General features: G+C 35.3%; 5 protein-coding genes and 1 pseudogene across 5 annotated transcripts; 1 reads left to right on the forward strand and 5 right to left on the reverse strand.

Moving 5' to 3' along the window:
* Positions 1 to 1,205: 1,205 nt before the first annotated feature.
* Positions 1,206 to 2,150, reverse strand: LOC101959002 (olfactory receptor 1M1). Its single transcript, XM_005338838.2, has one exon. It carries the CDS (start codon positions 2,148 to 2,150, stop codon positions 1,206 to 1,208), a length of 945 nt encoding a protein of 314 aa, XP_005338895.2.
* A 13,566-nt stretch (positions 2,151 to 15,716) lies between these two features.
* Positions 15,717 to 16,643, reverse strand: LOC101959288 (olfactory receptor 12D1). Its single transcript, XM_005338839.2, has one exon. The coding sequence runs from the start codon at positions 16,641 to 16,643 to the stop codon at positions 15,717 to 15,719; it is 927 nt and encodes a 308-aa protein (XP_005338896.2).
* Positions 16,644 to 20,071: 3,428 nt separating this feature from the next.
* Positions 20,072 to 22,086, reverse strand: LOC101972045 (large ribosomal subunit protein uL18-like; annotated as a pseudogene).
* Positions 22,087 to 33,428: 11,342 nt separating this feature from the next.
* On the reverse strand, positions 33,429 to 34,361 carry LOC101959871 (olfactory receptor 2G3). Its single transcript, XM_005338840.1, has one exon. The coding sequence runs from the start codon at positions 34,359 to 34,361 to the stop codon at positions 33,429 to 33,431; it is 933 nt and encodes a 310-aa protein (XP_005338897.1).
* A 17,539-nt stretch (positions 34,362 to 51,900) lies between these two features.
* On the forward strand, positions 51,901 to 52,836 carry LOC101960149 (olfactory receptor 2G6). The gene has a single exon (XM_005338841.2). The coding sequence runs from the start codon at positions 51,901 to 51,903 to the stop codon at positions 52,834 to 52,836; it is 936 nt and encodes a 311-aa protein (XP_005338898.2).
* An 8,959-nt stretch (positions 52,837 to 61,795) lies between these two features.
* Positions 61,796 to 62,755, reverse strand: LOC101960437 (olfactory receptor 14J1). The gene has a single exon (XM_005338842.2). The coding sequence runs from the start codon at positions 62,753 to 62,755 to the stop codon at positions 61,796 to 61,798; it is 960 nt and encodes a 319-aa protein (XP_005338899.2).
* Between the last annotated feature and the right edge of the window lie 6,910 nt (positions 62,756 to 69,665).

Below are 69,665 nucleotides of genomic sequence, written 5' to 3' on the forward strand. Positions count from 1 at the left end.
TTCCTTTCCTGATTCAGACATTAAAAAACCATGCCCACCAGGCCATTAGAGTACTTAACAAATTATCAATATTTCCTTAATATCATCTAATACACAAGACATGTTCAAATTTCTCCATTGATCTTTAAACAATTTCTTAAAATTAGTCAGAGAATATATCAGCTTGGATTATCCATTCAATCATTATTTGCTTGAAAATAATTTCTGAACACCTGCTATAGGAAGTCGTTAGATTAGAAATGAAAAGAAGGTATTAACTTTTAGATGACCCAGGAAGAAAGTCTAGACTAAGATGTGAACATGGAAAAGAGAATCCATTCTGAGAACTCCAGAAATATTCTTCTTATGGCAAAGTTATACCTATCTATGTATCAAGTTATTCACCCAAATAGAATTAGTCATTAAGTGTTTCAACTGATCATATAATTCATAATGTACAATAACATGAAATACAGTGGATGATATACAAATTAACAGAACACATAGTCTTCTTTTGATATAATGTATATGGTGTATAAAGGAACACAGGCCAAAAACATCATAGTGACTAAAAAAAATAGCGTGTACTGTTTTTATAATGCAAAGATATCACCCACATCACCCGTTGTCAGTCTGTATTTGAAGGATCAGTTCATTCATAGAGCAATGAACTATTTTATTTTTTTCACTTAAAACTTAATAAACACATAAACATATATAAGAAATATTCATTTATTCTATTATAAAAAAAGAAGTGTTTTCAAAAATGCCCTCTTGTTTTTAGCTGTCTTCCAATTCTCAGCCATTGAATCAGAAACTAATCAGAAAGTCTCAAACATCACACAAACACATGGATATATAAAACATTCTGAAAAGAGAGAAACTAAAGGGGGGATAAGTTTGGTGTCGGCCCAGTTTCCTTTCTCTTATTATTGATGATGGTACTGATGATATCGATTATCTTTGTTGATGACAGCAAAGATGACTTTGACTATAGCAAAGTGATGGGGAGGAACTTCAGTATTAAACCCCAGAGAGAAATGCTCATGGTTATCAAATGTTGTAGTGATGTGAATGCATAATCAAAAGCTATTTAAAGAACAGCCAATTCAATCCAGTGTTCTTTTCAGGGAATCATATAATGCTCTAACACGGCCATGATTTTGACCAACTCTCTTTGTTACTGTAGTAGTGAAATAGGGAGTAATTTTTCTAAAAGTACATGGTTATTGGGATGATCCATAATCCTGAGAACTCTCCATGCCCAGGATCCTTTTCAATGAACTCTTTACATTCTTATTTCTCAGACTATAAATGAAAGGGTTTAGAGTGGGAGTTACCAGGGTATACATGACAGCAGCAACCAGCTCCCCAGAGGAGTGAGAAGTTGATGGGGGCTTCAGGTAGGTGGCAAATACTGTGCTGTAGAAGAGGATGACCATGGAGAGGTGGGAGCTGCATGTAGCCAGAGCTTTCCTTTTCCCCTGTGCTGATGGAACTCTGGCCACAGCATGGAAAATACGGGCATAGGAACTTATAACACAGAAGAGAGCACTGATTCCCAAAACCCCAGCCAGAGCCATTGTCAGGTCCTCATTGAGTTGGGCATCAGAGCAAGAAAGCCATAAGAGAGGGCCAAAATCACAAAAAAAGTGAGGAATCTCTTGATTAACATGGAAAGATAGCTGGGATAGCAACAAGATATGGACTAGAGAGACCAAGTGGGCTACTCCCCATGATATACCCACAAGCACCCCACATCTGGAAGGTCTCATTACAAGTGGGTAATGCAGTGGATAGCAAACAGCAGCATAGCGGTCAATGGCCATGATCGCTAAGAGTAGATTGTCCATGTCAGCAAAAACAGCAAAGAAGTATAATTGGGTCAGACACCCAGAGAAAGAGATGGATCCATTGTGGGTCCACAAATCCTCTAGCATTTTAGGGGCTGTGGTAGTAGTGAAGCAGAGATCCACCAGAGAAAGCTGGCTGAGAAAGAAGTACATGGGAGTGTGGAGGTGAATGTCAGTGCCAATGGCCAGCAGAAGGAGTGAGTTCCCAAGGAGGCCCAACAAATAGAGAGCCATAAAGAGATAAAAGAGGAACTGCTGGTTTTCTGGATCACTGGACATCCCTGAGAGGACAAAGTCAGGAGTCTTGCTGCAGTTCATTCTGGTCCTTATTGTGCTTCAAGAAGGATTTGGTGTGAAGAGGATCCACTCCTTGCAGACACAAATGTGCAGTAACCTGGATTCTGTCTTCTGTCAACGTGTCTCTCTTACACCAACTGAGGCTTGTAAACTAAAATATCAATGGGAGGGACAAGAGTTGGAATTTAGAAAGGACAGTCAACTGAGGAGGCACAAAGACAATGGATTGAGGGGAACAGAATTTCCCTAGCATTCTATAAGTGTGCAAGTTCTGTGTAGATTAAACTTTGTATTATGTGATATTATTACCACTTGTTTGTGATTCTGTTTTTGACCATTATTTCTTTGAAGGCAAAAGCTGCATCTCTGTATTTAGCTCAGTGCTTGGCACATAGTTGCAGCTCAATAAATGTTCCTATCTACATGGTAACTATTCTGGTTCATGCTTTGGTTGATTGACTAGAATATTACCAGCCTTCCATCTGGTGTACCCTGCCCATTCTTGCCTCATCTAATGTGTTGTTCACAATGCAGACAGAATCATCTTTTCAAAAAAATTATAACTATGTTATTTTGTTTAGGTAGGCAACCACAGAACCATTGCTTTTATGAAAAATGCACAATCTTTATCATGTCTTACAAATCTCAATGGCTTTTATTTTTTTTGTAGTACTGAGGATCAAATCCAAGGCCTTGTACACTAAACAAGGGCTCTATCTTTGCACTTTATTCCCAGTCCTCCTCAGTGTATCTGGTTTTGAGGTACCTCCCCAGCCTCACATTGCACTTCAGTCCACTCATTTTCTGTTGTGTAGCCACAGTGGCTGTGCTGCACTCCCTCAAGAATACCCTCTTGCTTCCCTCCACTCTTAGCTTCTACTCATTATATTCGTTTGTCTTCTGTTGGTAATAACACAATACCATAGGCTGAGTAAGTTATTAAAAAAAGGTTTATTTTGGCTGAAAGTTCTGGGCCAAGTCTGAGGGGCTGTGTCTGGTTTTTCTGGCAGTGCCCCAAGTTTGTGCAGAGCATCTTATAGAAAGACCTGTGTGTGTGTTTTCTGTTCTCTTTCTTTGTATAATACCAACAGTATTCAATCATAGGGGCTCTACCTTAATGACCTTTTCTAATCCTAAGGACCTCCCAAAGTCCCACCTCTATACACCATAGTCAGGTCAAGTTTCCACTCTCTTACTACCTCGAACTGATAATTCATATCTTAAATGAATTGTTCTTTGGAGTTTGGGTGGTGGCAAACCATATTCAAACCATAATATTCCACCCCTGTTCCCCTTGACTCATTCTCACATACAAAATACAATGATTTCATCCAAACAGTCCAAAGTCTTTAACTCCTTCTAGAATTAATTCAAAACTTCAAAGTCTAGGGTCTCGTTTGATACGATGGCTAACTTCTTCCAACTATGAGCTTATAAAATCAAAACAAGTTATTTACTTCCAATATTCAGTAGTGGGCACAGGGTAAACATTCCATTCCAAAAGGAAAGAATAGGTAAGTATAAGGAGTAACCAACCCAAAATGAGTTCAAAACCCAGGAAGATAGACATTCACTCTTAAAGTGCCATTTCTGGTATCTTGCACACAGTGGGACTAGGGCTGGGTCTCACAAGGCCTCAAGAAGCCCCACCTCCATGGCTTTGTTGGGCTTATCTCATACTTTAACTCTTTTGGTTTGGAACCTCATGATTGCAGTTCTCTCAGGCTACCATTCTGAGGTCTTGGGGGTTCTGTTCCCACAGCTTCATTAGTCATTGTCCAAGGGGGCTCTGTGCAGCTCTGCCCCTGTATCAGGCCTCTGTCTGGCCTCCTAGACTTTCCTTTGAACTCTCAGTGGAAGTGGCTATGACCTCATCATTGTCGTGGTAAACCTGCTTGAACCATGGCTGGAGCAGCTGTGGTGTGCTTCACCAGAGAGCAGGGAGCCAAATCCCAAGTTGGCCCTGGGTAGTGAGACCATGAAGAGCTCTGCTACCTGTGATGGCCTGTGATGGGAGGTGCCTGGTAGGCCTTTTCCCCTTGTCCTGAAGATTTTGGCACGTGGTCCTTTTTATCCATGCTAATTTCTTTAGAAAGTGGCTCTTGGGTTGCATGCTTTTTCTTCTTTCTTTTCATGGTCAGATTTTGAATTTTTCTTAGGTTTTGGCTTTCCTTTCCATTAAATTATGTGCCTGAGTCTGCCTTCAGGTCATACTATTGCTGCTGAATCCTGTTGTATATAGTTAAAAGTTACCAAGAAAAACCATGACTGGATTTTATAATGTTGTTTATATATTTTCTTCACCAGCTATCCCAGTTCATCACTTTTAAACCTTTCCTAAACCCATGTGGTATGGACATAGTCCAGCCAAGTTCTTTGCAATGGTGTAGCAAGTGTGGCCTTTAATTTCCAATAGAAAACCACTCATTTGCATCAGTGTTTTGATCATAACCACCTATCCCACCTGTAAGATGTTGAAGCTCTTCCCGATCTTCATGTCTTTTTCTAAACCCTCATCAGAATTTATCCATTTTATAGCCTGCCCTTCCAAATTCTTCCCACCTGTGCCCATTACTCATTTCCAAAGCCACTTCCACATTTTAAAGTATTCTTTACTAGCAACAGCCTTCCTTATTAGTACCAATTTTCTATATTAGTCTGCTTTATATTTCTAGTAACACAACACCACAGATAAAGTTATAAAAAAGGGGTTTATCCAGGCTTACAGTTCTAGGTGAGCAGCCGTATCCCTTGATAGCCTTCTTGCTGATGGAGTCCTAAGGTGGTACAGAGCATCACATAGCAAGAGAGAGAGAGTGTGTGTCTTCTGTTCTTTTCTTATAAAGCCACCAGTATTCAATTATGGGAGCTGCACCTTAACTACCTTATCTTGTCCTAAAGACCCTCCCAAAGGCCCATTTCTAAATATCACACTTAGACTAATTTCTACCCTCTTAATATCTCACAATGAGTATTAAACTACAATATTACTTTCAGAGGTAACAAATCACATTCAAACCACAGTGCTTTCACATTTCTTCTTAGATTGGATAATCTTGATGATTTTGCTTGAATACTCTAATTCTATGTTCACCTTTGTCGAATTCATACAGAACATATATTGTTCACATTGGATCTCAGGGCAGGTGTGGTTCAGTATTGAGGCTGAGTAATATTTCAGCATCTAAGAGTTGTGAGATCCTGTGCATCCATCTCTTAAATTTCATCCTCTGATGGACCAATCTGAAAACCCTGAGGTATCCTCCAGACCTCAACAGCTGTTGCTACACTTTTCTATGACTTAAAAAAATACATCAAAACCCTAATTATTTCCTGCACTCATTACTTTCCAATTGTTTTATTTTCCATATTCTCATGAACCCTGTTAAACTTTTGAAATTACCATTCCTCTGAAATCACTCTTGTTAATATCAAAATTCAAAGGTCAGTCTTTATTTGGTCTCTTAATAAGACTTAATGCAGTTGATTCTTCTCTATTTCTTTCTTTTTTTTTTTTTTGCATGGGTTTGTGTGATGCTGGGGATGCATTATGCTCCTCGTATATGCTGGACAAGTGCTCTACCGTTGAGCTTCACTCCCAGCCCATTTCAAACACTTTCTTTGTAATTTTCAGAACACACACAATACTCTTGTGGGTTTCCAGTAATATCATTGATGATTCCTCCTCAATCTCCTTGGCTGGTTTATCTTTCTCTTTTTAATTTCTTCCTCTTTTTAATTAAAAAATGTATAACATGCATTATGTATGAGGTGCATAATGCATCCCCAGCATCACATAAACACATGCAAAAAAAATGAAATAGAGAAGAATCAACTGCATTAAGTCTTATTAAGAGATCAAATAAAGATCTCTGTCATCTAGTTTCATGCTTTAAATATCTATAAACAAATAACTCCCATTATGTTTTTAATTCCAACTTCTTTCCTTAGCTCTAGATGTGCATAAATATAGGTATATGTACATATTATATATGTATCTACGTATAAAACTTCCTAGTAGATATTTCTACAGGAGCAATTTTACCATGTAATATCTATATCTATATCTATCTATCTGTCTATCTATATTTATATTTAAAGCAGGTCTGGCTTACATACTACTTTGGATACATACACATAAATAAAATGTCCTTTCACTTGCACCTTCTATGTTCTCTATGTTCTATTATGAAATATGAGTCCATTATTCTGTCAAATACCATATTTGACACTTACCTTCTGGCTTCCTTAAATCTCCACCTCATGAGTGATGACCTTAGAAATATTCATTTTATCCAGTGCTCCTGGTGGACCAGTGGAACAGGCGAGAAGCCAGGCCATTTGCCTATGTTGCTGAGACCATGTATGAAGGTAGAGATGATGTAGTTTGAAAACTGAGCATTACCCAACTTTGTCTCTCTTGGGATCAGAAGGGATTTGGCTGTAGAATGAATCTTTCTTGGCCTTTGAGACCCAGTTCCCAGAGTTACTCATTAGTGGCAAATATGGAAGAATTTTCCATTGAGAGAATTGCCTGTGGATAGTTTCGAGGAGTAAAATCTCAAATTAAGCGGAAGCATAACATTGATGATGATTTGGGAGTAAAATTGGAAAGATTACTTAAAACTCACAGCCTATCTCTGGTCATACCCTGCCTCCTTAAGTCAGAAAAACTTGAATGGTGGACATATGGTTATAACATTTTATAGCCTTTAATAGAAACCACTCTATTTAATGTGCATATTTTGGGTTGCCCTCTTTTAAACATATACATTCAAATATTCATGTTGCCTATTTTGTCATCCATTCTTAGACATTGGATACATCTCAAACTTAATTCTATCTAAATGAGAACTTTTGTTTCAACTCCTTTCATCTTCTCCCTTTCTCACCAATATTCAGCGTTTTAACTAATGGATCTATAGTATATCATTTGTTGAAGTCAGCTAGAAATCATATTTAGCTGTTGAGTTTTAAATATGTAAAAGCTTATTTTTTTCTCATACAAAGGAAGTCCAGAGGTTGGTACTATAGATAGGATGTAGTATATTATAAGGGTAAGAATTATCTTTTTATATCTGCTGTTTTTCAAGTGACCTTAACTATAAATAGTCAATCTGCCAGGGCGTATTTTTAACTCCTTCAAGAGGATATGGCCTGTCACATGGCAGGTGTCTAGTGATATTCCACCTACCATGAACAAATACTAATGCTCCTTGACTAATGTTGGGATTACATCTTGATAGACCCATCTCAAGTTGAAAATAGTGTAAGTAAAATACATTTTGTACACAGCTGTGATGTCAGAGTAGCATATTTTAAATGTGCCCAGAACCCTTATATTGCTTACAGTTGGACAAAATCATGTATCATAGCCTTACTTTGTAATAAAGTGCTGAATATAGCATGTAATTTACTAAGTACTGCTCTGAAGCTGAAAAACAGCATGGTTGTATGGGTGTATTTTTTCACCATCATAAAGTTAAAAAGATCACAAGTCAGACCATTGCAAGTCAGGGACCATCTGTATAATCAGGGGCTTCTTTTCAATCTATGAGGCACAAAGATAGGAAAAAAGTGACAATGGTGAGGATAAAGCTAACAGGACATGGCTAGAGATTTTAGCGGTAGGACCAGTCTCCTTCACCATCCAGTTTCATACCTTCATTTGACCACTTTTAAGACAAAGGCAATCAATCACTCATCACAAGGGCACTCTGAGAAGCAGACCACTGGTTCAACAAAAGCTTCTGCTGGAGATACAATTTCTCAGATAAGACAGAGCTATTGTTATTAGATGTTCCAAGTTCAATGAACCAGATGTTTAGGCTAAAAATTAATGAGGCCCCATCTACTGTGTGTGTAAATAAAATGAAGAGTGTGCTGTTGAGAAGGAGTGTGAATTTTCTTGGTGTGCTTTTAGTTGCAAACAACATAATTCATTTTGTCTAAGGTAAGCTGATCATTGTTTATTTAATCATATTTGTCAGCTCACAGACTGTCTTGGGAAATAATGAAAGTCAGACTAAATTTTTCTGTTAACAGTGAGACCAAGTAATGTTAAGAGGGTCTGTCTGGGGAAAATATCTCTGCCATTGAATAATAGCTTTTAGACAACTTGGGACTAAATTCTAGATCTGTCACTCATGCTCCAGGCGAACCAGATTTCACTGCCCCATGTAGAGAAGACATTTCCACATGTATGATATTACCCATGCCTCAGTTTTTAAATTGGTATATTATAGTTGTAAATTTTGATGGTATTTGTTGTTACATATTTGCACATGCACACACATAATGATATAATTTGTCCAATATTATGCCCCAGCACTTCTCACACCTGCGTTAAGCTGTTAAGAAATCTAGGGAATGATCACAGTGAAATGAGGGTGTTCATAGATGTTATAAGACATAGTTCATGAATGTCTAGTTGTAATGTTTAATTTGAATTGTCAACTTGACTGGATTAAGAGATGCCAAAGATTAAGAGGCTTCTGGGTGTGTCAATGAGGGTTGTCTAGGAATGATTGGCATGTGGGATAGTGAACTGAAATGGAGACTCTCCCTAAGCATGGGCAGCACCATCTAAGAGGATGATGGCTTGGGTGGAATAAAAATTGGAATAATAAGGAAGCAGCAACAGATGCAAGCTTTATTCTTCTTGAATGAATTCTTGATTGCTGCTGCGATCACCTGAGGATATCAAACTCTCACTCCTTTATTCTTCTAAAGAGACTCTTCCAGTGATTCTTCAGGGAGTTTCCAAAGCCTTCAGTCTCAGATGAGGGTTGATTCCTCTTTTCCTGAGGCTTTAGTCTCTTGGACTGGTTCCTTCAACTCTCCAGCTTGTGGGCAGCCATTATGGACTATCCAGCTTCTGACTGTATAAGACAATTTAAAAAATCTCATTTTTATAATCATACTTCTTGTTGATTCTATTTCTCTAGAGAGCCCTGACTAATACACTAGGCAGGGTATAGAATGATAATGTTGGCTATGAATTTTAATTAAATTTCAAACATGCCAAAAATGTTCTTTAATTTGTATTTTTCCTCTCACTACTCCCTGTGCTGCCTATGTTATTTTAAAGCAAATTTGAGTCATCATATTATTTCATTTGTTAGTTGGCATGTATATATAAGCATTAAGTGTTCTGTTTTTTTTAAAGTAACTTTGCTATGTTTATTTCACTCCAAAATGTAGACATATTTCAGTTATCTTTCTGTTATTGATTTGTAGCTAAATTTCATTATCGTCTGAGATCAGATATTGGATGATTTGCATTCTTTTAAATTTATTATGATGTACGTTTAGAGCTCAGAATATGAGCTACTTGTTGAATTCTCCATGTGAGTTTGAGAAGAACACATACTCTGGTGTTTTGGGTAAAATAGTCTACAGCTGTTAGTTATATCCAATTGATTGATGGTGTTATGATATTCACTTTTGTGCTTACTGATTTTCTGACTGCTGAATCTTTCTATTTTTGAAGGAGGGGTTCTGAAATCTCTTCCTCCTCCTCCAACAGCAACACAACAACAACAACAACAACAACAACACATATGAAACATTTATAAGCATATATGATTAAAAAACTTGTACTATTGTTATTTTGAATAAAATGTTGTAGGTCAATGAAGAAGAGAATAAAAGTTTTTCATTTACCTTCACTTAATCCCTTCTTCCATGATCTCATTTCTTATGTATATCTAAATTTCTGATCTGTGTAATTTTTTGTCTCTCATTTTAACATTTTTGAATTTTTTACTTGCACATTTGAAGGATAGTTTGCAAGTAGGCAATTACAGATTTTTTTTTGTTGCTTACTATATGAGGTAAAAAAGGAATACGCATAATTTTTGGCAGTACTGCAGATTAGTACAACCACTCTGAAAAGCAGTATGGAGATTCAACCCCCAAACTAGGAATGAAACCACCATATGACCCAGGTATCCTATTCCTTGGTATGTATCTAAAATAACTTTGACAGCATATGACAGCATATGACAATGATACAACCACATTAATGTTTATAGCAGTGAAACTCACAATAGCCAAGATATGAAACCAGCCCAGATGTCTGTCAATAGATGAATGGAAGATAAATGAATTAAGAAAATATGATTTTACATAGATATATTTGTTAAATATATTATAATATATAATCATATACAGATATATATTTCTGTCCCTGGTGCCCCCTTTCCTCTCCCTTTATTCTTCCCCATTCCCTTTCCTCTACTCTACTAGTCTTCCTTTAGCTCATTTATTTATTTTGAATTGGTGCTTTGTAGATATACATAGAGGTGGAATTTACTGTGCTATTTTATACATACACATAGTATATTTTGTCAAATTCATTACACATTTTCTCCCGTTTCCTATCCTGTCCCATTCATATATATATACACACACATATATATACATACATATATTCTATTATATATTTATTATATATCTCTATATATTTGTATATAGATCCTATATATCATGTATAACCATATATATTTTTATTTACTCAAGTATATTTATATTTACTCAAACATAAAGAAGAGTTTTTATTCAACCATAAAGAAAATTGAATTTATGGCATTTGCTGGTAAATGGATACAACTGGAAAATATCATGCTAAGTGAAAAAGCCAGACTTGGAAAATCAAGAGTTGAATATTTTTTCTGACATGCAAGAGCTACAGCAAAGTAAGAAGTGGGATGTTGAATAACATAAACATAGAAGGAAGATCAGTGCAGCAGAAAAAGGAAATTGAGGGGGAGGAAGAAAGGACAGGAAAGGGAAGAAAATGTATAATGAATTTGACAAAATATACTATGTGTATGTATAAAATATCACAATAAATTTCACCTATATGTATATTTACAAAGCATCAATTAAAAATAAATAAATGAGTAAAAGGAAGACTAGTAGAGTAGAGAAAAGGCAATGGAGAAGAATAGGTGAGAGGAAAGGGGACACTGGGGACTGAAATGGAGTAAATTTAATCCCAGGCATGTATGATCACATCAAAATTATTATGTGTAACTTTAATACACTAATGAAAGCATAGAAATTTAAAGCCTTTCTAACAGGTGTATGATGATATCTCATTGTGCTTTTAATTTGCATTCCCCTGATGATAAGTGATGTAGAGCATTTTTTAAATACACATGTTGGTCATTTGTGTATCTTCTTTTGAGAAAACAACTGTTTTGATCCTCTGCCCGTTTCTTAAATGGATTATTTTTTTCTTGATATCAACTTGTAGGAGATTCTTTTGTATTTTGAATATTAGCCTCTTATTGTGACATAGTTTTATAAATATTTTGTCTAATTTCATAGATGGTCTTTTCATTTTATTAACTCTTTCCTTTGCTGAGCAGAAACTTTTTATTTTGTCATAGTCCCACGTGTCTATATTTGCTTTTGTTTCTGAACTTTTGATATCAAATTGAGAAATCATTGCCAATAACAGTGCCAAAACATTTTCCCATTTTTTTTCTAGGCATTTACTTTTTCAGGTCTTCAGTTTACATCTTTAATCCATTTTGAGGTGATTTGTCTGCTCATATGTGTGTGGCCTACAATAAGGATCCAATTTTATTTTTTTGGCACATGGATATTCATTTGTTCCAACACCATTTATTGAAGAAAGTGTCATTTTCCCTATATGTATTTTTGACTCCCATGTATATTAATTATATATGGTTTTATTTCTGTACTCTTTTTTGTTCCATTGGTCTATGTCTGACTTTATGCTGTACTATCATAATTAAGTAAAAGGCATTAAAATCAGAAAATAAGTAAAATTATATGGAGATAGCCATAAAAACACCCCAAATCTCTTAGAACAAATAAATAAATTCAGTAAGCTTTTAAGATATAATATCAACACAAAAATTGGATGGGTTTCTATAAACTGACAATGAATTATCCAAAACTGAAATGACATCAATCTTACTTAAAATAGCATCAGGAATAAAATTTTAGAATAAGGTAAACCAAGAAGGTGAAAGACTTATACACTGACATCTAGAAAATACTGATGAAAACTACAGCAGACACAAACAAATAGAAAGACATACTATGTTCATGGATTGAAATAATTATTATGGTTAAAATGTCTACATTACTCAAAGCAATCTACAGATTCAAGGAACTCCCTATCAAAATCTCAGTGGCATTTTTTTCTAGAAATAGAAAAAATAATCCTAAAATTTATGAGTTTCCTAAAAGACCCAGATCTTTTTTAAATTCTAATTTGTTATATATGATAGCAGAATGCATTACAATTCATATTATATATAAAGAGTACACTTTTTCATACCTCTAGTTGTACACAAAGTAGAGTCACATCATTCATGTCTTCATACATGTACTTAGGGTAATGATGTCCATCTTATTCCACCCTCTTTCCTACCCCCAATCCCCTTTCCTTCCCCTCCCTCTCCTTTGCTCTATCTAGAGTTCATCTAATCCTCCCATGATCCCCCCAAACCCCATTATGAATCAGCATTCTTATGTCAGAGAAAACATTTGGCATTTGGTTTTTGGGAATAGCTAACTTCACTTAGCATTATATTCTCCAACTCCATCCATTTACCTGCAAATGCCATGATTTTATTCTCTTTTAATGATAAATAATATTCCATTGTGTATATATACCACATTTTTTATCCATTCATCAACTGAAGGGCATATAGGTTGATTCCACAGTTTAGCTATTGTGAATTGTGCTGCTATAAATACTGCTGTGGTTGTGTCCCTGTAGTATGCAGTTTTTAAGTCCTTTGGGTATAGATGGAGAAATGGGATAGCTGGGTTGAATGGTGGTTCCATTCCCAGTTTTCAAGGAATCTCCATACTGCTTTCCATATTGGCTACATCAATTTACAGTCCCACCCACTAGCAATGTATGAGTGTCCTTTACCCCTACATCCTTGCCAACACTTATTGTTGTTTGTATTCTCAATAACTGCCATTCAGACTGGAGTATGATGAAATCTTAGAGTAGTTTTGATTTTCATTTCTCTAATTGCTAGAGATGTCCAACATTTTTTCATATAATTTGTTGATTGATTGTATATCATCTTCTGAGAAGACCCAGATCTTTAAAAAGAAGAACAAAGTTGAAGGCATCATACATGCTGTTTTTGAAATATATAATGAAACTACAGTGAATAAAACAGCATGATTTGGACATAAAGATAGAGAGATGGGAATTTTAAAGGTGTTGTTCCATAATATTCTGACTCTCAGTCTAAGCTATAGAGAAGCTGTCTTAAGGACATTTGTGGATATGGTATTTGTCTAACTGACTAAAACCCCCAAAGAATCCCTAAATTATGTTAAAAATGAATTGTTTTGGTATTATCAATTTCAATTATACCATCCTGCAATATGGAAGACAGAGTAAGAAAAATGTCCACAACCAGATTTACAATGGCTATGTGACAGTTATGGGCTTAATTTAGATGAGAAGAAAACAAAACCAAACAAAACACTGAACTTTGAGTTGATGCTATAATGAGATGAGAATTTAGGATTTTAGGTAGAGGTAGTAAGTGAAGTTTGCATATGGTGACAATGTGAATTTTTAGCAGTCAGAAGTGGGAGTGTGGTAGATTAAGGGTGTCCACAAAATCTCTGATGCTTTTTCTTTAGCGGTGCTAACAATTTTCTCTTCCCATGAAGTTAAGTAGGCTTGCAACTGTTTTGGCAAATGGAGTGTGGTAGAAGTTATGTTAATGCTGATCATGGTTCTATCTTTGAGATAACTGGCAATTTTCACCTTGATCTGTTGTTTTCATGAAAAAAATATCTGACCTTAAGCTTCCCTGCTGAAGGAACACATGAAGCAACTGGAGAAGGATACAGAGAAATAGAGAAAAAGGCCTTGTCAGCTCCCACCTATTCCATGACATCTTTTGAATTCATCACAGCTAAGGTCTCAGACAAGTGTGGGGCAGAGTCAACTCCAACTCACAACACTTCTGTGGGTAACTTGTTACCCACAAAAATAAAAAAAATTGTTTTAAACTTTTAAATATTTTAGGTCCTGGAGTGTAATGCAGCAGCAATAGTTAAAAGAAAAACCCTACACATTCCTTTATATTTCAACTCCATTAAAATTTGATGATGTTACCAATTTCACCAATAGAAGTGAGAATAAATATGATTTATTAGAGCTAGCATAAGCCAGCTCAGAGTGGAAGTTGCCTTTTCCACACAGTCTTTCATAAACTAAATGGGATTAGAGGGACCAAAGGTGGAGTTCGGACACAAGTATAGGAGAAGGGTCAGAATCAAGTTGTTTGGAAAATGAAAGCAGACTGAAAAGTCAACATATCTGCTTAAAATATCTCTTCATAGAATATGTCCAAATATTTGTAAATTCTGGAATTTACCACACTTTCAAGGCCAGCTACCACTTGTAGGAACCTAGAAAGTAAGTAATATAATAATTGTTCTTGCCTATTAACTCTAGAAATACTTTTATAATGATGACTTCTATTCTTTTACTTAGTATGAGTTTGGTGCCAAGTAAATAAAAGAAAACAACATTTTGATGAATTCTTTATATTTAACCTACATTATATCATATTGCTTCACATTACAATTTGTCAAAATAGGGGCTGGGATATAGCTCTGTCGGAAGAGTGATTGCCTCACATGCACACTACTCTGGGTTCAATCCCCAGCACCCCTCCCACACCCTCCCCCCGCAAATTTTGTCAAAACAAATATAAACAGTAAAATAAAATTTAAAAAGGAAAAAATTTTCGAAGTCATAATCTTTAATCATCAAAAGCTGAAGGAAAACTGACATGTTAATAAGATGGAGGAATTTTGAGAGTTTTTTTTTCATTCTGACTTCAATTTTAGTAACATTTTCTAATAATACTTAACAATTTTATCAGATGACTTCTAAAACATCTATGGGGAAAGAGACTCTAGAACTCTTCAGATTAACTCCCAGTAATTTTATTTTTATTAATTAGTTGATTACAATGTCATTTATTTAATTGCTTATTTATCCTTTCCATTTGAAGAAAAAGAAATTAGGACATACTTCCTAAAAATTATCCTAAAGTCATATGTCTCTTAGTGTTCACTTTTCCAATAATGAAAGCCTGGTCTTATATTAAAATCTTCAAAATATAAAAGTATTATAATTTTATTCATCACATTTTGATGTGTTAACCTGGAAGGACCCTACAGCTAAACATACTGAAAAAACATACCCATCTACTCAGTGCATGGATAACATAGGCATATTTGTTTATTTGATTTCATACAAGATATATAAGAAAATGTACCAAATCAATTTCATCAACAGATATCCCATCAAATATTCAGCATTAGGATTATATGACTAATATCCCATTTGTTTAAATCTTCCCTATGCTAGCTGGAATGCATTTTAAAATACAATTAGACCATATTTTTTTCTTTATCCAGTTATACATATTTTAACATTTCCTGTTATACATATTTTAAATAATTTGAGAAACAATATATTTTCACATTTCAACTTCCTTATTGCCTGGTTGGTTACATATATTTCAGAAGAGGTCACTAGATTTCTTCAAGTCAGAACCTCTTTCTGATTGCCCTATTCAAGGCACCCTTCACTTCCTTGTTCCTCAAAGTATAGATCAATGGATTTAGTGCAGGAGTGACTACAGTGTACATGATGGCAATGAGCCAGTCCATGTCCATGGAGCTCCCTGAGGTAGGGCGAATGTAGGTGAAGATAACAGGAGCATAGAAAAGAATAAACACCGTGAAGTGGGAGGCACAGGTGGACAGTGCTCTATGAAGCATGTTGCAGGACTGGGTCTTGAGGAAGAGGTAGGTGATAATGTAGAAATAGGAGAGAAGGGTCAGAAAGAAGGGGCCTATGGCAAGGGTCCCTGTGACAGTGTTGAGCAGCCTCTGGTTGAGCTCAGTGTTCCCACAGGCCAACTCCAGCAATGGCTTAACATCACAGAAGAAGTGATGGATGTGGTTGGGACCACAGAAGTTCAAGTGAGATGTCATTATGGAGTGCAGCAAGGCATGGAAAAATCCAATGGCCCAGATGGTGATAGCCATCTGGGTGAAGAGCTTGGGATTCATGATGATAGTGTAATGAAGTGGTTTGCAGATAGCCACAAAGCGGTCAAATGCCATCACTGCCAGCAACAGGGACTCTGTGCTACCCAGGAAGTGGAAGAAATGAAGTTGGCTTATGCATCCCATGAAAGATATTGCTTTGTGTGTAGAGAAGAAGTTCTCCAGCATCTTTGGCAGTGTTACTGTGGAGTAGCAGATATCTAGACATGACATGTTTCCCAGGAAGAAATACATAGGTGAGTGGAGTCTGGGGTCAGAGATGACAATCATCAGGATGGCTCCATTCCCAGCCACATTCACAAGGTAGATGGTGAGGAGAACAACAAAAAGAAAAGGCTTCAATTCTTGAATGTCTGTCAATCCCAGAAGACGGAATTCAGTGACTAAAGTTTGATTCAGCATCACTTAAAAAGAAAAGAAAAGACAGAGTAATTCCTGGAAATCTATCTCTAATGAGAATCAGTCTTTCTAGCCCAGGATTTTCTTGCCAAGACAAAAATTAGTTGTTTTACATAACAACTGCCTTAGATTGTGTAGTTTTTGGCCATCAGATTGTCAAATATTAAAGGTGAATATTTATTTGAACTGTGGCACAACCAGTTTTTAAACTTATTACATTCGTCATTGGTTTTGTTTTTCTCTTAGGGATTCAAGACAGGTTTTCAGCCTACCATCTTTTCTGGCTGTGAACATCTACATTTTGATTCAACTCTCCTTTCATCTTCTAAGTATCATTAACAAGGAGCAATTTTTAAAATATTTCACCAGGCTGCTATCTCTCGAGTAGTCAGAAGACACCTGGAGGATGTGAACTTGAGAAAAACAGATAAAGATGAACTCGTTATAACCATAAAGTCTTTAAAGACTTTTCTTCTTTAAAGAAGGAAAGCTGTTTAACAAATTATAGATGCACTTATTCATCCGAGTGTAATCAGGGTTAGAGACATCCTCTCTGAGATCTCTTTCTGACCCTCATCTTTGGAAACATCAAGGAACCCTATTGGAATAGGAAACATGACCACATACATAAAGCTGTATCACTACTACATCTGCTGATAGGTTTAGTATTTTCCTATTATCTGAGCCATTAAATATTTTCAAAATACAATCCCAAATTACTTATTTCATGACAAATTTGGCATTATTATACTTCTATTCTTTGGTTGTCTTGAGACTTTTAAAAAATCCTTTCCTAGGTTCCTGAATCTCTGTATAAGAAAAATTGTTCCTTTGATGGAGTCAAGAATTCATCCTTTCTTTTACCAATACTGACCTCTTCTCAAAATGTCCATGATTTCAATCCCCTTGAATTTCTGTCTTATTTTCTCCTAAAGTCCTATTTTCTATTTTCTCCTAAATCCTATTTTCACCTAAAGTCCTATTTTCTCCTAAAGAAGGGCAAACTTTTTTCAGTTAATTTGAAGAATTGAAAAAATAGTCTTTATTTTTTTCACTGCATGTAAAACTCTGAGGAATTGCAACTAAGCTAATTGTAAGAAGGTTTAATATCTGACCAAAATTGCACAGTTTACTTAAAGGCAGAAAACTATTTGAATGGTTATTTTCTCCATTATTTGCAAAGGACCTGCAATTATCTGTCTCCTTGAGGTACATCAGCAAAAATAGCCAAATTGTGTGAAACAACTTTCTCTTTGTTCTTTTCATTTAAAGATTTTAGTGGATTAGCTCTTGAGTAGTAAAAGGAAAGAAGCAAACATTCTTGGGAAATGTAGAAATGGGAGGCATTGAGAGGATTATAAGAACTGTAGGGAAGTTTAACAGAGCTGCTGACATTTGGGTGCTTCCTCCAAAAGGGTTTCATTTAAGGTTTCAAAAATCATTGATGGGATGAGAAAATAATTTTATGACTAGAGTAAACAAAATTAACAAACATGGGAAAAACTGCAAGAGAGTACTGGGATTCTAAGCTTTATAGCTGGAAGCTATTTTAAGAAAGGAGGAAAACAATTCTATATCTTGAGCATTGGGTTTTAGTAATAGCAAGCAGATCAGTCAAAACAAGTTTGTATTCAGTTTCATTCTCTTACCTGGTTTAATGTTCAGAAGCACAGCTAAGAAAGTTTTTCAGGTTTATATTCCCAGCAATTATAAAAGTTGAAAAGTATTTGAAATGATAGTTCATATTGTGGCATAAGCTCTTCACCTTCAGAAATCTCTCTCTCTCTCTCTCTCTCTGTCTTTCAGAAATTCTGCTGGTACTTTAATGAGACACAGCTCTCTAGACATAAATGTCCTGAGAGAGCATGTCCCCTGGTGATGAGCAGGAATGTTCTAATAAACAGGAGACCGCTCCATACCAACAATTTGAGGGAGCAGCCTTGGGGAATTGTATATATATATTTTTTAATCTTTCTATTTTCTTTCCTTAGGTTTATTTCTTAGTTTCAGAACCAGGCACAGCGCAGGTATTAAGGGCCTAATATGTTTTCATGAAGTTCCTTTCATTTTCTCAGAAAAAGTATGCATTCTTTTCTTATCTTGGTAACTTCCCTGGAAAATATTCTGGATCATACATTGGAAAGAAATTAGCAATAAAATTAAGGAAATGTTGGCAGTTGTGCCCATTTGATTGGTACAGAAAGGTGATTACATCTAATATTCTACTCATTTATTATTGTGGTTTTATGGATAGCAAAGAAAGAGGAATGGAAAGAGGTGATTTGATTTTGTTCTTCCTAAATCTGACTCTTAAGTGTTGGTGACAACACTAAATTCTTTTTTCTTTTTCCAAAAAGTGCATTTGTCTCATGGGGAATAAATCCTGGTCTTTTCAATGTGAATTCTTTCCTACTTGTGACATCTTTTAGGTTAAAAACCTGGGCACCTCTCTGAATTATCCAAAGAATAAATCTATGTTTGATCTGCCATTTATCCAAAGATTCTACTGTTATCCCTGCCATGTACTTTGTCCATATTTTTATTGAGTTTTTATTCTTGTTTCTTATAGGAGTTTATTACATATTCATCACATTAACCATTCATTATTTTATAAATTACAAGTGTAATGCAGATAAATAACATGTATTTTGTGCTCAATAAAGTTATTGTTCTGAGTTCTTAAGATGCATTTGCTTATTAAATTCTCAAAAACATCCTGTGGAAGAAGTATTCAAATAATTTCTCTTTTACCATAAAAAAACAAAGGTTCAAAAGACATAGGTTAACAGCCCCATTTAATGCAATGATTATGAAGCTAGTATTCCAACTGAAGCTCTTTAGTTCTAGAGACTGCAGTTATGTCATCTCCATCTTTTCAAGTTGTGACAAGCTTAGTTTTACCTATGAGTTGACTAGAAATCCACAATTTTGATGAAGTTCTTGACAAGCAATTTTTCTTTAAGTTTTATCTTTTGGAATTCTTGTCTACATACTCTTTCTCAAGTCAAAGTGAATTTATTTTAACATTTCTTTTATTACACAGCAAGCTTTGTGGGCTTAGGTGCTGTGCAGTCCCACAGGACATTGCTCTCAGAAGGGTCCTATGCTTGGTTTAGTGCTTTGTGGTCACTATCTTGAAATTCTTAACATTTTTTTTAGAAAATAAGGGAACCCACATTTTTATTTAGCAGTGAATCCCATTCATATGTAACTGGTCTCATTTACTAGATATATAGCTCTATACTTGCTACCTTGGATCACAGTCTTTTAGAAGTTACATTTGCATGTGCTGTGAGTTGATCAGACACAATTGGCTCTATATTTTGTGGCTATTTTTGCCACAGATTTTTGATATATTTGATATATATATCTTGCCCAATAAGTTTATTGTCTTTATCTGAAAAATCTTCATAGAAAAGCTATTGTTTTGTTTAGCTCTCAGCAGCCTGTTTTTGAGCTCTGGGGAAGCTTGTTTCTTTTGAGCTATATGATCTTTCTTCTGGGAAAGGGACATTACAGAATGGTTCCACCTCTTCTTATTACCTTCTCTTTTGGGATTCTCTTTATAGACTGGATTCTCTTCTACAGCAGAATGGACTTTCTTATGCATATCTCTTATCATGTCCCGGGTAACATTGTTCTTTATATACTTAGAGAATTGTTTCTTGTAAGCACCTTTATCTTCTTCCTTAGATAATGCAACATTCTGACCCATGATGTGCTTCCAATATACTTCTGCATTGAATTTCTTGCTTTCAGAATCATAAACAAGGAATTGTTTGGAATAGACAAGCCCTTTAGGGCCCCACAAATTTTATTGCCAGTTGTAGTTCTGGCAAAGCCTGAATCCAAATAGCATGGGAAGGCACCAGGTTGACCATCAGTGCTTTTCACATTGTATGCATCTCCAGTCACCTCCACTTGGCCTTCATAGATCTTGTCCATGCCAAACCTATTGAGAAGTCTGTGGGCCAGCAGCAAGCCAGTATAATATGATACAGCATAATTTGTTGGACCTACTTTCACACCATATTTTGGGAGTTCATAGGCATATGCTGCACAGACTATCCTATCCCCTTCTATATGGGCATTAGAAAAATGTGGCAAATGATATCTCTGTTAGTTACATGAACTATCATTCTGTGTTTGGGTGTGTTGTACTGATTTTTGTCCTGCATCACCAAGTGTTTACAAGCATGGGAGTCAGTTTTTCCCTCTCATCTTCTAAATTTCACTTGCTATCTCTTAAAGTAGGCCTTATTCTTCTTTAAGATTTTTTAATTTGTTCTTTTTAGTTATATACGACAGTAGAATGTATTTTGACATATTATACATACATGGAGTATAACTTCCCATTCTCTCAGTTGTACATGATGTGGAGTTACACTGTGTGTTCATATATGAACACAGGAAAGTTATGCCTGATTCATTCTACTGTCTTTCCCATTCCCATCTGCCCTCCATTTCCCTCACACACACACCATTCCCCATCCAATCTGGTGACTGCTCCCTCCCCCTATCTATTGTGAGTCAGCATCTTTATATCAGAGAGAACATTCAGCCTTTGGTTTTGGGGGATTGGTCTATTTCACTTAGGATGACGATCTTCAGTTCCATTGGTTTACCAGCAAATGCCATAATTTCATTCTTATTTATGGCAGAATAATGTTCCATTGTGCACATCATCACATTTTTATCCATTCATCTGTTGATCAGCAATTGGGTTGGTTCCATAGCTTAGCTATTATGAATTGAGCTATATAAGCATTGACATAGCCGCATCACTATAGTATGCTGATTTTAAGTCCTTTGAGTGTAGACTGAGGAGTGGGATAGCTTGGTCAAATAGTGGTTCCATTCAAAGTTTTCTGAGTTATCTCCATACTGCTTTCCATAGTGGTTGCATCAATTTGCAGTCCTACCAGCAATGTAAAAGTGTACCTTTCCCCCTCATCCTCCCCAACACATTGTTTTTTGTGTTCTTGATAACTGCCATTCTGAATGGAGTGAGATGAAATCTCAGTGTAATTTCTCCAATTGCTAGAGAAGTTGAACATTTTTCATATTTTTTTTTGCCAATTGTATTTCTTCATTTCACTTTTGTGAAGTGTCTATCCAGTTCCTTTAATCATTTATTGATTGGGTTATTTGTGTTTTTTTTTTTTTTGGTACTGTTTGAATTCTTTTTATATCATGGAGATTAATGCTCTACCTGAGGTGTGTGTGGCAAAGTTTTTCTCCCATCTTGTAGGCTCTCTCTTCACATTCTTTATTGTTTCCTTTTCTGTGAAGATGTTTTTTGTTTGATACCATCCTATTTGTTGATACTTGATTTTACTTCTTATGCTTTAGTATTCTTGTTGAGGAATTTGGTTTCTAAGCCAACATGATAGTGATCTGGGCCTTTAATGTAGGCCTTATTCTTGACAACTTTAACAACCCCCATCCTGTGGAACAAAGACCCTCATCTGTGGCTTGATACAGATCTCTCACTATACAATATTCTGAGACATTCTAAAAATACATGGTCTGTTCTTAAGCTTTTAAATTATTTCCACTGTCCAAGCTGTATCTTAGTTACTAGAACTTTATTATGTTCTGGTAGAACAGATATCAGAACATGTTGTAGCTTAGGTCTGATCTTTTCTTTCGTAAATGCATTGAGGAATTTTTATAGCTCATTTCCAAAACAATTTCAATGTTACAAATAATTTTCTTTATAGTAGATAAATCTGAAGCCTGGGTAGAATATTCTCCATATGTCTGATCCTTATTCATTTTGAGATATTAACATATGATTTGTAAACATTGTCTCTAAATTTATAAGTTACCTTTTCACTTTATTTCATTTTTGATGTGTTTTTTAGTTTGATGTTTTCCTAGTTTTTTTGGGGGGTGGGAACTGGGGATTGAACTTAGTGGCACTCAACCACTGAGTCACATTCCAAGCCCTATTATGTATTTTATTTAGAGACAGGGTCTCACTGAGTTGCTTAGCCTATAGCTGAGGCTGCCTTTACATTTGGGAACCTCCTGTCTCAACCTCCCAAGCTGCTGGGATGAGCCACTGTGCCTGGCAGTTCTCCTTTTTTATTTGCTTTATTGCCCATGTTTTTGGTGTCATCATTGAAAATTTCTGACAATATCAATGTCAAGAAGAATTTCTTTCTTCTAGGAATTTTAAAGGTTTCATGCCTCCTGTTTAAATCATCATTTCCAGTCTAATAAGTGTCCATTTCCTTCCTTTCATGTGGCTATCCAGTTTTCCCAACATCATTTATTAAAGAGACTATTCATTTCCCTTTGTTTATTCTTGGCATCCTTGTTGAAGTTGGACTTAGTGTGTACATTTGCACTTATTTACTTAGGAAACCAGAGATTGAACTCAGGGATACTGGATCACTGAGCCACATCTCCAGACCTATTTTTTTGTATTTTATTTGGAGACAGGGTCTCCAAATTGCTTAGTATCTCACTTTTGCTGGGGCTGGCTTTGAACTCATAATCCTCCTGCCTCAGCTTCCTGAACTGCTGGGATTACAGGTGTGTGCCATCATGCTTGGCTGCATTTATAATTTATTCAAAATATCAACTCTTAGATTTGTTGATTTTATTCTGTGCTTTTCTTTTTTTCTATTTGATTTATTTTTACTCACTTTTTATTATTTTGGCAATTGGTGGAAATAATAACTGTTTTTTTTCTAGTTTTTTGAACTGTAAAGTTAGACTATTTAATATCTTTTTATTTTTTTACTTTAGACTTTATTTTCAATTGACAAATGAAAATTGTGCATATTTATGTTGAGCAACAGATGTTTTCAAATAAGTGTACTTAATGCGTGGCTTAATTCAACTAATTAACATTTATTTATTTATTTTTATGGTGAGATCACTTTGAATCTCCATTTAGTGATTTTCAAGTGTATAATACATTGTTATTAACTATAGTCTCCATATTGTACTATAGAACTCTTGAACTTATTCTTCCTACTTGAAATTTGTGTTCTTTGGCATTTCTCCAGTCACCTCCCAGTGATTCCTATCCCTAGGTAAGCATGTGCTATGTTTCCAAATACGAGTATGATCATTCAGTATTTGCCTTTTGTGCCTAGTTTATTTCACTTCATATAGTATAGCATCTTCTAGATTCAGCCATGTTGTCATAAATAAGAGTTAAAAAAAATTTTAAGGTGAGTGGTATTCTATTGTGTATATATATGCTATATTTTCTTAGGCATTCATCTACTGATAATTTAGGTTGATTCCATTTCTTGGTTATTGTGAACTCATCAATGAACATGTGAATGTAGATATATATCTTTGAAATAAATTTTGTTTCCTTTGGGCATATACTTATTATTTGAATTGCAGGATTAAATGTAGTCTTAGTTTTGATTTTTGAAGAACCTCCACACTATTTTCTATAGTGGCTATTCTGATTTACATTCCTACTAACAGTATACAAGGGTTCCTCTTTCTCACCATACTTTCCAACATTTTAATTTTTCTTCTTTTGGATAATAGCAGTTCTAACATTGTAAGTATGGAGTGATATCTCATTGTGGTTTCAAGTTGCATTTTTGTTATGATTAGTGACATTGAACAATTTTGTCTTTGAGAAATGTCTATTCTGGTACTTTGATACTTTTTAAAGAATATTATTTATTTTCTTACTATTGTGTTTCTTCTATGTTTTAGATACTAACATTTTATCAAATGTTCAGGCATTTCCCCCTGTTATATTGTTATATTTCTCTTCATTCTGCTTATTGCTTTCTTTGCTGTGCATAACTTTTTAGTTTGATATAGTTTCACTTGTATTTTTATTTTTTGTTTTTGTTGCCTGAGCTTTTCTGGGCCATATTTAAAAAAATTCATTGCCCAAATCAGTATCATTTCCCTTCTTCCTTTCTTCTAATTATTTTATAGGTTCATGTCTTACTTTAAAGTTCCCAATCATTTCAGCTCATTTTCATATACCTGGTGAGAAAAAAGTTTATTTTTTGTTCTGCATGACTATTTCCAATTTTTCCCACATCATTTATTGATGAGACCATTCTTTTTTTCCATTTTGTGTTCTTGGCATCTTTGTGAAAAATCAAGTAATTGTAAATGTGTGGATTTGTTTTTGGATTATCCATTCCACCCCTTTGGTCTATGTGTCAGTTTTAATTCTAGTATCATGATATTTTGAAAATCTATTTGGCTTTCACAGATTAACAACAAAGAGAAATTTTGTTTCAGGATGAATCATAACTCAGGTTTCACTCCTTCTTTTTTTAATAACACATTTATTTTATTTATTTATTTTTATGTGGTGCTGAAGATTAAACCCATGGCCTTGTGTGTACTCTGCCGCTAAGCCACAATCCCAGCCCAACACTCATTTTTTTTTGAACTAACGTTGATGCTGAAAAGAGTTAAGTATTAAGTGATAGCAATTCTCTCTATATACAGCATTATTTTGGTGACATGAAGTCTTTATTTTGAACCACTTCTTTAAAGAGTTGATGAATTTCCAATTCTTTCTCAACTTTTATGTTCAATATCAGAGTCTATTTCTTCCTCCACTACTCTCTCTTTCCCAGAAAAATCTGTTTGGACAGTTCTTTTAAGCATAAAAATTGTATATATTTTTTTGAATCCAGGGCTGATCTACCACAGAGCAATATCCATAGCCCTTTTAATTTTTTAGAAAATTTATTTTTTATTTTTTGGTACTGGGGATTTAACCCAGAGGTGATTTACTAACAAGTCACATCCAAAGATTTCCCCCACCCCCACTTCCCTTTTTGAGAAACAGGAAAAGAAAGGTTTATTGTTTTGGTAGCAAAAGAAGCACAGAGGATTCCAGCACAGAGGCTGTGGTTCTGCCCATCTAGGGGAACAGGAGGTTTTTAGATAGGCTACATTCCATGTGTTTTCTGTCTGGAGTTGTAATTTTCTTGTTAATTTAGGAGATGTTAATTTCTGGGCTCTTTGGTGCTATCTTCAAAGTCTGAATTACTTAATTCCTGTGGTGGGTGTGTGCTCAAGGATAGATAAATCTGCCTAAGATGGGAAGAAAAATTATCATGTTTCCCCTGATATTATGGAGGGGGAGAGATTAGGGAGGAGTAGGGAGAGAGGAAGAGAAAGAAACATGTCTTTTAACAAATAAGTTTCAGTAGCAGAACAGCAATGATTAATTCAAACCATAAAGTGGACCACTGTGGACCACCATTTCCCCATTGTCAATTTCTACATTCCATTTCTATGGAAAATTGTTGACAACGTCTCCAAGCTGCTTCTTGTTGAGAGAGGTTGAAGTTGTGGGGGAAGTGAACAGAAATCCTTATTCTCTCTCAGGTTGGGTGTGGACAGTTAAGGATATTTAACATCAGGGATGTCAGAGGTCCATGGTGACAGTTGGTGATTAACTTGACGAGGCATGTTTAGGGCACGGATCATGTTAAAACAACAATAAACAAGACATGAAAACATTACTTTTTTTGTAAACAAGTAGCACAAAAGCAATTAATATTTCAGTCTCTGAAAATCATGAATACAGTCACCCATGATCATTATCAGTGAAAAACAGATTGATTTTATCTGTGTAGGAGGTTAAGAAGGTTTGGAGGTCTATGAGATCAGGCTAAAATTAACTCAAGACAAACTTGTGATTCTAGAGTCCTTTGTGATCATTATCATTAGACACTCCCACACAATAATCCTTCCTTTATAGCCTTCAGCTTTACTTACTTTTAGTAGGACTGACTCAAGTGTACCTCTTAAGTTACATGAAAAATGTCTTTCCTTTTAAATGTCCATGTAGACTCTCCTGCCACGTGTTTGAGACCAAGCTGGTTAAAATTGACCTTATTCCTATTTATTCTTAAGAGAAGCTGAGATTCCTCAGAGATCACTCTTGGGGACCTGTGGGAAGCCTTTTGGTTCCTTTCCTTTTTCAGTGGTGCCACTTGCCAGTATGGATCAGTGTCTTGTTGACTATACATGGCTTATCTTAGAAGCATGAGAGATATTTACCTCTCCAATGACCCTCCTCTTTGCAGAATATGCACTGGTTGGCTCTCTGTTCTATAGGGTCCTCTTGATTTCCCCAGTCAGCAGATCAGGTGATTCACTGGAGTTTCAGGGCCCTTAGAGGAGACCCATTGTTCTCTGGGTCCTGTCTGACCTTAGAGAACAGGGGCCAACATATTGGATCCTTTTACCTTGGCCCTTTTACTTCCTTGACTTTGGTCTTCCAGTTTTTGGTTTTAAACATCCAGCAAGCCAGTTTCAGTCTTAATGTAAGAGTAATGGGTTATAATTTCAATATCTATCATTTTACAGTTATCCCTTCCATTTAACTGGAGTAAATATTGTACTGGAAGTCAGCATTATATTCTATCTGTCCTACAGGTGTTGGTTTATTGTATCTATGATAGCAGAAGCAAATGTGATTCCATTTTTTTTATGACTTCATCCTGTAAAACAACCATGCCAAGTAGAAGGGTCATAACCAGGGCAAAATGTTCTTTTCCTTTTTGCTATAGAAACCTTTAAGAACACAGAACTATCTAATGGGACATTGTTTCTGTAACTAGGGTATCAGGGCTCGGTTTCTGTAACTGGGGTGATTGGGCTGTGATTGGCTAAGCATCCCTCTGCTTGACTGCACTCTCCTGCTTCTGTACCCTGGCTTGCTTGCATTGGCTAGACCCCCAAACATCCCTTTTGTGGTTTTCAGGCTTATAAGGAGGGCCCTTGCAATTGTTTGGGATGATCAGGGGAACAGCTTTATGTTCTGGTCAGCTGCCACCGGTGTGCTTCAATAAAGGCTTGATTTGCTTATATGTGAGTGGTCTGGAAGTCAGTTTATGAAACCCTGGGACAAAGCTTTAACTATAACATATCAAATTAATTCAGGTTATTCTGTTAGAAGTAGTACTTCTATAGAACACTATCAGGCAACAGTTATAAAGTTTTACAAAGAAAAGAAAACCCACTAATGTCTATTTAGCCTTTACAAAGACTCATATATTTAACAATTTTATACAACTTTTACTTTTTTTTTTTTTGGTACCAAGGATTAAACCCAGGGGCACTTGGCCACTAAGCCACATCCCCAGCCCTATTTTGTATTTTATTTAGTGACATGGCCGCATTGAGTTGCTTAGTGCCTCATTTTTGCTGAGACTGGCTTTGAACTCGTGATCCTCCTGTCTCAGCCTCCCAAGCTGCTGGGATTACAAGCATGTGCTACTGTACCTGGCAAAAAAATATTTTTAATATTTTTTAAATATTTTTTTTGATTGTACATGGACAAAATAGCTTTATTTTATTTATTTATTTGTATGTGGTGTTGAGGATCGAACTCGGTGCCTCACATGTGCTAAGCAAATGCTCTTCCACTGAGACATAGCCCCAGCCCCAAGTTTTACTGCTTTTAAAACACTTTTACAAGCCTAAATACCTTTTACAATTTACCTAAACCTTTACATAAGTTTTCTATTATATTCCCTGTTTACTTTGAGATCACAGTAATCTTTATAACAAAAAATTTATCTTTTGAAAACAACTTTAAAAAAGCTTAATTCTAGCCTACTTCAGAGCCATCTTTTTTTTAAAGAGAGAGTGAGAGAGGAGAAAGAGAGAGAATTTTTAATATTTATTTTTTAGTTCTTGGTGGACACAACATCTTTGTTGGTATGTGGTGCTGAGGATCGAACCTGGGCCGCACGCATGCCAGGCGAGCGCACTACCGCTTGAGCCACATCCCCAGCCCCCAGAGCCATCTTAACAGGGAAGAACAGGAGGCTTAACTCAGGTGAGGCTGACCTTTTGACAAATCTTAAAAAGTGTTTTATTTCTGAATCTGATCTTTGCTCCCTTATAAAATATCATTCTACAAAGTTCTCATGTATTATTTCCTGAGTCTAGCTGAACATCAGTTAACATAATACAACATTATATCTGAAACAGCCAGAGTGGTTAGGAGAGCTCTTAACTTCCCTTTCATGGAAAAGGTGGCAGAATGTTTTCATGTTCCCCATTGTCAACCTTTGAACAAATCAGGCTCTACTTATTATCTTCCCAAAATAACATTTAGATTTTCATCCCTGTGCAAACAGTAACACAAGTTTTATATATAACTTATTGATAACAGGTTTTCTTTATTTAGTTAAAATACCTTGAATGACCAAAAAAAAAAAAAGAAAAAAATTAGCAGCCACATTTGTTATTGCTATATAAATTTGAAGGAGACTATTGCTACAGAAAATTTTATATTGAAAAACACCAACTTGGAAAAGTGTTTTATTAAGCTTTATATTTAACTAAGTTTAAAGTAAAATTTAGAATCCATAGGGTATGGTAACCATAATCACAGGTCTACATGGGTGAGCAGTATTAGCAAAAATCAAAGAATAACCTTGAATCTCTTGTACATTTAGAAAACAGTGTTAACAAACAGAAATAGACTTAGTCAAGGCCAACGGATATAAGACAGTGCCCTTTTTTATTTATATGTAAATATGTATGTATTTATTTATATCTGTTGGCAGAGACTGCCATCAAAACAGGGGTTGACTGTAGTTTCTGTTTTATTCTTTTTTTTTTTGATGTAGTTGTTCATCCTGCCAGGACCCACACACATTTAGTTTGATGGGATACTGTCATAACCAGAATTGCTCTCCTCCAATGACAGATATTCCCTGGCCAAATGCAGGGTCCTGTCAGATCTTAAAAGTGGAGACTATTTCTGTCCCCAGGTCATAAACTAACAGTGCTGGAACTTACTGCCATGTCCTTTGTGGTCAGTAGCCTCCACCCTCCTGTGTGCAAAAGGGGTTGAAAGGGTAGAGGCCAGGTTCTCTTTGCCTTCTGCCAACTTTTTTTCAGGTCAGGTAGCTTTCCTGGGATTTTTTTCCCAGCCCTGGGCTGGTGTCCTCTTGTCCTTGCACATCAGAGGCAGTGCCTTTTTGTGCCTTCAACTTAATGCCTTAAGACTCCTTATCATGCAACTTCACAAATGCCTATACATGGAGAATCTCTTCCATATACTTTACCTCTGGTAAACCAAGTCCAAATGTAAGATTGTATAATAGTCCAGAAAACCATTCAAAGCCACATCTTTCTCTTAGGAGTATGAAGAAGAGATAGGAGGGCTTAGGGAGCCAGGGCAAGGTGGTGAGTGAGGAGTTTGGAGGCAGGGCCAGATCAAAGGTGCATGGAGAGGGTCTTCTGATGAGGTCAACTTCCTGGAAAGTGCTGGTGGACACAAGCAGGGGACCTAATCAGACAGATACTTTTTGTACTCATGTTCCTCAACTGGGGATCCAATAGAAAAGCTAAAACAGATATGTGGACAGAGGAGGCACCCAATCAATAATAGTGAGAAGAGTGTGGACAGAGGAGAATATAAGGAAATGAGGAAATTCCATAGAACATAAAAAGAATAAGCCCTCAACTCACCAATTGGATCTCAAGCTCTGGAGTCTCTTCTCTTCAGAGACTTCTATATCTGTGTCTCTGTTGCTTTTGCAATAAATCTACTTCTTGCTTGCTATCTCTGTGTCCTGGTCTTCAATTCTTTGGTAAATGGAGACAACAAACCCAGAACCCTTTGATGGTAACTGTTATACCCAATAGGTGGTCTATTCAGCCAAGATCTCTCTTCTCAAGAGACTACCTACCAGTAAGATCAATACAGCATGGCCCATGTCTTAAAAGGCCAATAACTGATACAAAAACCAGAGACAGACAGAGGATCACTGAAGCCATGGTTGACATAAACGTGGTTAAATAGAGAGACCTGCATAAACCAATTTCTTCTGCTTACTTTACCTTTGAGAGATCAACTCCAAGTGCCAGATTGTACAAAAGGAAACACACAACCAGACAGGATCTCAAAAACCATGGCCAAAAATGGGAATCTTTAAAACAGAGAGAGCAGCCAAGATATTTCCCAAGGGGCTATCTATAGGATCAACACAGTATTGCCCATATCATAAAAGGGACAGCAACAGACACAAACAAAAACATAGATAGACACTAGAGAGAATTCCCAAACCCAAGGTCAGCAAACAGATGAGAACCCAGAACAGACCTGAAGGGTGTAAAAATACCTAGGTTATTGAGTCCTGCTCAACCATGACTCCTACACCAGTGGGACCACAGATGTCTCCACAAGGAGGGACCAGATGTTCCCACAAAGAGGAGCCAGATTCGTGGAATCAGGAGTCTGAGTGTGCACACTGGGGAACTTACCTGGTGGCTAAGCGTGTCTTGACTTCACTAAGTCAGTTTCCTTTTTCTCAAAGTAGACCAAGAGAGAGCAACCTGTACCTTCTAGGGAGAAAAGGCTGGAGTTTCCCAAAGTAAAAGGAGCTGTGGCAGCTGCTGGGATAGTCCCCCAGTTCCTCCCTTTCTTCACAGGAAGAGCTCCTCTTGTTCAACCTGAGGCAAACTCACGCAGTCTCCTAACTCACAGGCAGTCAGCTCTCAATGTGTTTGGAAGTGGGATTTCTTGGACAGACAGGTCTTCCCAAGAAAGCCAAAGTGGAGGCAGGGGGCCCAAAGCCAAAGTGGGCCCCATCTGATGTGTCAAATTTGTTACTGAAAGTTTGATCATCATCCATGATAGCAATTTAATAATGAGGACAGTTTTGAGAAAAAGGAAAAAGGTTTATTGTTTTGCTAGCAAAGGAGAAGCACAGAGACTCCAGTCTCAGAGGCTGTGGTTCTATATAGTCCCCACCCTCTTAAGTTTTGAGTCAGCATTTCACTAACTTTCAGAGGCTGGCCTCAAACTTGCCATCCTCCTGTATCAGCCTCCCAAGTCACTGGAGTACAAGTGTATAATATGAATTCTATGTTGCAATAAAAGGTTAACTAAAGACCCACCACCTTCCAGTATTTCACCAAAATGACAATCACAGGGGGAAAGAGAGGCACTTGATATATGTTCTCTAGACCTTTTATAAATCATGGAACTGTTCCTTTGGCTACATATATGTGAGTTTACAAGAAGGGTTATATTGTGGATGGCAAGTGAATGTGTATTGTTCAGAAGGGACTGCTACAGTGTTACCCAGCACTCTCTTGGTGCTGTTGTAAACAAACAAGTTAAGGGCAAGATTATTGCTTAGAGAAATAATATGATTGTTGAGCATATTAAGCCCTCTAAGTCAAGGTAATTTCCTGAAATGTGTGAAGGAAAATGATCAGAAAAAGAAGGAAACCAAAAAAAAGTTCCCTGTGTTCAACTGCAGCATCAGCCCACCCTGTCCAGAGAGGCACACTTTGGAAATCCAGTGGGAAGGAGACTGAGCTGCTAGAAACGAGTCTCATTTAATTTATGGTATAACAGGTATAAAAAAGCCAATTGAGGCTGAAAAAATGTTAGGTAAAATGTTTGGTTAAAATATAATGAATACATAGAAAATATTAAGAGTTTTTACATTTTCCTGGGTATTGGAATATAACTTTGGTTTTCATATTTATTGTTTGAAGTTATGAGATTTTTGAATTGTTTAGGTAATTATACTACTCATTAAGCATTTGGTTATCCTAATCCACCAATAAAAATTTAATTTGAATATGAGTAGTTATAATTATGAATGTCAAATTACATTTCATGAACAGAGAAATGCAAGGTTTACAGAAGTACTTCCTTAGTTACCTTATCACTCTTTTCTGACTGCACATCATATTTTTCTTTTTGCAATTTTTTTATCATCCACTTACTGTTTACTATATTCACATAGAATTATTTATTTGTATTTAAGAGATTCTTCAGAATCGATCTCTGTTAAAACTTTTATTTTATTTAATGAAGTGACATCCAATAATAACATGTTGCAAGTATCTAAAGTTCATAAAGATCATAATATTTTGTAAGTAAAATATTGTGAATATTTGGAAAACAAGGCAGATTGTTAATTTTTTTAATTATCAAATTTTAAGTATCTCATTTGATAGAACAGATAAAATCTTTTTATTAAATATGAAGATAAACCATCTCATAAATTCTACAAATTTATAATATAAAAAATGGTATGTAAATGGCAAAGGCAAACATTATTGTAAAGCTGCATTTCCTTTTGTGAAACTTAAATATTCAGACTTAGTAATAATACTTAAAATTGTTTTTGCATTGTCTTAGAGTACAGATTTAGATCTAAAATATTTATTAAAAGAGTCTGACTGTCATTTTATGCTGATAAAATATGCATAAGAAAGTTACCTAAGTTAACTTATCAATACTTCACTGTCTATCAATATTAAATCTTCTGTCTCATCTCTGAAGCTTCCTCTGTGAGTGAGAAAGAGCAGAAAATTTTCCGGTTGTACATAATCCCAGATACCCCTGCTCAAAGAAAAAGAATAAAATATCCCCCAATAAGGCAAATTGTTAGATAATGATATTTTCTATTAGGCCTTCTCACTTTTAAATAAACTACAGACATCCACTGCCTATAATACTATCAAATGTGAGCTCTAAAAAGGAACGGGAATCATTCTCAGATAAATTTAAACATCTGAAGTTATGATCCAAATCCTACCTTCACAAGGTATAGGATTTCCTTTTATGAAGTACTGCAAAAAGAAGATGCATACATTTCTTGAAAGAAGGATAAGAAGGACTTAAAGTAGCTAAGGTCAGGATGTCATTAAGGAAAATTCCCCACCTAGAGTATTTAAAGTTATGCTCCTTGTAGATGAAAAAAGAAACTATAATTAGATAAAACCTACAAGTCCCCAAAGTCTGAGAGAATGCTTGGGTGTGTTTTGAATTTCTCCCTAACTTGGGACTCTTGCCAGCAACCTTTTTATTGCCCACTTAAATTCTTTGTTTCTCAAGGTATAGATCAAAGGATTAAGTGAGGGTGTCACCACAGTATAGAAAAGGGTGAGGAATTTTCTGTGATTCTGTGTGTACTTGCTCTTGGGTTGTATATACACAGAAATTATAGTCCCAAAGAACAAAACCACAACAATCAGGTGAGATCCACAGGTCCCAAAAGCTTTCCTCCTGCCTTCAGTGGATTTTATCCTCAGCATACTCCTAACAATGCAGCCATAGGAGACCAGGATAAGCCCCAGAGGTATAACCACATAGAGGACAGTAGCTATGGAGAGCTCATTTTCCAAGAAGGTTGTGTCCACACAAGCAATTTTAATCAGTGCAGGCTCCTCACACATAAAATCATCCACTCTGTGGTGGCTGCAGAGAGGCAGCTGGAAAACAAGGGTGGTCTGAACTGTGGACTCCACAAAACCGCTGGTCCAGGCCACAGCTGCTAGTTGCTGGAGAAGTTTTGGGTGCATGATAACACCATAGTGGAGTGGTCGACAGATAGCATTGAAACGGTCATAGGCCATAACAGTCAGGAGGACACACTCTGTGGAGCCCAATCCCAGAGCAATGTATAACTGGATCACACAACCAGTGTAACTGATGGTCTTCTCAGGGCCCTTGAGATTCCAAAGCATCTGGGGGACAATACTGGTAGTAAAACAGAGGTCCAGGAAGGAGAGATTGGAGAGGAAGAAATACATGGGGATGTGGAGTTTGGGATTCAAGTATGAAACAAGTATGATTGCTGTGTTCCCCAGCAGTGTCAAAATGTAGATAACAGAGATGACCAGAAAAAGAACCATCTCCAACTGTGGCTGGTCAGAGAATCCCTGTAAGATAAAGCCTGCTGGGTTGCTAAAATTGAACCCCTTCATTGTTCCTCAATTGAGACTCATCTTTTTTGATAATTTGTGTTTTATTCCTGTGGGAAGAAAAAAATCCTATACTATAACCAATAGAAAAATAATGAGCATTTCAATACTGGAATTATATGCAGAGAAGTAATATGCAAAAATAAGAAATTGTGTTTTTATATAGAACAGGAGACAAATGCATATAATTAACATGCTAAATACAAAGCAGAATAGACATTAGGGTCATATAACAAAACAGATTTGAGACATATGTGAACTATCTGAAAATAAAACACATAGGCCATCATGTGGAAACTGTGAAAAAGCAAAGAAGTTGAAAATAAAATCATTTCTACATGCATAGATACATGATAGTTATACAATAGATAACACAGATACATAAACTGAAAAATACATAGACTAGATCAGACTTAGAGAACATAAATCTAGTTGAGATACAGTAAGATTAATTATAATATTAAGCAGGAATTGTTAGATATGACTATCATTCATATTCATTGCTTTTCTGTGAAGCAAGCAATTACTAAAGGTAGAAGCAACCAGCAGTAAAACTAAGGATAACTTCTGTATTTCTCTATTGGAGATATTGGTCTGATTTACAAATATTGCTCACTAGGGAAACCTAATGCATAGTTTTTACTAAGCAACCATTACCCTTGATGATTCTTAGGCCCACAAGCTTTAAGATGCTTTTATTGTAAAAGTACACAAAGTCAACCACCTTTTATAAAGTAAATTATATAGACTGTATAATTCAAACTATTAAATTGCAAATATTAAGAATTGTGGTTATGAAAATCTACTTCTGATTGGTCAAGTTCAGTCTCCAAAAAGATTACAGCATTGATTAACTATGAGAGTTAAATATAAAAAGATTCCTTTAAAAAATCTTCCCTAGAAAAATTTTCTGGATGCTTTCAAACAACCTAATTAGAAAACAAACACATTCCAGAACTTTTGGCCATTATGCCCAGATTCAGGTAATTATATAGACCAGTTTAAGAAGAATATGTGCCTAATTTTCTTTGGCATCCATGGTAGTAATTGCATGCTTAAATTTGGATAAGATGAAACTATTACATATTTTGAGCAATTAGTTCTTCTCCAGAATTATAACAACAAGAAGAAAATTGACATTGATCACATTGTTTAGCATCTCTCTATCTGGCCAAGTACTGTGGTAGTAAAATAAAAATCCTGAATGCTTTAATGTACCTGAAGTGACCTTGATTTTGTTGGCATAGTCTTTCCTACTGTTGGATAACTAGAACTATGCTGTATTGAAGTATTTGATGTCTACTGGAAGAACAAATAGATGAGTGGTCACATTTTATTTGTATATCTCTACATAGTCTCAATTTGTTCCTTGTATATTTATTTATGTGTCTCTGAGTAGATATTTTCCAGGAAAACACCACTATGAAACTCCTTCCTCCCCCTTTCACATTCTGCTAATAAAGATGAGGATAAGAGGATTTTTGTCTGAGAAAGAGAAGACATTAGTCAATTTTTATGGCTAAAAAAATAGTAAATGATTATGTTTGCTAAATAAGATAAAATTCCTTTTATTTTTTTCCCATAACATGAAAAGAAATCCTACATTCAGGGCTGGTGCTGTAGCTCTGTGGTAGAGTGCTTGCCTAGCATGCATGAGGCACTGGGTTCAATCCTCAGCACCAAATAAAAATAAACAAATAAAATAAAGGCATTCTGCCCATCTACAACTACAAAAAAAAAAAAAAAAAAAAAAGAAAGAAAGGAAAGAAAGCCCTACCTTCCAGGAAGAATGATGACCGAGCCGTAGAGGCTCCTATGGTTTTGATGGAAAGGTAGTCCATGAACACAGTTCCAGGAGAGGTAGTGGAGGCACCCTGTTAGCACCAACTCTCTTCTGCAATCTCTTCGCTCAAACCATCTTCAGGTAGATATTGTTTAGCTTGTTTATTCAGTTGCCATCTCTGGAGCTGTTCTTCCCAGGCAATTTCTAATTGCTATATTGGAGAGTGAGATAGATCTCTGGAGAGAAGAATTGAAGAGACTTGTGCCTCTGTTTCTTCTAGAAAACAATCAATTGTACTAAGCAAACAAATACAAATAAAGCTATCCAAAATGGAGAGGGAGGGAAATTAAAATTCCAGGCAGTGACGACATCCTTCATTTCTACTCACAATGAGCTTTGCAAAACATGTTAAGGTCATTCACTTACTTTCTATCACCTATGCTACTAAACGTATAAAATTATTTCGATGATTTCTTAAAAGTTTTTTTTGTTAGTGAATATATGTTTTATAAAATGTGTATGTGGAAATGTGTATATCTGTATAAACATTCATGAAGTTAAAATTCATTTTCTAACTGGACTCAGTGGGATGCACTTATAATCCCAGTGACTTTGGAAGCTTAGGCAGAAGTACTGAGGCTATATTCCACAATTCAGTGAGACCAGGGCTTAAAAGAAAAAGTAAAAATGATTGGGGTTTAGTTCACTGGTAGAGCATCCCTGTGTGCTAAAAGAAATACAATTATTGTAATCTCTAAGAAGTGCCCCAACAGATTTCTGGAAAAGAGGGAATAATGGGGGGAGGGAAATGGATTCTGACATCCAACATAAAAGAAGGGAGAGATTGGAAATTCATTAACTCTTTTAAGTAATGGTTCAAAATACAGTCTTCATGTCACCATAAATAATGCTTTTAATATAGAATTGCTATCACTTAATTCTTTTTAGTATCAACTTTAAGTCCAAAGTCTTCTCTAAGTACTGATTAAATTATGAATGAGTGAGACTCAAGTTATGATTATCCTGAGACAAAATTTCTTCTTGTTGTTAATCTGTGAAAGCAAACAGATTATGTGCTTCCAAAATTCAAAAGTGGAACTAGCACAGGATAGATGTTGCTATACCAATGGAGAAACTATAAGGAAAAAGGAGATGGTAGTGCTCAGACAATTCTAAAAGCTAACAAGACAAATTTGATTTGATTCTAAGGTTCAAGTATAATTCTCTTTAACTTGATGCTCTGGGTTCCAGGCAACAAGGCTGTAGTGCTGCCTCCTCAGCTCTGGGCAATGTCTTATTCCTGAGTGTCTGAGCCTCAGCAGCCTGGCCTGTCTAAATCTAAACCTAGATTTGGTCACCCTCTGTGAATACCAGGACAGCCTTTGGCCAGCCGGTCTATGCACTTTGGGACTAGGGTGGGAGGAACAGTCCTGCTACTCTGTGAATAATCTTTGGAGTTCACTCTTTGCTTTTCTTGAATGATAGCACATATTTACAGTCAAATAGCTCTGTTTCCCCTATGCTAGAAAATCCCAGATGTCTGATAGTCTTCCTTCATTTTGACCTACTTCTGTCTTTAATTCCAAGTTGATAGTGTTTTCACTGGTATAATTCAATTTCTTTTTAAATTTTTTTTCTTTTTATTCCCTCTTTTTAGTTTTACATATCATTAAGATTTATTTAGTTATACATAACTTTAGAATTAATTTGAAATTTGTACACAAGCATGGAATATAATTTGCTCTAATTCAGTCCCCAGTACTCTCCTTCCCCCTCCCCCCAATCCCTTCCTATACTCTATTGATATTTCTGTTATTTAGTTTAAGGATTTTTTTGTTAGTGTTTTGTGGATGTACATAATAGTGAGATTCACTGTGGTATACACACACACACACACACACACACACACACACACACACACACAAGAAAGTTAGGTCAGATTTATTCTGCTGCTCTTTTCTTATCTGGTCCCTTCTCCCTTACACACAATTCCCTCCATCTAGTTCACCAATTTTCTTTTACTTTGATGAAATCCTGCCCCCTCTTCTCCTTTTTTCCATCTCTTTTACCCCTTATTTTTGACTAGATTATTAGAGAAAGCATTCAATCTTAATTTTTCGAGTTTTGCTTATTTCACTTAGCATGATAGTGTCTAGTTCTATTTACCAGCAAATGCCATAATTTCATTTTTTTGACTGAGTAAAAACTCCACTGTGTATATATACTACATTTTCTTAATCCATTCATCTGTTGATGGGAAACTAGGGTGGTTAGATGGCTTAGTTATTGTAAATTGTGCTGCTATAAACATGGATGTGGCTACATTCTTATAGTATGTTGATTTTAGATCTTTTGGATATATACTGAGGAGTGAGATTGCTGGGTAATATGGTGGTTTCATTCATAATTCTTTGAGAAATCTCTCTACTGCTTTCCAAAGTGGTTGCACTAATTTTCAATTCCACCAACAATTTGTGTATACCTTTCATCTCCCCCATCCTCACCAACACTTATTTGTATTCTTGATAATTGTCATTCTAACTGGTGTGAGATGAAAATCTCAATGTAGTTTTGATTTGCATTTCCCTAATTGATAGAGATGTTGAAACTTTTTTTTTTTCATTTATTTGTTGGTCACAAGTATTTTTTGTTTTGAGAAGTGTTTGTTTATTTCCTTTTACTATTTGTTAATTGGGTTATTTGGTTTATCGGTATTAAGTTTTTTGAGTTCTGTATATATTCTGGATATATCTGAGGAGCAGGTGGCAAAGATTTCCTCCAATTCTTTAGGCTTTTTCTTCATGATCTTGTTTTTTGCTGTGCAGAAGTTTTTTAATTTGATGTTAACCCACTTATTGATTTTTTGGTTTTATTTCTTGTGCATTAGGAGTCTGGTTAAGAAAGTTATTTCCTGTGCCAACAGGTTACTGTGTTGGACCTACATTTTATTTTAGCAGTTGCAGTTTCTGGTCTATTTCCTAGGGCTTTGATCCAGTGTGAGTTGACTTTGTGAAGGATGAGCAGTAGAGGTCACATTTTGTTCTTCTACATCTGGATATCCCCACCTTTCTTGGGTTTGAGAGTCAGTGTCTTGTGCATGAGTGTGTCTTGCTACAGCCCCATTGGTGAAGCTATGCTCACCTGTTTCTTTGTAATATAACCCTTTGCCTTGTTTCAGATAGAATCTTCCATGGAAGTACCTTGTGTGTGTCCCCTTCTCTTACTGTGCCCTTGGATGTGGCCTACCCAGGTGTCAGTGAACCTGCTGACAGTAGACAGCATGAAGATAGACTCAACCCCCTGAAACCTGACCCCTTGCCTCATTTGAATAGCTTCTCCTCAATAAAAGGGCTCAGCGCATGCTCTTTCTCTCTCTCTTCTTTTTGCATACCCTTAAGTTCAGAGGAGTTGTCAAAGCAACCCCAAGAAAAAGGTACTTGTTATTTTATGCAGCCCAGTTAGCCCAGTTCAACTGGAGTAATCCCTGAGCCTTTTAGTCACGAGAACAGAAACCTGGCATAGTATCTTAAAAAAAATGTTGCTAAGAAAATTGGAAATTCATATATAGCAGAATAAAATGTAACCCCTGTCTCTCATCCTGAACAAAATTCAAAGTGGATCAAGGACCTAGGTGTAAGGAAAATGAAAAGGAGACACAGAGACAAGATGTAGAGGCACAAAATATGGTAGAATTTCAGAATGCCCAAACTACCAGCTTTATTTATATCAATAGGTTACATTAGGTCACTGGCATCAGTAGCACATTATTGTTCATAGTGTCATTAAGCAGGTTATACAGTTAGCAACATTACGCAGTTTATTCCTCAGTTACATACTGTAGTTGCAATGTGCAATGTTAGGAGCTTAGTGTAGTTCTCAAGAAAGTTCATTGTTAGTGTTATGTGGACAGATTCAGGTGCAGTGGAGCTTGGTGAAACATTGTGGTTGCCTAACAAGAGAGTTTCTTTATTCACAGGAGCACTATGCCTGAGATCAAGGCCAAGGCTGATAAGACTCTAACACAGAGCCTCCTTAAGCAAGGCATTGCTACAACAGTCAGGCATCCTGTGTCTTTGCACAGAAACTTCCTAGCCACCAAGAATGCCACAGTCATGAAGTTATCTGAGACCTCATTCCCAAATACAGAACCCTTACACCTAGGCATTAATTCAGAGAATCTGCACCTACTATAGAAAATGTAGGCCCAGCTCTCCATCTTGTCAGTTTAGGAATTGACTTCCTCATGAAGACTCCCAAAGCTCAAATCAAGAATCAATAAATGGGACGGTATCAAACTTTCTTCACAGTAAAGGAAACAGTTAAGAACATAAAAAGAGAGCATATAGAATGGGAGAAAAATCTTTGCTACCTGCAACACAGAGCATCAGTTTCCAAGCTGTACAAAGAACTCAACAAAATCTAACACCAAACAAACAAATAAAAGTACCCCCCCAATAACCTTGTCATCAAATGGGCAAAAGAACTGAACAGGCACTTCACAGAAAAAGGAATACAAGTGATCAAGAAATATATGAAAAAATTCTCAATATCTCTAGCAATTAGAGAAACGCAGTGAAAGCTACTCTGAGATTTCATCTCACTTCAGTCAGAATGGCAATTATTAAAAACACAAGTAATAATGATTGTTGGTGAGGATGTGGGGGGAAAAGTTACACTCATATTTGAAGGTGGGATTGGAAATTGGTGCAATCTGGAAAGCAGTATGGTGATTCCTCAGAAAACTTGGATACTGGAACCAATATTTGACACCTTTATCCCATGCCTTGGTACATACCTAAAGATGTAAAATCAGCACACTACAGTGATGTAGCCACATAAATATTTATAACAGCTCAATTCACAATAGCTAAGCTATGAACCAATCTAGGTGTCCTTTAACAAATTAATGGATAAATGCAATGTGATATATATATATATATATATATATATATATATATATATATATACACACACACACACACACACACACAAAATGAGATATTACTTATCCATAAAGAGGAATGAAATATAACATTTGCTGATAAATGAATGGAACTGGAGACTGTCATGCTAAGCAAAATAAGCCAATCTCCTAAAACCAAAGGTCTAATAGTCTCTCTGATATGTGGATGAGGAGAGGAGGATAGAAGTTCATGTATTAGAGAAAGGGGAATGAAGTGAAGTGAAGGGTAATAAGAATAGGAAAGACAGTAGAATGAATTGGATATAACTTTCCTATGTTCATATATGAATACATGGCCAGTGAAACTGGCCTTTAAGGGAAAGTTCTCACTAAGCCCCCAATTCTTTATCACAAACTCCTAGGGCCAAATATATTTAATTTTTTATTACTTTGGTACTGGGTACTGAGCCCAGGGTGGCTTAACCACTGAGCCACATCCCCATCCCTTTTTTTATGTTTTATTTTGAGACAGGGTCTTGCTAAGTCCTTAGGGCCTTGCTAAATTGTTGAGGTTGATCTCCAACTTGCAATCCTTTTGCTTCAACCTCCTGAATAATATATAAGTAATAATATCTGGCCCAGATACACTTTAGAATTTGGAAACATTTGTGTTTTAGAAAGAAAACAAATTGCTTTTATACCCAGAGGTAACTGGAGTTGTAAAATATAAAAATTTATAAGTAAAATTTATAAACAAATTGGATAATTCTGAAATCAGTTTTTATATATATGCATGTAATAAAATTATAAAATGAAGTATAATATCTAAAGTAGACATTGATAAATATGGGCTCTATTTTTAAGGAAATATTTCAGTAAAATTCTAAACATACATAGATTTGAACATGTCAAATACTTGTACTTAAACATTGAGTAAATACAGATTAATACTGTTTTTTTTGAGAAGTGTATATTAATATTGACTTTGCTGGACATTTGATGATGATCCACAGAATTACAGAAGTAAAGAATTCTATAATTTTGTAATTACAAAATTCTCATATTTAAGTATTGTAAAATCTGATAGCTCTAAAAATATACATGTATTCATTGAAAACAATATTCAGTATAAGAACCTGAAAAATAAAGTAAAATAGGTCAAAATCCTTAATTACATACTACAGATATAAGCAATTTTATTTTTTTTCTGTTACAGTAATAAATAGATGATCTGTCTTTATTCTTTTTCAATCTCTATTCTTCCTTCTTTTTCAGAATTCTGAACATGAGTATTATAATCCATTTTATATTTTTATGGTCATTTTTTAAATCAAATGTTTTATATATAATATTCTTCATTTAATTTTTATATAGTTCATTAGACTGATGACCTTTAACCATAACCATTATACTAAGCCTCATCCCTTTTCAATTTGTTTGACACTATTTCTAAATGGCTTCAGGATCCCAACCCAGGAACTCCTGGGACCAAATTCTGAAGAAGTTGCTTGCTCCTTTTGAAAGAAGAGTCAACTCATTTACCCAAACTTCATTTCCCGATCTCTAAAGTATAGATAATAATTTTCTTCAATGTCTGAAGTAGGGTCAGTTGAGATGATGCAAGTAAGCATTTTTGTGTAATTGTGAGCTAATTCAAGAAAAATTAGGGTGGTAAAATGATGGCTGTTAGACTACTAATGTTTTGTCATTTATTTTAGGTATTTGTTTCTTTTAAAAAATATTTTCTCATATTTTATGATTTTTTCTCTTATAAACAGAATTTAACTTTTAATTCTATCATTTTATGTTGTTTTTAAAATTGCATTTTCAACATAGTATTTAATACAATTATGTTTTCTGGAAATCTTATTTTTAAAGAACTGATTTAGGGAAAATGAAAATTATTTTTTTTGGATTAATGATTTATTTTTATTTTTTTAATTAGTTGCTCATGAAAATACAATGATCTTGACATATCATATATTTGATTCAAATAGGGTATAAATTCTCATTTTTCCATGTGTACAGATTGAAGGATCACATTGGTTATACATCCATATGTATACATACAGCAATCCTAGTGTCAGTTGTATTTTGCTTCCCTCCCTATCCCTCCACCCCTCCCATCCCCTCCCATCACCTCTCTCTACCTATTCTACTGTGACACTTATCTCTCTCTCTTTTTGTTCCCTTCACCTTCAAACCATCGTATATGTATTTTGTGTAACCCATGAGGGTCTCCTTCCATCTTCCGTGTAATTCCCCTTCTCCCTCCCATTCCCTCCCACCTCTCTTCCTTGTTTTGTGGTAATCTTCTTCTCATGCTCTTCCTCCCTACTCTGTTTTGAGTCACCTCTCTTATATAAGAGAAGACATGCAGCATTTGTTTTTTAGGGATTGGCTAACTTCACTTAAGATTTACAGACTGTGCATTTTGCCTACTTTTATGTATGCCACATAATTTTCTATAAAAGAACTCTATGAAAATGCCTCAAATAAATGGAAGGTATTTTCTTGTTTTCAATAAAAAAATCAATTTTATAAAAACACAATACTATTTAAAATAGTCTAGCTTTAAAACATATGACTTTATGGTATGAACATTTTACTTCCACACCAGTTCCATGCTACTCCTCTCCTTTCAATCTCCTTTCCCTGTCTGACATTTTATTCCATATGCATTATTGAATTATGTCAAATTACAGAAAAATTTATTGATATTTTAAAACTTTACATAAAAAATTTAATCCACTCAAGTTTTTTAAATAATTAAATTAACTTGAATTATTACATTGGTGACCTAAACATGTTGTTATACTTATACATATGTATTTGTCTTTTAAATTTTTTAAAAATTTGTTCTAATTAGTTATACATGATAGCAGAATGCATTTCAATTCATTGTACACAAGTGTAGCACAACTTTTCTTTTCTCTGGTTGTACACAATGTAGTTGCACCACATGTGCAATCATACATGTACCTAGAGTAATGATGTTCATCTCATTTCACCATTGTTCCTGCCCCCATGTCCCTTCCTCTTCTCCACCCCCATTATGCATCAGCATCCACTTATCAGAGAGAACCTTCGGCCTTTGATTTTTTGGGCTTGGCTTACATCGTTTAGCATTATATTCTCCAACTCCATCCATTTACCTGCAAATGTCATAATTATATTCTCTTTTAATGCTGAGTAATATTCAATTGTGAATATGTACTATAGTTTCTTTATCCTTTTATCTGTTGAAGGGCATCTAAGTTGGTTCCACAGTTTAGCTATTGTGAATTGAGCTACTATGAACATTGATGTGACTGCGTCACTATAGTATGTTGATTTTAAGTCCTTTGGTTATAGACTGAGAAGTGGGATAGCTGGGTCAAATGGTGGTTCCATTCCAAGATTTCTAAGGAATCTTCATACTGCTTTACATAGTGGTTGCACGAATTTACAGTCCCACCAGCATCCTCCCCAACACTTATTATTACTTGTATTCTTGATTATTGCCATTTTGACTGGGGTGAGATGAAAACATAGTTTTAATTTGCATTTCTGTACTTTCTAGAGAAGTTGAACATTTTTTTATATATTTGTTGATCAATTATATATCTTCTTCTGAGAAGTGTCTGTTCAGTGCCTTAGCTCACTTATTGATTGGGTTATCTATATTTTTAGTGTTAAATTTTTTGAGTACTTTTATATATCCTGGAGATCAGTGCTCTATCTGATGTGTGTGTAATAAAGATGTTCTCCCACTCTTTGGGTGCCCTCTTCACATTATTGATTGTTTCCTCTGCTGAGAAGAAGCTTTTTAGTTTGAATTCATCCCATGTATTAATTTGTGGTTTTATTTCTTGCATTTTAGGAGTATGGTTAAGGAAGTCAGAACTTAATCTGACATGATGAATATTTGGGCCTACTTTTTTTTGTATTAGGTGCAGGGTCTCTTATCTAATTCCTAGGTCTTTGATCCACTTTGAGTTGAGTTTTGTGTATGGTGAGAGATAGGTGTTTAGTTTTCTTTTGCTGCATATGGATTTTCAGTTTTCCCAGCACCTGGTTAAGAGTGCTATCTTTTCTCCAATGTATGTTTTCAGTACCTTTGTCTAGTGTGAGATAACTATATTTATGTGGGTGTGTCTCTGTGTCTTCTATTCTGTACCCTTGCTGGGTCACCTCTTTCTTTTCTCCTATTAACAGCCAACTTCTCCAACTCTATAGGTACCTCTCTTACTCTGTAGGTACCTCTTTTGCCTCTCTCCTGCCTCTGCAACAAGATGGTGGCTATTAGCAGAAATACCTAGCAGAAATACCTGGGGTGTAACCAAGCCTACAGGGACCTTGGTGATGGTCTTCTGGGTCCTGGCTATTGTCCCTAGATGCAATGGGCCAATCCATAGTTGGTGGCAGGGTGGAGTCAAACCTGTAAGTACCTTGGTGTTGAGTTTCTAATCCCTGGCTAGTGTCCTAAGATAGAATCTGCCATGCCTGAAGATGGTGGTGGCAGCAGTGGGGGTAACTTGAGATGGCATTGAAGGTATCCCAAGAGTGTGGCAATCACTTTAGAGATGGGACTCAATGTGCAAGCTGAATGATGGCTTTGGGCTGCCTGTTTGGACACACAGTGCTGTGATGTGTGGCATGATCCTCAGCCAGTGGGCCATCTTGTGCCTGGGCCTGGGCTCCTCGTGGGTTGGCAGTGTGGTCCAGGACCTGGGCTTGGGCTCCATGCTGGTTGGTGGTGCTTTCCTTCCTGGGCTTGCCGGGTCTCTGTACAAATTGATGGGGCTGTCCTGGGCCTGCCTGGTTTCCACAGGGATGGGCAAGATTGTACTGGGTCTGCTTTGGCTCAGAGGGGATCGGTCGGGCTATCAGGGCCTGATTGGGCTCTGTGGAGATGTTCCGAGCTGTCCTGGGCCCACCTAGTCCCCAAGGGGATCAGCAAGACTTTCCTAGGCCAGCTTGGGCTTTCCTTGTTTCCCCACAGATTGACTGGACTGTCTGGGCTTGCCTGGTCTCCTGTATTTGTCTTTTAATTGCTATTGTGTATGGAATTCTTTTTAAAATATTTTTTAATAGTGCATTGTAGTTATATATAATAGTGGGCTTCATTTTAACATGTAAATAGAATTCTTTTTTTTTCAATGCCATTTTTTTGATCTTGACATATCATACATTTGAATAAGATGGGGTACAATTTCTCATTTTTCTGAGTGTATAGGTTGCAGAATCACATTTGTCATGCAGTCACGTATATACATACAGCAATAATAAAGTTTATTTTATTCTGCTGTCCTTCCTTTCCCCCCCTTTCTCTCCCTTTCCCTCCCATCACTTCACTCTACCCAAACTAATGTGACACACTTCTTCTTTTTTTTCCATTCAGAAGTTTTATGATCTCAGAGGCAGAAGTATCAATCATACTTTTATGTGTGTGTGTGAAATAACAAAAATCAATGCAAAGACATTCTTTTATTTTTTGTTACAGTATTTTTATTCTTCATGAACCTCTTATCCTTCTTTCTCACCTAGCTTCCCAAAACAGCAAAGTATCAGGATACAAGATCAACATACAAAAGTTAATAACTTTCCTATGTACTAATAATGAATCTGCAAGAAAGAAATCAGGAAAAAAATCACATTCACAATAATCTCAGAAAGAAAAAAAATGAAGAAAAAAATTTAGGAATATATTAGAAAATGGAAAGGCCTCCTATGTCCTTGGATAGGGAGAATGAATGGTTATACTACCATTATTGTTAGACAGATTCAACAAAATCCCCATCAAAATACCAATGACGTTCTTCCCAGTAGAGTTTGAACACAGTAATTGGATAAGAATTCTATAACATATATCTTTAAAAAAATTTTTGTAGTTGTAGATGGACACAATACCTTTATTTTATTTATCTATTTTTATATAGTGCTAAGGATCCAACCTAGTGCCTCACACATGCTAGGCAAACATTCCTCCACTGAGCCATAACCCCAGCCCCTATAACATCTATCTTACATCTATGTTAAAAATCAAGTGAAATTAAACCATTAAAGACAACAGTAACAAAAATAATGTAAAATTTGTATGACTATATATAATCAGTGAATATATTCCTGGAAAACATATTATTGAAAAATTCATAAGCTTTGTAACAAAAATGCAAATATCAGAAATTTCAACATGTCACATAACTATATTTCAAATTAGTGAGGAAATATCATTTAATGGGACAAATGATGATTCATTTGACAATATTAGATTTCTGACTTATCAGTTTAACTAAAATATACATGAGACAATTAAATATATGAGGATTTCACTGCAAACAATGAATCTCACAGAATAGGGATAAAATATAGACAAATACTTTTAAAAAGGTATTCTTAATGCAGATTAAAGGCCATAGTGATATGTAATTTTTTACCCAGCTGATTAGGAAACAAAAATAATCACTGACTTGGAATGATTGGGGAGATTCTTGTTCACTGACATAATTCTTGTTCACTGACACAATAAAATAGATTTTTTAACTCTTTAAAATATAAAATTATGACTAATAATATGAAAAGGTCCTTATTAAATATATAATAATGTATTTATTCATTAATTATAAAACATATCTAATTATAAAACTATTTTATTTCAGAAATTTATAATATATGGTAAAATTATAAACAAATCTAATGTATATAAATGTGGAATATATTCAAATAATTTGGTCTACCCTTATAATGGAATATTTGTGAGACACTGATGTTATGGTTAATATTTACTGACATTGAAAAAGTTTATATTTGTTAGTGAAAGTAACTGGTTACAAAAGAGACAACTGGTACAAAATAATTACAAAATTATTTCCCAATTATATAGCTAATTTTTAACAGCAATGACAATGACTTCACCCACAGCACCATAGCAATGAACTGAGAAATCTGAATATTGGTAAGAGAATTTGTCTGACAGGAAAAACAAACAATGTCCCATGGAGAAATGCCTTCTTTAATGTGTCTCCCTTGAGAGAGCAAAGTTCTGGACATTAATCAACTCCATGATAATTAGAAACATGGAAATACAGATCCCAAAGTCTTGAGAGAATCCATATCCTATATGTTTTTTATTTATTCTAATCTGATTTTCTCCAGGGAAAATTGCTCAAGTCATATTTACTTTCACCTGGGTATTGGGCAGTGATGTTCACTCCAGGAGAGAAACTCAGTTATGCTAGAGTCATGTCAACAGCGATATTCTCTACATGTGGATGAATGTGAAAAGGAGAGGGGGATGTCCTAGAGAATGTGAGTAACCCTCTACCTCTCTCATATCTCCACATCTTTGTCCAGTAACTACTGTCATCACCAACTTAGCTACTTCCCTGACTGAGTCACCGTCTCTTCCTTCAGGAGTCCTTTTGGAGGTCTGTCCTCTGCATATTCATTCAAAATAATTGTGTTCATACCACACGAACAATCAGAAAAAGGTGTAGGGGGGAATAAAGTTCTTGGTCTTTTTGCCAAAAGTAAAAGGATTTTCTTATAAATAATACAATATAAGTTTTAGATAACACCTGTTGTTTGATTTTATACCAGACACAATTCATAATTATTTACTGTTTTTACTGATGGAAATTGCTAATCCTAATATTTCTGCATAATGTACCAGTTAACACTATAGATATCAAAATAGGAACTAAGTACCTGGTCTACTGCTATATATTGTTTGCACAGATTGGTGCTATCCTTGAGCTCCCCTTCTCTGGATAATTTTCCAAATAGCACTCTATAGTTCATATTTAAGATTTTAAAGGATAGCTTTTTAGTATTCTGTTTTGAAATCTCTCTCTTTCTCTCTTTTTCTTTCTCTCTCACACTGATCACTCTCCTTCCGAGGTTCTCTTCAGTGACTTCAAGCCACAAGTCATACTTGAACTGTGGACAAAGCAAATTTCTATATATCTTGCTTCAGAAGTATGAGCTGCTTCTCATCAGATTGGATAGAGAAGAGTTATTCTTCTGTATATTCAGGATAAAAAATAGAGTATGTGATGGGTAGAGTGGAAAGCTCCTTTTGAAATATTACTTATAATCCAAATATTTAGAGTATTATAATAGGAAGATATAAGAGGAATAATTAGATGATTTTGATTTCATTTAACTTTTTTGTAGACTCATAAGCACCTACACTAATATTATTTTTTTATATAAAATTAAATTGCTGGTTTGTGCAATTATTCCACAATGTATACATATATCCACAATGTATACCACAATGTAAACATCATGTACATGATAAATATATTTAATTTTATTTGTCAATTATAATCCAGTAAAGCTCTAAAAACTTACTGCAAATAATGTGAGATATGAATGTGTATACTGTATTAATTTCAACAGGAGTTTCTGGATTTTGTGTTTGAACTCTGGCAAAGGGAAACAAATTAAAAATTTATTTCTAAAGTTTCTTTGAAATGTAACATCCTATCAAATTATTTGATTTTAAGATTTGGTACAAAACTAGAAAATTGTTAATTCCCGAATTTCCATCTATAAATAAATTCATGTCTAATAAGACATTATATTCTAAGAGTTCAAATTTAAGATGATTCTAAAGTTTTAAAATTATATCATTGTGTTGTTTGCTTGAGGCAATGGAAATAACTTATGCTTGCATTAGATCTGAGTATATGTTTAAACTACTGAAATAGTTACTTTAGTGACTAAAAGTAAAAAAAAAATACTAGTCTGAGACAAATTTCCATCTTATGTTAAGCAGCATTAGGAATATGCAGAATGTGGAATATAGGTAGCACAAGATTCAGGCTTTCTGAGTAGAATTCTTCATTAGCTATGCACATTTAGCTCCAGAATTTAAAGGGTTAAAACTTTATTTCTCCCATTTCAGACACATTTAACTCTTGGAAACATAAAAATGTTTAAGTAAAACAAAAAATTGATCCTTTAATATTACTAAAGGGAAATGATTCTAGAAGATGCTATCCTGAGAGCAGAAAAATTGGGAGCACAGATGATAATATCATAAAAAAATAGCAAGTGAATAGGCATGGGGATCTGTACTGTGATCCAATTTAATTTATTAAGTACAACAATGAAAGTGAGTTGAAAAAGATATGTTTTGCCTTTTCATGATATTGAAAATGCTAACACCTAGTTTTTTAAAAAAATCGATTATAGTCTTCCCCTAATTTTTATCAAAAACATATCATGATTATCTGTCTCAACAAATGGGCACATCCAAGTTTGTGTGTCAGATGTTCATATGACTTATGTTTTTTAAGAGATAAAAGATTTTATGTAAGTATTCTGAAGTAAAGAAAGTACAGCACTATTTAGTTCCCTTTATGTTGAAACTTATGAGGGTCTAACCCTTTATCATGCTGCTCAGATAATTAAATTTAAGAAGCATCATTATAATCCATCTTGTCGGTAAGACGACAAAAAAAACATAAGACATATAATACAATCCATTTATTTTCCTGATCAATTTCTTGACTTTCATTCACTATTTTTGCACTACAATTTCTGCCAAGGTCTCGGCTTGGCACCAGAATCACGAGCCACCACACAGCTTTGTAGGTTCAAAGAGCAATTCTTTATTCCCGCTCTCACACCGCCTCCACACAGGTCCAGGGGCAATCGCGTTCTCTGTCTGCCCGCACAATTCACCTACTCCACGAGGCTATCTCCAAATCCCATTTTAATCTCACGAGAACTCAATGGGAACAAGCAGCAGGAACACCCTAATCCCAGCAATAATCTTCAATCTCCAACTTCCCTAAAACCCATTATCTTAAACTGGCAACGCCTTAAACTCAAGGAGCCAGTTACTTCCTCAAACCTGATCAGCTCTAAACCCGGATCCGCCTTGGTCCTTGAGCAAGGTCACCTTATTAAAGCATGCATGCAATGTCCCAGTGAATGTCCTCTAAGCAGCATGGGGTACGCTTGGCAAGGAAATTTCGATGCGTCATTCCTACTTGGTAATGGCCCTCAGCAAATTTCAATTTATTATGAACAATAATCACTGAAAATCCATTCAATGATGATTTTAAATTACTGTCAGCATTTGTCTGTTACTTCGCTCCTACTTTTAACAGACTTAAGTAGCCACTTGTTATGGTTTGGATATGAAGAGTCTCCCAAAAGCTGTTAATGCAAGAACGTTCAGAGGTGAAAGGATTAGATTATTATAGCTATAGCTTCATAAATAGATTAATCTATTTGAAGAATTAATCATTTGAAAGGTCAACTGTACTGGGTGGTAACTGTAGGCCAGTGGGGTGTGGCTGGAGGTAGATCACTGGGAATGTGCCCTTGAGGATTATATGCTGTCCCTCTGGCTCCTCTTTGTCTCTCTACATCCCAGTCACCATGAGGTGAGCAATTTCCTCCACCATGCTGTGCTTCCATGATGCTCCACCTCACCTCAATCCCAGAACTATGGAGTCAACTGACTATGGATTGACCCTCTGAAACCGTGAGCTCCAGATCAACTTTGCCTAAATTGTTATTTTCAGATTTGAGTGGTATGTTAGTCAGATTTTTGTCACTCTGGTCAAATGGAAGCTTTTCCTAAGTAGATTATCTTTAATAATAAATTTGATTTGTAAGGGAAAGAGACAGTTTCATGAAGAAAAGGAGATATCAAATATTTACTGGGACAAAAAAATGACAGAAAAAGGCCTTTGCATTTATTAATGTGTTTTTAATAATTATCTTTTCTTCTTTGTAGAATTTCACTGGTTAAAAACCTTATCTAAGAGTTTATCTCAAATATTGTAGGTAAATAGTAATAATAATACTTCCCTAGATTGAATTTCTATTTTCTCTTTTGCCTTTGAAGACTGATGGAAGAAAACAATGAAACCTCTGAGGGAGGTTTTATTTTGCTTGGATTCTCAGACCAGCCCCAGTTGGAAATCATCATTTTTGTGGTAGTTTTGATATCCTATCTTCTGACCCTTGTGGGCAACACAACCATCATCCTGGTCTCCTGCCTGGATTCCAAACTCCACACACCTATGTACTTCTTCCTCACTAATCTCTCCTTTCTTGACCTTGCCCTCACTACCAGCATCGTGCCCCAGCTGTTATGGAACCTGAGGGGACCAGCCAAGACCATCACATCCACCGGCTGTATCCTACAACTCTATGTGTCTCTTTCCTTAGGTTCCACTGAGTGCGTTCTCCTTACTATCATGGCATTTGACCGCTATGTGGCTGTCTGCAGACCTCTCAACTACACGACTGTCATGCACCCGTCATTCTGCAAGACCCTGGCAGGAACAGCTTGGCTAAGCGGAGTGGGAAACACTCTGATTCAAAGCACCATCACCCTGCGGCTTCCTCGATGTGGGCACCGTCGTCTCCACCACTTCTTGTGTGAAGTGCCTGCCATGATCAAGTTGGCATGTGTTGACATCCATGCAAACCAAGTCCAGCTTTTTGTGGCTACATTAGTTCTCCTCCTCCTTCCCATGGCATTGATATCTGTCTCCTATGGATTCATTGCACATTCTGTGATAAAAATTAAGTCATCCCAAGCTTGGTGCAAGGCTCTAGGGACCTGTGGCTCTCATCTACTAGTGGTGTCCCTTTATTTTGGGACCAGCTCAGTCATATACATCCAACCCCAGAGATCCTTTGGCCACAGCCAGGGCATGTTCCTCACACTCTTTTATACTGTTGTGACTCCCACCCTCAACCCCCTCATATACACCTTGAGGAACAAGGATGTGAAAGGAGCCCTGAGGAGACTGCTGAGGAGAGAGCAACATTTCTAATGGACGTTTTGTACTGGAGACTTATTGAAGAGACATAATATTAAATAATCATTCCCCAGTGTGCAGTGCATGTGTGGCTGCATTTACACACAGTGTGGCCCATACTGTGTCAAAAAAGAACATTTACATTCAATTTCTGTAGCACATGAAAACTCACATATGTATCACAAATATTTTCGCAAATTCTCTCATTAAATATATTTAAAAGGTTGAAGTATATAGAAAGAGTGGAAGACTTTGCAACACATAAATACATATTTGCTTGCAAACATGATTAGGGAATTAAAATAATATTTAATGTTTGCAAAGTTGAAAAGTATATATTAGTATGAATAAATTATTGTAGTATTTCCTTTTAAGAAGAATTCTCTTATAACATTGTTGCAAACATTTTGTACCTATTGTCTTAGTTCTTTCAAGAAAAAAAAATAACAAAACCAAACTTCAAAAAGTGGGAATTTGTTGGCATAAAGGACCAGATCTGTGAATCTCCTTAAACTGCTAGTGAGAATGAATTATTATTTAACAAGTAATAATTAAAATAATTGTTATACGTAATTACTAAATAATTTAATGAAATATGAAACATTAATGTAATATAGTTTTGATTCAGGCTCTTCTTGGCAAAAGCTTGCATTCAATTCCATTTAACAGTCACTTGCTTTCTCCAGTGTCTTTGTGGTTGTTGAACATGTGGACTGTGGAGCCACACTGCCTTGGTTTAAAGCTTTGTTTTACATACTTGCCATTCATGATTCTCTCTGCCCTTTATCTATTTTTCTCAGTTCAATCAGTTCTTACATATTCAGTATGGATTAAATAAATTAACTGATGCAAAATGTCAGAAAGTCATTCATGGCACTGGTAAATGCTGAGTGAATCTTAACAATTTGTAAAAATACTCTTCTAAAACATAATTGTGTTCAGCTATCTCCATAGTCTTCACACACAATTTCTATCATTCTCAACATGTGCTTCATTGGTTGGTGTTTGTTGTTTTGTATTTTATATTGCATGGTATTTGTTATTTACTGGAAACACTAAAGCCAATCAAAATCTTCCTTAAACTTCTTTGGATCAGCACCAATTTGCACTTCAGTAGCAATTTTGACTTTGGAATCTGTGCTCTAAAAATATTGTTGAAATTTTGAGTCACAGTGCTTGGGTTCAAAGCCCAGTCCTATGAAGCTAATTAACTAGGATAGTGTTTAAGTACATACCTATACTATGCCAATTCACAGTTTCCTCCACTGTACAAGAGTGGTAACAATAGTTCCAAATTTGCTTGGCTACTGTGATAAGTAAATCTTATCTTCTAGATAAGAGTTTAGCTCAGAGCTATCTATTATATATTAAGAAAAACTACCCACCTATTTTTAGCTACATCTATATCACTTACACTATTCCAAATTTCATAGCTCAATTGACATTACCCATGTAATGATCTCCCTTATAACTTCAATCACTTTCTAGGATATTTCAACACCTTTTAACTGTGTCCAACCATGCTCTATTTTTTGGTAGCTCCTCTAACTCAGCATAAAATTGGAATACAGATCCTGCATTCTATTTAGATTTCTCTTACCCTTGCAAAAATAGGAAACTCTTCTCCAAGCTATCTCTAGTCTTAACCCATTTCATCCATCACATTCACATTGGCACTGCCCGAGATAGGATCCTCTATCTTGACCCTAACAAAGATTGAATATATATAGCTCTGGGCAGGAATGGATTTTGGTGCATCTTTGGTTTGGAGGGAAAACTATAATTTAATGATTGTGAATGCCCTCAGATGTGCAATATATTTTCTGCCTTACAGCCTTTCATACCTGGTCCATGGGCTCCTTGTGGGTCTACTTCTAGCTTCCAAGGCACTTAAAATGTTGGTACCTGTGACTGGTATTTTTAAATTTTCAAACTATTCTCTTGATGACTTGTTTTTTCAATGAACACTTTGATTATTCTAGAAAAATTAAACTCTATTTATGACTATGATATTCTAATTATAAATGCCTCTTAAATCATTACAGAATGAATTCTAAAGTAGCACAATATCTCAGGTTTTCCACCATCTTGATTGAATTTGTCTTTTATCTCCTCATTATGCTCTCATTTATCCTATTATTGCAGCAGCAATTTCTGAACATTTTATTTTTATTAACCTTAGCACTTTATACCATGTCAACTTCTCAAAGCCAAAATTAAATCTCACCTATTCTACAAACATGTCCTCATTCAATAATAACTTCTTTCTCCTCTGACTTGCCATGCCATGTGGTATTAATTCATAAATGTATGAGAAAAAGAGAATCATTCTATTTAAACTCAAATTTAAATACTTTGTTATAGTTAGGGGAAAAGAATATAATCAGAAATCATAGGGGATATGTTTAGAAGAGTGAAATGAACCAAATTGCTTAGGGATTTGTATGTTATGTGAAGGAGGCTGGACATTACTATGAGTTCTAGAAGAATATCTTGTTTTGTATAAGGTCTTGGGCACCAGAGTCATACCAACCTAGTTCTAACTCCTGAAGTGAGTTTCCTAATTTCCAAATCTATAAAGTTGGAGTAACAGTGCCAATTTCATGATATTAGTGTGAGGAGTGGGGACAACATACATAACAGGCTTGACAAGTGTCTGGCATGTAGCAAAGCTCAACACTCATTTGTCTATTACTGGTGATTTTCCTCAAGGAGTATTATTAAATCAGAAGAAACATTATTCTTTTATGTCTACTGCCCATATCAGGGGCATGGCTCTTTCCATGCTCCTGGAGAGCAGGTTTAGAATGACACTGATTTTTCTAGTCATTTTCAGATGGTAAGAGAGGTGACTTTTCTAGTAAAGTATTCTCATACCAATAATTGAAATAGTTGTCACCTGTTTTCAGGCCACAAATATAAGATAGAAAGTAAATAGAAACAAGTTTATAACTGAGAAAATTGATAAGGCCAATAGTACAATTTTGAAAGAATTTAGTAAAATTGGTAAATGGCAGGCAAGATGGTTCAAGAAAAAAATAAAAGAAAGAAAGCCCAAGGAATCATTATCAGTAGTAAAAGTAATATAGCCACTATTATTATAAATTCTAAATAGAATAAAAATAATAAGTGAGCATTGTGAACCACTACATACTTCAGAACAGGAACATATTTCCAGACACTTTGGGACTCATTTGGAGCAGGAAGGGATTTTAGCCTGGCAGGCATTGAGTGTGGGGTGTTTGACAGAAACCCAGGAGGGTGTACAAACCAGAGAGAGAAGGAGGGAGAAAGGGAGAAAGAGAGAAAGTGAGAGAGAGAGAGAGAGAATCTGAATGAATTAAAGAAAGACATTAGAGGAAAGGAAAGGAGTGTAAACCAGCACGGGGACAGATGTGCATACAGTAGGAAGACTTTCCAAGGAAGAAGTATGGTATGTCAGGAAACAGCAGGGTATTTCCTAGGAATAGGAATTCAGCCCAAGGGAGATTACAAAACTTTTCAGTAATTTCAGCACAGTTAAATTAATCAAACTACTCCCTTGTGGTTTGAGATTACAAGAACTTATTGATTAATTAATAAATCATTACTGTGATGATGCGATGAACATATAGCTTTTTTCTTTCATCATTGGATGTACAATCATCTGGCAACGATGTCTGTGGATGGTGTGATAGTGGTCACCTGTCTTCTTTTCCACATGAGTGATTAATTATTGCAGTAACATCTAATAAAAAATTACTGTTTCTATTGATCTGAAATGCCAAATTTGTCTAAAAGGACCTACCTTTGTCTACTGCCCATATCGACCATGTTTCATTCTATTCATAGTTTACAAAAATTTTTAATTAGTTTTGTGAACCTTGAATTTTATCAAATACTTGATTTTGGATTTAATGATATGATTATTTAAGTGTTTCCCTTGATTCCCTTATTTTGGTGAAATATACTTACTCATTTTTAAGGTTCTGGAATAACTTCAATTTGGGCAATGAGTATAATTGATTTTACAATTGCTTTCACAAAATTTCCCTTGCTTTTTCCCAAATTTATACTTCCCTAGGACAAGTATTTGAATATTTTTTTTTATTTTCTAGAAATCAATTTGAAAAAAAAACCTGGATACTTGAACAGGTATGATACATAAGATCTCCCAATGATCTATAAACAAAATAAGGTCAAATTTACTAGTTATCAGGGGAGTACAAATTTTAAATTGTAATGAGATATCCACTACATGCTAGCAGATGGCTAAAATTAAACGAACATAGAACATTGAGTGTGGGTATAGATGCGGAGCACTTGGGATTCTCACACCACCTGTGGTTTGTAGGTGTTTATACAAGTTTTCTGAGTAAATGGTATTTACTAAAGCTGAATATATGTGTACTTATTTTATGACTGAACATTCTTCAAAAGCAATACTTACATTTTTATTTTCTGAAAGATATATGCAAATTATTCATAGCAGCATTGCTCATAAAAGTTAACCCTAGATACACTTAATGCCTATTAATACTATTATAGATAAATATGTTATGGAATATTCACACAAAGAAATACAATGTTGCTATAAAATTTGTGATTTACTGTATAAGCACCTTAATGATTAAATCTCACAAAGACAATGTTGAATGAATGAAGGCAGAGACAAAAAAAGTAATGTGTTTGTATATAGTTCTGAAATTACAATAATGGTCACATGAGGACAAGTAAAAGTATTATATAAAAATGAATTGAGGTCTGTTCTAGAGTGTTCCTGTGTTTTATTTCTCAATCAAGATGTGTTCACAGTATAAAAATTGAGCAACTTGCATCTTTATGAAGTGTTTACTTTTCTGTATGAATAACTTATTATAAGAATCAATAGGCTTTTAACAAAAATCCAGATTCTATTGAAGATTATGAATATTTTTCAGTCCTGGGACTTGATGCACAGAAAATTGATCAAGTGAACTGAACAGTTGTTGTTTTCTTCAGATTCTGTATGTGCTTGAAGTTTGTCTGTTTCTGCTACTCTTTTATAACTGAGTGCAGGTCTTAGCTAAATATTGTTGGCCATCCATCATTACATTACTGCAATTGTTTTCTCAGACCCGATCCACTTTGTCATTAATATCATCTGCCTAGGAACCTGAATGTGCATGAGTTTTTCCTTGGACTCTAAAATATTTAAAGAAGGATTAATAGCCCTAGACGAAATGAAGCTCACCTCCTCTATTGAGCCTTGAAGAAAATCATGAAGTACTGGATGAGTATGAGTAAGTTTACAGCCCAATCTTCTAAGTTCAGCATCTGAGCACACTCATGGACAGGTTGTGTTGCCTGCTTTTTTTTCTCCTTTCTCAAGATGAGTCATAATTCACTGTTTTTTTCCCCATTTTTTGGTTGTTGCTGGAACCTGGATATTAAAATATTATGTTGTAGCACTCTAGGTGCTGATCCTTCCCTAATCCCCTATGACTTGCTATTGTTTTTTGTTTGATTCTTTAATAACTTTCCTAGACTAATTCAGTAAACTCTATCTACTCTGATGTTCCTGATAAGTTCTGCTTTTCTTTTTACCTTGAAATCTTATCTTACTTGGGGTCAATTCTGTTTAGTATTCAGCCAGTGATTGGTCAGAGGTTGTGTTTAAGTGTCCTGAACAAGAAAAGTGTTCACCTCTTGTTGAATACGTGGGAGGCTTGGAGACTGCCTTCACTGTTTGGAGAGTTCATGAGTTTGCTAGGTAGTCAGCCAGGGTCTTGTAATTCACAAGTTCTCATTCTGGTTACTTCTTAGAGAGGATAGCTCTTTTGCAGAGACTTTGGAAAACTAGGTAGAATTTTGGTTTCAGTGGGATGTTCTTTGAGATTTTCCTCTTTAGGTTTCAAACTAGTCTGTATTTATAAGGGTTCTATGCATAGCTGTTAATGTCCAGTAATCTTAGCTGTTTTGACAATAGACTGGGACACTTATTTATTTTATTCAGCCATTTAAAAAATTTTGTTCTAATTCATATACATTGACAGTAGAATGCATTTTGACACATCATACATAAATGGAGTGTAACTTCTTGTTCTTCTGTTTGTACATGATGTAGAGTTATATAGGTCATGTAATCATATATGCACAAAAGGTAATAGTGTCCAATTCATTCTACTATCATTCCTACCCCCATGCCTCCTGGACTGGGACATTTGAAAATATTCTGTAGAATTAATATTTCCTATGCTATTGGGACCCTAAATTAATCTTTACAAAACTTCTCCAATTATTTTTGGTATCAAGAAAAATATTACTTTATCAATTATTATAACTAAGTCAATTTCATAATCAAAAGCCCTTAACTTCATGAAAATTAATCATCTTCCTTTACCTAACTAAAATCTATTCTGGGATGGTGGTCTTTAGAGTGTGCAGGACCTATTGCCACATTTTCTGTATTTACCAGCTTCCAACTTCTATGTTATTTCCCACTGTTTCTAGGTTCCTCTGGTTCCTTTGTGGTTGAAACTGGGAGAAAGAAGATGTGAAGGGTGAGAATGGTCATATTTAAGTAGCAGAGTGACATGCTTTTGTATCTTTTCCTCTGCTCATATCAGACATTTAAAGCAACTCTTTTTCCTTTGGGCACATTCATGAGCCCATTCCAGATACTCTAAGATTGAGGACCATTTTGGTAGCATCTCTAAAGCATATTTGAAATAAGTTTCCCTTGAGCTTGGGAAGAAGTGAAAATACTACTATCATCACTTCTTTTCATATTGGCTTACAGTTCCTGGCCAGCACAAAAATAAGAAAGATAAATAAAGTTTTAGAAATTGGAAAAGATAAAATGAAATTCTTTATTCACAGATTATGTAATATATAATAGAAACTTTAAAAATCTATAAAAATATAAAATTTATAAATAAATTTCATAAGATCACCAAATATAAGGTCAATACACAAAAATCAATGCTCTCTTTAAATATTGGCTGCAAAATTAGACAAATTTAAACATTATAACATCAAATACATATAAGTAAATCTAATAAAAGGCATAAACAATTACACTAAAATATATATAATTTCTGAGAGAATTTTTAAAAATGCAAATAAACATAGAAAAGAATCTTGTTTATGGATGAGGAGATAAAATATTTTAAAGAAGACAAATCTCCACTCTTTAGATCATAGATTCAATTTGGAATGCCAGTCAAAATTTTTATAGATATTTTTTGGAAATTACAAAATTAATTTTAAAACTCAGAAGCATATTTAGAAGACTTACAATAGCTTAGAAAATCTGGAAAAAACAGAGATAGAAAACTTATACTACTAGATATTTAAAAAACTCTGCTGTATAGCTACAGTAAATGATAGAGCTCACTATTGTAAATATGAACACAGAACAGATTAGAGACTCACATTATAGGGTCACCTAATTCATGACAGTTCATTGGAGGAAAAGATATTTCTATATTGATGTTAATAAAATTTGGTATCACTGAGTAAAACGAACAGTGACATTTACCTCACACGAGATACAGTTGTTATTTTCTTTATTAATCTTTTTTAGTTGTAGATGGATATGGTACTTTTATTTTATTTTTTTATGTTGTACCAGGTATCAAACCCAGCGCCTCACACATGCTAGAAAAGCACTCTACCAGTGAGCTACAACACAGTCCCCACAGTTGTTATTTTCTAATGGATTATAGATCTAAATATGTATGGCAAAATAATAAAACTTCTAGACTATAAAGTTGTATTACTTTAAGAATATCTTGTTCTATTTTGATTTTCAGAAATTTCTATTTTTAATAATGCTTTAGTTTTAGTATGATATAATTACATGTGTATTGATCCTAGTTGTACTGATAAATTTTGTTGTGCTTTTCAAAGCTGATGATCTGTGTCCTTTGTTTTATAATCTGAAAAAACTCTTAGAAGTTGTTTCTCTAAATTTCATCTGTAACTTAGTTCCTCAAAGCATGGGCAAATAGAGGAATAGATCTTTTTGAAAATTTTGATTGAATGACTTTTTGATTCTTCTTGTTAATCTTTTAATTACTAATCTTTTTCAGATTTTTTAAAGACATACATTTCTTTCTTTTTTTTAAAGAGAGAGAGATAATTTTTTAATATTTCTTTTTTTAGTTTTTGGTGGACACAACATCCTTATTTTATTTTTATGTGGTGCTGAGGATCTAACCCAGGGCCTCGCACATGCCAGGTGAGCGTGCTACTGCTTGAGCCACATCCCCAGCCCAAGACATACATTTCTTTTATCTCATTCTGTGTGAAATCTTTGGACCTTTCAATTCACTAAGTTTGTCTTATTTTTTTAAATTTTTTTTGCTGTTTGACACATATTTTAGTTCCAAATTTCAATCACTAAAATTATATTTGTATATATTATGTCTCTTTTTTCTAACATGGTATTCTATTAATTCTTTTCAGATTTCTTCTTCCATTCATTTTCTGAGCTTGATCAAATTATTCTTTCATTTAAACATCTCATCCACATAAGTGGCAAAGTAGTCCATGGCATCTGAAGGGGCAGAGCAAATGATGTGACTGTTCCAGGGTGAGCACTGTGTATTGCTGACTGAAATTAGACATTGATAGAACTGTAGTGAACCCCTACATGACCAGAGGGCATTGAGAATCAGGTGGCTCCCACTCTAGTGTAATTCAGGAAAAAATGAGGAAGACATTTCAAATTAACTACATTTCCATTACACTGATAAAAATGAGTGACAAAGAGTAATTCTTTCCTTTAAAATGGAAGAATTTTTTCTCACACCTGAATTTGTTTAGTGAGATTTTAATCAGCTGTATTTATAAGAGTAATTTATACATAACTCTGTACTCACTGTTTTTCTTGCATAGAGTCCATTTGTATAATGACTTTCTCATGAATCTCCCTAAAATAAATTCTGTTTTAACTTTAATTTCTTGATTGGTTATGTTTTTTTTTCTGTAATAAATTTTTACTTTTCCCTCAAAACAAATTAATAGATGTGATCCAGAAAAAGAAATCTTTTCTTCTTTCAAAAATCTTTTTTAGGGCTTCTTTTATGGCCTTATTTCTCAGGCTATAGATTATTGGATTGAGTGTTGGGGGCAGAACAGTATAAAAAACAGTGAGTAAAAAGTCTGACACAGTTGGAGACTCTGAATGTGGCTTTAGAAAATCAAAGGCACTAGTAGAGACGAATAATATGACAACAGATAGGTGGGGCAGGCAGGTAGAAAAGGCTCTGGCTCTGCCCTCAGCAGATGGTATCCTCAGCACAGTAGAGAATATATGCATGTAGGTAACTCCAATAGAGATGAAGCAAGCAAATGTCAACAAGGCCAAGAAGCCACTAACCCCAAGCTCACTCACATATTCATTGGAACAAGAGAGTTTCAGAAGCTGGGGGACATCACAGAAGAATTGATGAATGATGTTGGCACCACAGAAGTGGATGGAGAAAGTAGCGGCTGTGTGCATGACTCCACCAAGGATTCCACTGGCCCAGACGGCTAACAGTCCATGAACACAGGTACTGATATCCATGATGACTTCATAGCGCAGTGGAAGGCAAATGGCCACATAGCGGTCGTAAGACATCACTGTGAGTAATGCCATCTCAGCACAGCCACAGAGAGTGAATGCAAAACACTGCAATATGCATTCCCAGAGGGAAATATAGCCATTATGCATGAAAGAGTTGCAAATGGACCTTGGGACTGTCACAGAAATGTAGCACAGATCCAGAAAGGAGAGATGTTTCAAGAAGAAATACATAGGTGAGGAGAGACTGTGGTCCATGGAAGTGGTGGTAATAATGAGAATATTGCCAATTAGAGCCACTATGTATAAGACTAAGAAAATAGCAGCAAATACCATTTCTATTTCAGGCTTGCCAGAAAAACCCATGAGAAGAAATCCACTCATTGTAGTGAAATTAGCCATTTTCCTTCTTGATTTCTAAGAATGATACTGACTGTAGGAAGAATGGAAAATCCTAAAAATACAATGTTTGTTATTCAAGAATCTAATGTACTTACTTGACAAAATGGAATCATGAAGATTGGACCATCAGCCCACCATTTTAAGCATGAAATAGCTTTACATACTAAGAATTACATAGAGTAATTTTAAATGTTTTGACTCAGCCATAAGGAGGATTAGTAAAATAGATAATATAATTTAGTGTCACTCATTCTAATCAAAGGAAGAAAAATGCATAATTTAACTAATGGAACATATAGCACCCAAGTTTTATACACACTAAAGGTTTCATTCAGTTCATATGAGCACAGCACAAATACATTTTTAGAGACATTTTTGAGGTGTCTGTCTTTTTCCCAGTAATCTTCCTAATTTTAAATCTTATTATTTTTCATTGAAACACAGTAATTGTACATTTTTATGAAGTATGGTATATTTTAATTTGTACATGCAATGTGTGATAATCTGTTTTTTAAAATTTTTTTTAGTTGTATATGGACATAAATGCCTTTATTTATTTTTATGTGGTGCTGAGGATCAAACTCAGTACCTCACATGTGCCAGGCAAGCCCTCCACCACTGAGTCACAACCCCAACCCCGATAATCTGTTTTTATATCACCACTGGTACTACCTGATCCTTTAATTGCAATTTCATAATTTTGTTTCATATATGAGAAAACAAATTCTTAACATTTTTTCTTTCTCCATGCATTCTTTGGAAAAATAATGTTAAAGATACATCATTTATTAATAGCATCTATGTAAAAATTATGATATGCAGTCATTGTCTTTATCATAAAATATATAAAATCATCTGAAAAAATTCTAAGTGATGAAAGGTCAAAATTTTTCTACTGCATTTTAGAAAAAGAAATTAAATGACCAATATTCTCAGGAAAAGTTACCTACCCTAATTTTTAATTAAATAAGTTTAAAGTAACAATGAGGTACAACTTTTATTCTAGTCAAATTAGCAAAGATCCAAACCCCACAATTCTCTGAGCTATTGAGATTGCAGTCATATGTGATCTTAATCATGCAGTTAGGTTGATAAAGTTTTCACAGAATCTATTTCAGGCATATCTCTGGATTTAGCATAGGAAGTTCAGTTGTCCCTGTGTCTCTGGGACAAGTGATAATCAACCTTTAAACCGCTTGGAAATAATTACTATTGTTATGTGCCATATTTCCTTAGATTATTTTTACTGTGTTTATTTTTATGTATTTACCGATGGTTTATATATTGTATCATTCTTTTAAAACCAAAGTAGTTATTATTATCACTATTATTTATCTCATTAAAAACAGTTTAATCATAATTGTAATGCCATCTAATTTTTTTTCTTTTTTTGAGAAGTGCTGAGGATCAAACCCAGGGACTTGTGCATGCTAAGGAAGTACTCTTACTGAGCTACATCTCCAACCCATGCCACTAAAATTATTATTATGTAGATAAATAATTCAAGAATCCTCAACTTGACCATTAAATGATTTATCAATTTTTGTTACATCATGTAATAATTCTTAATGAAAATAATTTCCTTAAATACTCATTATTGAGATTATTTAATTAAATATTGAACACAAAATTGATTAATTTAAAGGAAATATTTTGAGATGGGAACAATACTCTGAAAATAAATTTTTGAAATATAAAGGATTTAAAATTTTCTTTCTTTGATTCCTATTTTTTTCTTTTTGGTTCTAGAGATTAAACCCTGAGGTGCTTAATCTCTGAGTCATATCCACAGCCCATTTTTAATTTTTTTTACTTTTTATTTTGAGACAGGGTCTCACTAGGTTGCTTAGGGTTTTTTTGAATTGCTGAGGATGGATCTGAATTTGTGGTCCTCCTGCCTCAGGCACCCAAGCAGTTGGGATTATGAGTGTGTGCCATCATGCCAGATTGATTCATAATTTTTATTTTAAAAAATCTAGAGTTGATAATTTTATTTTGCATGTGTGTGGGACTGTGTGTTGAATCATCAGCATTCAACCACTGAGCTACATTCCAATCCTTTTGATTTTTTAAAAAATTTGACACAGGTTCTCACTATGTTGCTGAGACTGGCTGTAAACCTGTTATACTTCTGCCTCAGCCTCTCTGGTAGTTGTAATTACAAATGTGCAACACAGTGCTTGGTCAATTTAAAAGGAGTGTTTAATTAGTTTTTCTAAGCTAAACGACAATGTCTGTCTTTATCTCATCTACTCAAAATCTGTAATTCATTTGCTTCACATTATTCATTAAAATATCTTTCTGAGAATCCAAGCAAACTCACCTTAGCACATCCAGGAATTTCTTGCCTAAACCTGGGGTAATTCTATCAATGTGTCAACTACCATTTGGCAAAAGGTCCAGATCTTCCTAATTCATTCCCATCCAGTAGTATTTGGACAATAGATAGAAAAATAAGGTGTTTCAGTTCTTTTTCTGGCCACTGGAGGCCAAACTATATATGTCTTTGGAGGACTAAAGGTCCTATAAGAAAGGTCCCTGAATGCTCTGGGTATTTGGGACCCATTGTAACTGTCTTGGGACTGAAATTTGCAATTGTGTGATCTTTTCCCATGGAGTATTTTTTTTTTGTCAATTTGAGTAAATAATCACACCGATTTAATTGGAATTTCATTTTATTTGTGTCCGTTAGACCAAAACATTGTGGTTTATGCTTTGGATTAAGAAACACCCAATACCAGGAGGTTAACTCCTTTGTTCAGTTTGTTCATTGGAAAGTAAATGCTTATATAGGGAACTCAAGGCAATTTGGGGCACAACTACAAAGCAGAGGTTGTTTGGCCTTTACATGCTTCCAATTCAGATATTACCATTTACTCAAAGAATCACAGCATGAGAAGGAATTGTAAGATTATCATGGCCAACCAACATCATATCAAAATTTTAGATACATTTTTCCAATTATGTAGTTTGTCATTCTCTGTTTGAATGCTTCAGTTCTAAGAGTTTACTATAACTTTTGGACTTCAGATTCTAGGAATTGAAAGGTGAACACAATTTGGAGTTCTTCCTCATATTGAGCCCAATTTTCCATTTTACTATTTCTTATCTTAACATTGGAAAGGGTAGATGTAGTCCTTATTATTTTGTTATTATTTTTATCAACATCTAATAATTATACACATTATGGGTACAGTATGATATTACAATATATGTATACAGCTTGACCTGATCAAATTAGGGTAATGAACATTTCCATCCTCATTTCTTTATCGCTGGAGGCTTCAAGCTCCTCTCTTCTAGTTCTTCATAAAATATATAATAAGTTATATTGTGAAATATAATCACCTTACTGGGTTGTTCGAACACTAGAACTTATTACCTCTATGCAACTGAGTTCTGGGACCTATTGTCCAGTTTTAATTCCTTTGATTTCAGTCTTTATGTGTCCTTAAAAGTGAGGTGAATCTTGTAGGCAGTATATAATTGTTTTCTGCATTATGTAGATCCTTTGTTTCTTTCTTCATCTCTTGCTATCTTTACTTGTGATCTGATAGTTTTCTGTAGGGAATGCTTTGAATTTTTTCTCTTTTTGTTTTATGCATCAACTGTAGGTATTTGTCTTGTAGTTACCATGAGGCTTATGTAGAACATCTTACAATTATAAAAGTGTATTTCAAGGTGATAGCATCAACAACTAAACTTTTATATTCCCATTTTAGGTTTTGAGATCAGAATTACATCATTTAAAAATATGTATTCCTAGGGCTGGGGTTGTGGCTCAGCAGTAGAACGCTCACCTAGCATGTGTGAGGCTCTGGGTTCCATCCTCAGCATCACATAAAAAGTAACTAACTAAAATAAAATATTGTGTCCAACTACAACTAAAAAATGTATTCCTTTGTTAATAGTTTAGTTTCACACTCTTTATTAGGGACAAAATTCTTGAATACCTTATTGTTATAGCCTTGGAATGTTCTAACTTATGCTATTGAGTTTTGTGCTTTTCTAATTTTTATGCTATAAGTTAATGACATTTTGTTTCATTTTGTTTTGTGCATGGGCGTGCCTTCCTACAGCCCCATGGGTGGAGCTATGCTCACCTGTTCCTTTGTAATATTACCCCTTTCCCTGTTTGGGATAGACTGTTCTAGGTTTTGGAAACACCTTTTGTGTGTCCCCTTATCTTACTGTGCCCTTGGGTGTGGCCTATTTAGATGTCAGTCAACCTGCTTACAGCAGACATCATGAAGTTAGACTCAGTCCCCTGAAACCTGACCCACTGTCTCATTTGAATAGCTTCTCCTCAATAAAAGGGGGTCAGCACGTGCTGGCTCTCTCTCTCTTTCTTTCTGCATACCATTAAGGTCAGAGGAGCCATCATAGCAACCCCAAAGAAAAAAATATTTATGTCTCTTGTGTGGCTATTTTTTTTCTTTAATTTTTATTGTTGGTTGTTCAAAACATTACATAGTTCTTGACATATCATATTTCACACTTTGATTCAAGTGGGTTATGAACTTCCATTTTTACCCCGTATACAGATTGCAGCATCACATCGGTTACACATCCACTGTTTTACATATTGCTATACTAGTGTCTGCTGTATTCTGCTCCCTTTCCTATCCTCTACTATCCCCCATCCCCTCCCCTCCCATCTTTTCTCTCTACCCCATCTACTGAAATTCATTTCTCCCCCTTGTTTTTTCTCCTTTCCCCTCACTTCCTCTTGTATGTAATTTTGTATAACTGAGGATCTCCTTCCATTTCCATGCAATTTCCCTTCTCTCTCCTTTTCCCTCCCACCTCTCACCCCTGTTTAATGTTAATCTTCTTCTCATGCTCTTACTCCCAACTCTGTTCTTAGTTACTCTCCTTATATCAAAGAAAGCATTTGTTTTTTAGGGATTGGCTAGCTTCACTTAGCAAAATCTGTTCTAATGCCATCCATTTCCCTGCAAATTCTATGATTTTGTCATTTTTTAATGCAGAGTAATACTCCATTGTGTATAAATGCCACATTTTTTTTATCCATTCATCTATTGAAGGGCATCTAGGTTGGTTCCACAGTCTTGCTATTGTGAATTGTGCTGCTATGAACATTGATGTAGCAGTGTCCCTGTAGCATGCTCTTTTTAGGTCTTTAGGGAATAGACCTAGAAGGGGAATAGCTGGATCAAATGGTGGTTCTATTCCCAGCTTTCCAAGAAATCTCAATACTGCTTTCCAAATTGGCTGCACCAATTTGCAGTCCCACCAGAAATGTACAAGTGTACCTTTTTCCCCACATCCTCGCCAGCACTTCTTGTTGTTTGACTTCATAATGGCTGCCAATCTTATTGGAGTGAGATGGTATCTTAGGGTGTTTTGATTTGCATTTCTCTGACTGCTAGAGATGGTGAGCATTTTTTCATGTACTTGTTGATTGATTGTATGTCCTCCTCTGAGAAGTGTCTGTTCAGGTCCTTGGCCCATTTGTTGATTGGGTTATTTGTTATCTTATTGTCTAATTTTTTTAGTTCTTTGTATACTCTGGATATTAGGGCTCTATCTGAAGTGTGAGGAGTAAAGATTTGTTCCCAGGATGTAGGCTCCCTATTTATCTCTCTTATTGTTTCTTTTGCTGAGAAAAAACTTTTTAGTTTGAGTAAGTCCCATTTGTTGATTCTAGATGTTAACTCTTGTGCTATGGGTGTCCTATTGAGGAATTTGGAGCCCGACCCCACAGTATGTAGATTGTAACCAATGTTTTCTTGTATCAGACGCCGTGTCTCTGATTTGATATCAAGCTCCTTGATCCATTTTGAGTTAACTTTTGTGCATGGCGAGAGAAAGGGATTCAGTTCAATTTTGTTGCATATGGATTTCCAGTTTTCCCAGCACCATTTGTTGAAGATGCTATCCTTCCTCCATTTCATGCTTTTAGCCCCTTTATCAAATATAAGATAGTTGTAGTTTTGTGGATTGGTTTCTGTGTCCTCTATTCTGTACCATTGGTACACCTGCCTGTTTTGGTACCAGTACCATGTTGTTTTTGTTACTAATGCTCTGTAGTATAGTTTGAGGTCTGGTATCGCTATACCACCTGATTCACACTTCCTGCTTAGAGTTGTTTTTGCTATTCTGGGTCTTTTATTTTTCCATATGAATTTCATAATTGCTTTAGCTATTTCTACAAGAAATGCCATTGGGATTTTGATTGGCATTGCATTAAACCTATAGAAAACTTTTGGTAATATCACCATTTTGATGATGTTAGTTCTGCCTATCCATGAACAGGGGTATATTTTTCCATCTTCTAAGATCTTCTTCTATTTCTCTCTTTAGGGTTCTGTAGTTTTCATTGTATAAGTCTTTCACCTCTTTTGTTAGGTTGATTCCCAAGTATTTTATTTTTTTGAGGATAGTGTGAATGGAGTGGTTGTCCTCATTTCCATTTCAGAGGATTTGTCACTGATATACAGGAATGCCTTTTATTTATGCATGTTGACTTTATATCTTGCCACTTTGCTGAATTCATTTATTAGCTCTAATAGTTTCTTTGTAGACCCTGTTGGGTCTGCTAGTTATAGAATCATGTCATCTGCAAATAGTGATAATTTAAGTTCTTCTTTTTTTATTTTTATGCCTTTAATTTCTTTTGTCTGTGTAATTGCTCTGGCCAGTGTTTCCAGAACTATGTTGAACAGAAGTGGTGAGAGAGGGCATCCCTGTCTTGTTCCAGATTTTATAGGGAATGCCTTCAATTTTTCTCCATTCAGAATGATGTTAGCCTGAGGATTAGCATAGATTGCTTTTACAATATTGAGGTATGTTCCTGTTATCCCTAGTTTTTCTAGAGTTTTGAACATAAAGGGATGTTGTAGTTTGTCGAATGCTTTTTCTGTATCTATCAAGATGATCATATGGT

Source organism: Ictidomys tridecemlineatus, chromosome 8, assembly GCF_052094955.1.
Source record: "Ictidomys tridecemlineatus isolate mIctTri1 chromosome 8, mIctTri1.hap1, whole genome shotgun sequence".
In the NCBI taxonomy this organism is placed as follows: Eukaryota; Metazoa; Chordata; class Mammalia; order Rodentia; family Sciuridae; genus Ictidomys; species Ictidomys tridecemlineatus.

What these genes read in the sequence shown, in the direction of transcription:
- LOC101959002 (XM_005338838.2), bottom strand. Translation starts at nt 2,150, where the DNA reads ATGAACTGCAGCAAGACTCCTGACTTTGTCCTCTCAGGGATGTCCAGT.
- LOC101959288 (XM_005338839.2), bottom strand. Translation starts at nt 16,643, where the DNA reads ATGCTGAATCAAACTTTAGTCACTGAATTCCGTCTTCTGGGATTGACA.
- LOC101959871 (XM_005338840.1), bottom strand. Translation starts at nt 34,361, where the DNA reads ATGAAGGGGTTCAATTTTAGCAACCCAGCAGGCTTTATCTTACAGGGA.
- LOC101960149 (XM_005338841.2), top strand. Translation starts at nt 51,901, where the DNA reads ATGGAAGAAAACAATGAAACCTCTGAGGGAGGTTTTATTTTGCTTGGA.
- LOC101960437 (XM_005338842.2), bottom strand. Translation starts at nt 62,755, where the DNA reads ATGGCTAATTTCACTACAATGAGTGGATTTCTTCTCATGGGTTTTTCT.